Source organism: Sciurus vulgaris (assembly GCF_902686455.1).
Source record: "Sciurus vulgaris genome assembly, chromosome: 6".
Classification (NCBI taxonomy): domain Eukaryota; kingdom Metazoa; phylum Chordata; class Mammalia; order Rodentia; family Sciuridae; genus Sciurus; species Sciurus vulgaris.
In genome coordinates this window covers 30,821,112-30,893,200 of record NC_136466.1, presented here as the reverse complement: position 1 = coordinate 30,893,200, position 72,089 = coordinate 30,821,112, and the positions used below count along the sequence as shown (strand labels likewise).

The 72,089-nt window shown below is 42.0% G+C and overlaps 1 protein-coding gene across 4 annotated transcripts; it reads right to left on the bottom strand.

The window, feature by feature from the left end:
• Positions 1-14,424: 14,424 nt before the first annotated feature.
• On the bottom strand, positions 14,425-61,382 carry SLC22A4 (solute carrier family 22 member 4). Of its 4 annotated transcripts, none has more exons than XM_079144173.1 (10): positions 60,838-61,382; positions 43,508-43,611; positions 41,718-41,872; positions 32,839-33,010; positions 26,766-26,892; positions 23,317-23,417; positions 21,694-21,908; positions 20,359-20,454; positions 17,470-17,605; positions 14,425-14,880 (listed from the first exon to the last, which is right to left on the bottom strand). In XM_079144173.1, exons 1-10 carry the CDS (start codon positions 61,228-61,230, stop codon positions 14,787-14,789), a joined length of 1,593 nt encoding a protein of 530 aa, XP_079000299.1. In that variant the 5' UTR covers positions 61,231-61,382; the 3' UTR covers positions 14,425-14,786. The 4 variants fall into 4 exon arrangements, with proteins under 4 accessions (XP_079000299.1, XP_079000296.1, XP_079000297.1 ...); XM_079144170.1 differs by having other exon boundaries at positions 20,359-20,541; positions 60,838-61,379; XM_079144171.1 differs by having other exon boundaries at positions 14,425-14,877; positions 20,359-20,541; positions 60,838-61,378.
• Between the last annotated feature and the right edge of the window lie 10,707 nt (positions 61,383-72,089).

Genomic DNA, 72,089 nt, shown 5'->3' with positions numbered 1-72,089 from the left:
AATACCTTTCAGTTCATGTGACTTAAAATTGTCAGAGATAAAAATAAAGATGTCTTTAAGTCACTAACACACACCTTCTTTTCCTACATAATCAATCAATGAAGAGTGTTGTTTTTTATAAAATGTTCAAAATGTAATGTTCATTGAGTCTAGGATTTTTCTTCAACAGAAAAAAATGGCTTAAAATGTTAACTAGACTTGGTTTTAACTGGTAACCTAAGTTAAAAAATGAGTAGATCGGGTTTAACATAAATGGGGTAAACATTTATAAATGTGTTTTAATAAATTGTTGGTCAAAGGGAAGACAGTTTAAGATTGCTTTGTTTCTGGGTGATCACTAAAAGCAAAATGATTAAGGGTTAAAATTCTACTTTTATATATCGTTCTACAGGCAAGGAAAAAAGCTAGTTTCAATGAAAAAAATCTATAAGGAAAACAAAGTATTTTATTTCATTAAAAAAGTATTTTGTATACATTCATAATTTTTTAAGGATTGTTTTAAAATGTAAACTTAAAAGGTCAGTAACTAGGAAAGAAATGTAAGAAAGTTATAGGTATGAAAATATATTATGGTAAGAAAAAGGGGTAAAGGGGAAAGGAAATATTTCTGGATTTAAAAAGTATTTTATAGGGTAAAGTCATATTTTTGTCCTAAACTTCCAGATAAAAGTGAGGACAGAACTAGGGATGTAAACTGGTTGTGAAATGTCTAAGTAAGCTACAAAATGTAAATCTCAAAAAGTTTGTGTGTGATTAAATTGACTATAATCAGCATAGTCAGTTAAGGTTACTTAAGGGTCACCCCACCTCGCCCCAAGGTCAACCTTTAATACATTAAAACAAAGTCTAATCTCTATGTTTAAAAACATAAAGTGTTTCTTACAACATTGATCTGCACTTATCTATCTGGATGATTTCTTGTATCTGCTAGGTTTTATTACTTAAGGAAACTAAGTCTTAAAGGAATTAGAGTTTTTAGCTATTTTAAAAAGTCTTTTAAGTGATTACTTCATTACTGGTTAATAAATAACTATTATTTTATGTTATTGCAATATAGTTGACACCCTAAATATATGTGACTAGAGATATGTATGCATCTGAGAACTGAAGATTCTTATCTGAGCCTTGAAAAAGTTTGTAAAAGAAAAGTTTATGTAGGTTTACAGGCAAGGTAACCAATAAGTGCTCTCTTTTATACATTGTATCTGACAGAAAAGGGCCACACTGTCATTTATAAAACCTGGCTTGCATCTGTTTGCTTTAAGTACATAAATGTTTCATTGCTATATAAATGAAGTACATTTATACATAAAATAATACATCTATTTTTAATACCTCAACTGAGTTAAGACTGCTTCTTATCTTACTCCATGTTAAGATGGCTCTAAAGTAGGCCAGAATTAAGCTTATTTAAAGTTATCAAAAATGGATTTTTGTTGTACTGTGATCTCAAAATAAACAAGGGATATAGTAAAAAATTGCACAAAGATTTTGGTAAATTATAAAAGGTATTTAAGGTTGTAAGAGAGTTTTAAAAGAAAATAATACTTGTGAAGGATTTCATATATAACTGAGTTCATAAATTAATGGGTCTTCATAGAGGCTAAATAGATATCAATTATATATTAGTGCTATTATAGAGATTAAGTTTCTTGGTTTAAAATTTAGATTTCTTGGTTCAAAATTATTATACAAACTAAATATGTTGTTATTCTTATTAACTTTGTTTTGTGCTTTTCTGGTAAAAATTTATAACTGTTACCTGTTGGTATTTCACAGAAGTACCACTTTTTTTTCTTTTTTAAATTTTCTTTTTCTTTTTTTAGTTTGAATATTCAAATGTATTTTCACACATATATTCCTACATATGTTTATACACATTTGTATGTATATGAATATATCCTAACAGCAACCAAATTCCCACTAACACATTTTCATATATATTCAGTTACGTAATATAAACTATAACTAAAACAAATTGTAAACATCTATCTCAAAAGAAAAATAACTATATGCAGATTTATATCTATTTAAATATTTTTGTGTATATTTTTATATATGCATTTATACTTGTATTCTTGTATATGGATAAAAATTAAAATGTTCAATCCTTAAGCTAATCCTACTAACCCTACTTTTGTCATATATCTACCAATACACCTCAGGGACACCTTTATACATATAAACCATAAAATTTTACATGAATGTACATATGTATTTGGGGCTATAAATTCACAAATTCACATAAAAACTCATAGATATTTTACATATATGTATATATATATATATATATATATATACTCATTTCCATAGGCATAACCCAGATTTCACACATAATATAACAATATTGTTCACCTTAAAAATATCCATAGGCAAAAATATATGTATACAAATTTTGATATATATTACCTCTATACTCATATTTATATTCATATATTTTGATATATGTGTTCCAGAGGTAACACATCCCCTAAACCAAAGCCATAACTCAGAACTAAACCTAACCCTACCCATAATTGTGAGCCTTTTAAACAAAAGTTATAAATATTACTTTGAATATTCATATATATTTTCACATATATATTCTTTATGTTTATATACATTCATATATATATTTGTGTGTGTGTGTGTGTGTGTGTGTGTGTGTGTGTGTGTATGTACCCTGCTGGCAACCAAAATCTTACCCGTAAATTTTCTTGTATATTCAGTTACATAATTATATCCTATATCTTACCAAAATTGTAAATATCCATCTCAAAAAAACTATATACAAATCCATATCCATTTAAATATTTTCATGTATATTTTTATGTATATATTTATATTTGTATTCATGTATATGGATAAAAACATTCAAACCCAGTATTATTGTGTGGCACTCTATTTGATTCTTGAAGTTGAGAAGGGTTTGTTTGATATACGTAGATGCTCCATTGTTTGGAGCATAAATATTTCTGATAGTTATATCTTGTTGATGTATAATTCCCATAAGCAGTCTGAAATGTCCTTCTTTGTCCTTTCTGATTAACTTTGGCTTGAGGTCCTCTTTATCTGATATGAGGATAGAAACCCCTGCTTGTTTAGGCGATTCATGTGAGTGTTATGTTTTTTCCTTTCCTTTCATCTTTGGTCTGTGGATATCTTTGCCAATGAAGTGAGTCTCTTGGAGACAACATAGTGTTGGGTCTTGCTTTTTAATTCATGAGAATTTGCTTTTCTACACACCCTTATCAAAATTTGTTATTTTTTTAATTGTAAACAAATGGGGTACAACTTGTTTCTCTGGTTGTACATGAAGCAGAGGCATACCATTTGTGTAATCATACATTTACATAGGGTAATGGTGTGGGTCTTGTTTTTAAATTGAATCTTCCAGTCTATGTCTTTTTTTTTTTTTTTTTTTTTTGTCGATGGACCTTTATTTTATTTATATGTGGTGCTGAGAATCAGCTTTCTCAGTTGCCGGTACCTTGCATCATGGCTGCAAAATTGTTCCTTCCTTTGTCCTCCAGATGCCTCCTGGAGAGGTGATGGCTTCTTTCCCCACACACGAATTTCATGCAGGGAGTCCTTCAGGTTTGTTGGGCAACGTTTTAAACACTCTGTATAGAGACATGCCTTGGGTTTTCCCAAAAATGTGGGTTCCTTTAATTTCCTTATCTCTCTACTATGCTCACGGAGAGACTGCTCTGGCTGGAGCTTCCGGCCCAGCTGTGGCAGCAGCTGTGCCACTGGGGATTTTTTCCTTATTTTATTATATAAAATCTCCCATGTCTCTGGTCTGCTTTGAATGTCCAGTTTTAGATTCCAGTAAAGTACCCCCCCCCCTTTCTTTTGTTCACCCACCTTGTGGAGAAGCTGCTTGCCTGTTTTCTTGGTTTTAAGCCACAGAGTAGTCAGGAACTTGACTTCCTCTAATTCACCATCTTGGATCTCTCAAGAACTACTTTTAGGGCTGGGGTTGTAGCTCAGTGGTAGAACACTTACCTAGCATGTGCAATACACTGGGTTTGATTCTCAGCACCACACATAAATAAGTAAAATAAAGGTCCATTTACAACTAAAAAAAAAAAGATTATAAAAAAAGAACAACTTTTAACAGAGCAACCTGAGTTAACTTAAGACAATTAGTTATCTCCTACAGGAAAGATAGGATATAGGGCTGGGGTTGTAACTCAGTGGTAGAGCACTTTCCTAGCACATGTGAGGCACCGAGTTTGATCCTCAGCACCATGTTAAACAAGAAAGGTATTGAGTCCATATACAACTAAAAATATTTTTTAGAAAAGATAGGATATAATGTTGACTTCTACTACTGATACTAACCCATTATTCACATTTCAAGAATGGTTAAAATGGCCTGCTGGATGCTTAAAACCAAAACTTAGAGACTAAAGTCAGGGAAGGAAAATGGCAGAGGAAAACTCAGCCAATATTTTGGCCGTTGCCCTCTAAGATCAGCTGGAACGCAGGGAATGATGGGACTCCTCTCAATGTGATGCAACTCTGGTGAGTTACCCGATCAAGGGGATCATGGAGACCCTAGAAAACAGGAAGCCAACCAGTACACATTCTGCAAATAGGAGGGTCATTGGAAAGGGATATGGTCCCTAATGCTTCCAAGGGAAGCCACGTGGTCAGCAAAATCCTGATCCATTCTGGAAGATGGCACAACTGGTAGGAGAAAGCTAAAGGAGCCAAGAGACTTCTCACAAGTTCTCAAGAGCAATTCCTGACAAATCACAGCTGACTCTTGACAACAAATAGGAAAAAGATCAATTTTTGACCTTGGTCTTAAACACCTGGCAGGAGAGTATCCAAAACACAGCCACACATGGACATTTAAAAGAAAAGACAATATTTTTAAAAATGTAACTTAGGATGTAAACTTGTGTCAGTCCTCCCAAAAGTCAGTAAAACTGGGAGGTTATAAAGAAGTGTTCTTATACAGGAGTGTCTAATAACTATAACAAAAGATACTATCAGAATCACACATTTGTTCTTAGTCAATTTGAGACCCCAAATTTCCCCAACCTCCTACTTAGGTAAACAACCTGTTTTTTACTGGTTTGATTATCTAACTCTGATATTTATCTTTCAGATTATTCTATAGACATAATTTGGCACTTGGAAGCTATCGCCAATTATATCTAAAACCTCTTCATGACACTGAAAGAGGTATTTCTCTCCTTAACACAGAAGTGGCTTTCATGAGAAAAGCTGTATTATGTAACTGGATGGTTTTGGGTGTTCTCACTGTAGTTCAGGGTGGAACTTGTGCCATTATCTAGACTGAATGTTGTGTTTACATTCCTGACCACTCTGACAATGTAACTAAAATCCTTAAAGATTTATATTTTCAAATAGATGTTATGTCCTCACCTGCTTCATCATGGGATCAAATTTTTTATCCCCAATTTTCTGATATTTCCTGGTGGAAGAAACTGCTGATACATAGTCATTATCATATCATTGGTGTGTTTAGAGGTTGCTGTGTGTATTGTATCAACCTTTTCCCAATACTATGTCTTCTTGTTTTGTTCATCAGGCATCCACCTCCCAGATGGCTTTACAATCTGTTTCTACTAAACCAGAGAATTACTATGGCCCCCTGGATAGAACTTACTCATAACCTGAAGCATTTCACTGACAGATAGCAAGGATTGGAGATACCTACCCTATAGGCCTATGCCCCTAATCAGCAGGAAGTAACTATTGATTTGACTTCATCACCCCTTATTCCCTTATTCAGGCTCTTCATTCCCTGAGGGGCGAATGTTAGGTAGTAGCTAGCAATGAGCAGTGAAATGCATGGCAAAGTCACAAATATTCTTTAAATTACTTTAGGGTTTCTTTAAACTACTTTCAAAGTAGATGAGAAAACAAAGGGTTAACTTGTAGAAAATTAACAGAAGCAAAGGGGCTACTGAGAAGATATGTCAAAAGAAAAGGATTCACGGGACTAACTCTTGACAGGATCTTTTAATGTTGATGTGAAGCTAGAAATTACAGGTGTCTCCATTTGTCTGGGAAGGAAGATTCCTTTAGCAGTACAGGTGCACTAAGGTAACTTCTGACCAGCTATTGACCCCAGTGCCCACATTAACATTGGATTGACTTGTAGATGAAGCCCCCCTAAATAGGATGGCCACCATGACAGTTCTGGAGAGGACCAACTAAGGTCAAAAACTCTACTATAGTTCTCTGCTCAGAGACAGCCCACTCTCTCTCTTGAGAGTGCTCTCTGCTTAAGCCTCACTTTGCTTTTACTTTACTTTCACCTATAATAAAGTTCTCTCACATGACTTTTGGTGTCTGACTTTAAATTTTCTTTTGTGGGAACACAGGAACCGAGGTTTAGAGTTTCAGCTCCCTCCCTGCTTTCCTATGACCCCTCATTTCCTGAGAATTGGATTGAACTATAGTATTAGCTTCCAGGTTCTCCAGCTTGTTGATCAGGAGACTTTTTAGCCTCTATCATCATGTGAATCACATAAGAAAATCTTTTATTTATCTTTGTCTGTATTTATATATCCTATTAGTTCTGGAAAACCCTGACTTATACAGTCTGCCTTCATGCCTGCACTCTTAATTACTAATCATCCTGAAAAGTGAAATGTAGGCCACAGGCCCTACAATTGGCTGCATTCAGCATCTGTAGGTCTCATGCCCCTATGGTTATATGTATATAGTGGTGAATGATCCAAGAGAGATGTGTTGTTCCTGCTACTTTAGTTAGGCTGAATTGCAGCCTCTTCTTCTGGACAGCATGGGTCTCAGCATACACCCCAAATAAAGTAAATGAAGGTAGATGGACACAGCATATCAGGTCCAACAGAAGAGGTCATGCTTTTACTCTCTTTCCTCTAACATCTGGATAGTGTGGTCCTTTGCTTCAGTCTTGTCATCCTGGTCACCTGTATTGCAAAGACCCCAATTCAACCATTTGTGTGCTTCATTCCAATCCTGGGACCCAGGAGGAAAGCACACAGCCCTGTAAACTGGTGTCTGTACAAACTTACAATTCCAATTCCATTTGGACCCAATCCACTTGTCACTACCCACCGTTTCCTCAGACCTATATCCTATACGGAACCTTCTCCTGTATCTTAACAACCCAGATAGAGAGTGAAGAGTTAAATGGGTTGATTTATCTGGGGCTTAGATTTGCAAGATTAATAAACAGAAGAACCAGGATAGTAGCAACTGTGTGAGTTAACTGGAGGCATCAGGAGGTATAACTGAAAGGGAAAAGAAATGATGTCAGCTCAGAGCTGAAGGGTCAGGAGGAAACCAAAAGATCCCAGAATGATGTGGAGCTGTTGTGACTGGCCCAGGTTCCAGGGTGTGTCTTTGGCGGTGAGGGAGTGCAGTGCAGACAAAGGTCAAAGCACTGTGAGTCTGAGGTGTAGGATTACTCATCCTGCTGAGTTCTAGTCACCAATACCTGCGGCTGGGTTCCAAAGAGTTCACTGATTGTGGTTAAGCAACCAGGCAGATTGTAGGTAATAGCAACCAGAAGGGCTGGAAGGAGGCAATCTATGGATGTGAAGGTGAAGGCATTTTGTTTTGGATATGGCTGTGGGTTGCATGGAAAATGCTGAGAACTTGCCTGGCTGTCAAGTTCATGGGAAGGGGGAAATGAGTAACCTGTTTTTGAGAAACAGGGCCCCAAAGAAAAGTGTGTGCTCAGGAGGAAGCCAGGTCTCTGGCAAGGCAAAGAGATGGAGAAAGCAACTAGGAATGTACTTGAAAGAGGAAGGATTGTTTGCTGGCAGTGGAGGGGTCATTTCAGAGGAAACAGGAGCAGGGAAGGTAAGGGCAGGAGGGTGAGCAGGTGGCTGTACAGAGCCTCTTATAGGAAGGGTGACATTTGAGTGCAGAAGGAAGCTTGTCTCAAGGTTCTCAAAATCAGAGTTTCTGTTTCGTTTCGTTTTGTTTGTTTGTTTGTTTTTGGTCCTGGGGATTGAACTCAGGGGCACTGTACACCTGAGCCACATCCCCAGTCCTATTTTGTATTTTTTTTTTTTTTTTTTTTTTTTTGGAGACAGGGTCTCACGCTTAGCACCTGACTGCTTTGAACTCAGGATCCTCCTGTCTCAGCTTCCCAAGCTGCTGGAATTATAGGTGTGCACCACTGGGTCTGGCTAGCGTTTAGACTTTTTCTGTGCCAGTGCAGAGGCTCTGGGTGATAGTTCAAATCTTCATAATTTTTTACAATCTGTTTAGCAGTCTGTTAAATATAACCTTGATGATAAAGTAATTCACCTTAGCAGAATTAATCTGGCTTGGGGCTAAATCAGGGTAGAGGTAGCTATTGCTCAAGCAAGTGAGCTGAGAGGTATAAAAATATCCAGCTTTTGTTGAGAGAAAATGACTTTGACCCGAGTTTCAGTCTCTACAGAGCTCAGCCTTATCTGGGGGCTCTGGGCTAGCTGCTAGGGCCCCAGGCAGGATTTTATAATCTATCTAGACTGAATCTACTGAGAGCAACACTTTTGCATTCATCTTTACAATGTTCATCTCTACTTTCCAAGATCTGGCATTAGGAGTTGAGGGTTGTAGCTCAGTGAAGGAGTGCGTGCTTAGCATTGCCAGGCCTGGGTTCAATCCCCAGCACCACAGACAAAAACAACACAAAAGAATTATTTGATCTGAGGGTGTAGCTCAGTAGTAGAGATCTTGCCCAGCACGTGTGAGGCCCTGAGTTGATTCCCAGTCTCTCTCTTTCTCTAACACACTCATATACATTACCAAGAACTGGCATTAAGTAGACACTCAATAAAGTTGTTAGTTTTTAAAACTTCTTTATGCTTAAAAAAAGTAACAGTATTTTCATTGTAAAATATTATTTGTGAAATATTTGTAAAATATGGAAAACAACAGAAAAGAAAGAAAACTAATATGGAAGTCATCTATAATCCCATCATTCAAACACCTACTGTTAATATCTTCTAGTCTTCCTTTTTTTCACTTTGCTAATATGCATTTTGATTTTAATATGTGAATTATATCACATTTTATCATCTTATTAGAAATCTTCTTTTTCAGTGTTAGGGATTGAACCCAAGGCCTTTTGCATGCTAGGTAAATGCTCTGCTACTGAGCTAAAATAATTCTTAGACACTATTTTTTAAAGCTGCATAATATTCTTTCATTAATATGTAGCATCATTTATTATTTACATACTAAGATCTTTTATCAGCACTGGGTATTGAACCCAGGGTGCTCTACCATGGAGCTACCTTCCCAGTCCTTTTTATTCTGAGAGATGATCTCCCTAAATTGCCCAGGCTGGCCTCAAACTTGGAATACTCCTGTCTCAGCCTCCTGAGTTGCTGGGATTACAGGTGTGTGCCACCATGCCTGGCCGATACTGTTTTTCTCAATTGTAAATAACACCATAATATGCATGAGTACTTAATATATCTCTGGTTATTTTCTAGTTTCTGGAATTAATACTTCAAAAACAAACAAAAGCATAAACTGAGCATTTTAAGGTTCTGGAAACACTTTGCCAATTTTCAGGAAAAAATAAACCCATTTATATATTCCACCAGAAGAGTCTGAGGGTGTGTCTCATTAAAATCTCAGCAATACTGAATATAGTTGTTTCATAATGTTTGCTAATGTGCTAGTTGGAAAAGGACATCATATCATTGCTTCAATTAGTATTTGTTTGGTTCCTTGTGTAGCAGAATGATTTTTTTGTATGTTTAGTAGCTAATATTTTCTTATTTTGGAAATTAGTAATTATCTTTTCCTATTCAACAATAATAATGATGACAATACATTCATTCATTTACTCAGCAAGTATTTATTGAGCATTTACCATGTGCCAAGCACTATGTTTTATTTTCTGTGGTGCTGGGGGTTGAACCCAGGGCCTTGAGCATGCTAGTCAAGGGTTCTGCCACTGAGCCACAGCCCCAGCCTGCAAAGCAGCATTCAAAATGCTGAGGATGCAGAATTGTGACTCCTGGAGTTTACATTCTAGTGGAGGGAGAGGAACGATAAAAAAGGGTGATCATTTTGCTAAATATCTTTTTGTTCATATTTTTCCAATTTGTTACTTGGAAGATTTTTTTGATGTACAGAATTCTTTAAAAGTTTACAGTAAAGTCTGCTGATTTTATCTTATCTTTAATTTCCACAAAAGGCAAAATGAACTGTAAAAAGCAGTTTTAAAAATCAACAGGTTAAGTTGAGCATGGTGGCACACCCTTGTACTCCCAGCAATTGGGTAGGCTGAGGCAGGAGGATCACAGATTTCAGACCAGCCTCAGCAACTTAGTGAGATCCTTTCTCAAAAAAGGGGGATGGGCTGGGGATGTGGTTAAGTGGCTAAGTGTTCCAGGTTTAATCTCCAGTACAAAAAAAAAAAAAAAGGAAAAAAAATCAGAAAAGGAAAATAATCAGAAGTTTATGTGAATTTAACTAAATACCCATTTTGGCTCATGTATTGATCTAGTAGGTCTTTGAACTAGCAAAGATACAATCATTTGTGTGTGCATTGCTTTTTAGAAATAGATTTTAAAGAGTCAGCTCTTGCTATTACAAATTATAGCATACTCACACAAACAGCAATGAAAGCTAAATACACATCCTTACTTTTTATATTTAGAAAAAAACCTTTAAGAACCTTCAGGGACTGGGGTTGTAGCTCAGTGGTAGACTGGCTGCCTGGCATATGTGAGGCACTGGGTTCAATTCTCAGCACCATATATAAATAAATAAAAAAAAAAATGTTCATTGGCAACTAAAAAAGTATTTAAAAAACAAAATAACATTTTTAAAAATAAATAAAAAGAACCTTCAGTATTCAGGGGTATAAACATACAATTGTCTATGTATCAAACATGATATTTTCACCAAGTTGGAGTTATGAGATGTTTTGATTAAAGTAAATATTTATCCAGAGCCTATTACATGCAAGAAAACACTATGCTAAGTAGTACTAGGGAGGGCGAAAAGATAAGCAGGATAGGTGCCAGCTTCCCATAGCTGTGGCCATCTAGAGGGTGAACTGAGTAAGACTGATGTGTGCAGGAAGAGCAGAGAGGAGTGAATGGTGGCCGCCCCTGGAAGGAAGTTCAAGGACAGTTTCTTGAGAGGCCACTTGATCTGCTCCCTTCAGGACAGGCAGCACTGTGGCCTGTGGGTTGACACATAGGTGGTCTAGACAGGCTGCAGTGGGAGAGACCCAAGGGCTGAGTAGCTGAGGCTGTGCACATACATTCCCAACGACCAAGCCTAATCTATTTTAAGATATTCTATGGGGTTTAAAATGCACAACTGTAATTGCAGTGGTTCAGGTGGTCGGGGCAGAATTGCAAGTCTGAGGCCAACCTCAGCAATTTATCGAGACCCTGTCTCAAAATAAAAAGGGATGGGGATGTAGCTGAGTGGTAGAGCACCCCTGGGTTCAATCCCCAGCACGAAGAAATCAAACGAACAAAAACCCCAAAAGAACAAAACAATAGCAAAAAGCAATTAAAAAGTAGATGAGTGTGTTTAGGGCTTCAGATATAAATGTGTATTAGAAACAGAGCCAAAGAAAACTTTCCTAGTTAATTAGAAAAGTTCAAGATAAGCAAATTGAAATTAAAATGATGACAGTTTATTTGGATAATGAAAATATGCATTTAAGGATTGCCCTTCAGAGGCGATGCTAACAAAGAACATATCTAAAACTGGAGGTTGCCCTCTCTATGAGCAAACTATAGTTCAGGTTATGCTCGAGTGTCATCCCTAGTCACCAGGCTGATTTCCAGAAGCTACATTCAAAGAAAGCATGTGACCCCAAGTCTGCAGGAGTAACTTCAAGCTGTTATCTCAGAATGCCTGGGGCATGCTGGGAGTTATAGCTGACATGTATTTTCTGAGCTTATGGTAATACTTTATCCCATTAGTGACTTCTATCTTTAGTACTGCTTACTTATGGCGCTGAGGTTCCACTACTGCTGACCAATGCACACCTCATTCAAGAGGACCTCTGGATATGGTGCTTAGGAGGGGATGTATTCATGAAAAGAACAGTTTATATTTCAATAGTCTTCATTTCAACAGTCTTCTTTCTCCCTTGCTGCTCACTTCTCTCTAAGTTATGGGGCATGCAAGCCATCTCTACCCATCTAACTGGTTTGTGCAGTTTTCCTGATTCTGATTACCAGCAAAAGGTATCTCAAGCTAGTTTTAGGAAACAGAAGGCTTCCTCACATGTTAAAAAAAAAAAAAAAAAAAAAAAAAAAAAGGAACAAATGGGGCCCACTCAATAGACTGTGAGGTCTAGCTGCTGAAACTGTCCCTTCTTGAAGATAGGCCTTGTGAGCCAGACTCCTTTATCTCTTGCAGCATTTCACTTCCAAAATATGGCTGATATCTGCCATCGTGGTATAATGTGAAATATATTTGATTTTGGTTCCTGCTTCCCATTTTAGAGTTCCTAAAACTGATGAGGAACAGATATGAGCAGTGGGAACATAAGATTAAGAGAACAATTCTATAAACTGGGTCCACTGTGCCTGACCCCCACAGGCTTTCTTTTCTTTTTTTAAAAATTTTATTTATTTACCTGCAGCCATGCCTGGTCCTCAGCAAACGACTATTATCTGCAGGAGAAATACAGGCCTGAAATCATGATTAAAAAGAACACAAGTTGCCATGGGATAGGAGTGACTTTTATGACTCTTATATAGATCAGACCTCAGAACTCAGGGAGATAAGAATAATTCACCCTAACTATAAAATCTGTAGGAACAGGTTCCCATTAGAACAGGTCAGCATGGGCCAAAGTGACCAATCATGTACAATGGGGACTTGAATGTCTGATGTCATCTTGCTGTCACTCAAGAGTCAAGAAGTCAAGAGGTGAACCTGAGTGGGACTCTCTGGAAACTTCCCTGGGACCCCCAACAAAAGAAGAGGGCAGGAGGAGCCAGTCATCCTTCTCCTCTCTGTGAGGACGCATTCTCTTCCTTGAGATTGTCCCCCTTTCCATGTTCCTATTCCTTCTAATAAAATTCATGCTTGCTACTCTGAGAGTCATGTCTAAAATCTTTTTGGAATGATTGCAAGAATCAGGGTGAAGAGTGGACCTCCATGGGTGGCTGCCTCAGCTTCACAGTAGACCTCTGCTCTGTAACAAAACTACTGGAGGGGCGGGGGCTGTAGCTCAATGCTAGAGTGCTTGCCTCGCCCGTGTGAGGTACGGGATTTGATCCTAAGCACCACATAAAAATAAACAAATAAATAAAGATTAAAAAAAAAATCCACTGGAATTTCCTGAGTGATAGAATCTTTTGTTATTCCTAATAAGCATCTTTGTTAACTTCCAGGTTTATACTAATGAGGTTACTGAGGGTGGGGTTCCTAGATGACGTTATTGAGGATGGGCCAGTCACCAGTAAGACCAAGTGGCAGAGGCTTTGAGGTTTGGAACTTTCAACCCACTTAGTGACCTCTGGGATGGGTGCGCTGGAGATTAAGTGCTGCAAAAACTCTTGAATAACAAGATTTGAAATGCATCCACGTGCTCTCTTGACCTGGATATTCATTTGTATACTGTTTAATAAACTGCCAAAGTTAATAAATGTTTCCCTGAATTCTGAGAGCTGGCCAAGCAGATTCATTGAGCCCAAGGAGGAGGTCTTGGGAACCCTGGTTTGTAGCCAGTGGCCTGGACTTGCAATTGGCAGCTGCACTGAGGGTAATTGTGAGGGACTGAGCCCTCATCCTGCAGGATCTGGTACTGTGACCAGGTAGACATATCAGAATTGAATTGAGCTATAGGGCACCCAGCATGTTCTGGATGTGTGGGGCAACAGTCACTCCCTAGCCACAAATATCTGGTCTGTAATGCTCTGTGTCATGTGTGAGAATAGAAGGGGAAAAGTGTCATTTCTTTGTTTTTAAACCTGTCATCAATTCCTTTTAAAGGAGCATATAACATTTTCTGGATGGAATATTCTATATGATAATCCCTCAGTATCCTTGGGGGACGGGTTCCAGCACCCCGTTGGATACCCAACTCTGAGGACGCTCAAGTCCCTCATACCAAATGGCATGACATTTGCATTAATCTATGAATATCCTCCTGTATAGTTTAAACCATCTAGATTACTTGTAATCTAATAAAATGTAAATGCTATGTAAAGAGTTGTTATACTTATTGTTTAGGAACTATTAATAAGGAAAAAAGTCTGTACATATTTGGTGCAGATGCAACCATCATAGGTTTATAACTATGTAGTAATGTCATCTGCAAGGATTCAGAGTCTGAAAACTATATAATCATTTGGTTACGGCACTATATGAGTTCACTTCAAAAACAACTCTATCTTTGAACTTGCTGGTTCACCTTCAAACCCTGTAAAAACTCATGAACAAATAAGAATATATTTTTACATGTTCACATGCATACACACTGTTGTCCACTAATAGTTGTGTTAATATGACTTTTTTTTTATTTGTATAATACTTGTATGTTCAGAAATGAGGGTTGCCACTTATATGGATTTTACCAGTCCTTGACTGCCTCATTAAAAAAAAATTCTTACAAACCTATTTCATTGAATTAGTAAGAAAGAGCCTCTAGAAACGTTTGTTTTTAAAAACAAGGAGACTCTCTGGAAGAATGGTCCAGCATTTACTAGGACAAGCATTCTTCATAGCAGGGTCCATTTTAGTGTTGATTGTTACTGTCAGTCCATTCCATCAGAGAAGGCTATGGTTTCTTCACAGAGTCTCATGTGTGCATCTGTGTTTCAGATGCAATTTAAGTTTCATCAGAATGCAGTTATTAGAACCTTGGGGTTTTCTTCTCTCTCTATGGAGTTTCTTGATTTCCTCCAAGATCTGAACCTGAAAATAAAACAGCTGCTAAATAAAATTAAAAATTCAAGATCTTCCTCAAAAAGCTGAACTGACACTGAAAAACATTTCTTTAATTATTGACCAAATATTTGAACTAAAATTGAATAACCTCATAAGCATAGATCTAGTACTTGATTTTGGACATCTTGGGCTATTTTCTTAATTAAACATAAAACTCAGAATTTAAACTCTTTCAAGATTTTCCTGAGGAAAGGTAGAAGGGTTAGCATGAAGTTCTTGACAATTAAAGTTGACATTGAAGTAGTTATGATTTTTAAAAAACTTACTAAAAATGGGCACTTTTGCTGTACTTGTCCCTTCAGGGATCAGAATTCTTTTATATATAGATTTATCTTGATAGACACTGAAAACGCTTTATCTTATATAACCTCAAAACAGCCATGTGAAACATTCTCATACAATAGCCAGGAATGCTGAATTTAAGGAAACTTCAATGATTTGCTCAAATTTATGCAGCAGATGTGGAATTTGGAACCAGGCAGATTTACCTTAGAATCTAAACTTCTCCAGCATACCATTAATCTTTTAAATGTTTGCCCAACTGTGGTATCATAGAAAGGTGTTTGGTCTTTATCTCTGGTTCCTGACACAGAGCTCCTAAATACTAAATCTCTTGTAATTTCCTGATGGATAGGGGTGATAATTATGACTTTTGTTTCCCTGAGACAACTCTTGGCAGGGCCCTTAGCTAGCTTCACATGTGGGTTGGTCACCAGAAATACCACACCTTGATTCAGGAGTCGGGAACTTTCAGCTCCGCTCTTTAAACCTCTGAGGAGAGGAGAGTCACTGGAGACAGAGTTAATAATAATCTATCAAGCTAATGTGATGAAACTTTTGTGGAAACTGCTAAACAGTAGGGTTCAGAGAACTTCTGGATTGCTATTCATGTGCCAGGAGAATAGTACCTCCGAGTTCCACAGAGCCAAAATCTCCTGCATTCAGGACCCTTCCAGACCTGGTCCTATCACTTGATCTGGATGCTCATTGCATTCTTTATCATAAACTTCTAATAGTAAATAAGGTATTATCCTAAAATCTGAGAATTATTCTAACAAACCCAAGGAGGGGAGTCAATAGGAACCCCAGACTTTGTAGCTAAGTAGGTAACTTGTGATTTATATCTGAAGTGAAAGCAATATTGTGACAACCCTAAAACCTGTGGGGTTTGACACTGACTTTAAGTAGTGTCAGAATCGCAGTGAATTTTAGGACATCCTATGGAGAAGTGGTCAGAATTGGTTGATAGAAGAAAACCCCTCATATAATCTCATAGTCAAAATATAATATCAAACTGTTTTATTTTGCATTTATTAATGTGGACTAATAAATTTTTTCATGTGCACATTGAATGCTTGAATTTCATTACCTTGTTTTGTTTTTGAGACAGCGTCTCCCTATGTTGCCCAGGCTGGGCTCAAACTCCTGATGTTCCTGCTTCAGCCTCCTGAATAGCTGGGACTACAGGGGTGTCACCACCTTTTGTTAACTGCCTGTTTGTGTCCTTTACCAGTTTTCCTACCAAGTTGTCTTTTTTCCAGTGATTAGTAAGAACTTTTTGTATATTAACCTTAAGTCTATATTTTGTGTTGCAATTTATAGCCTTTTTTTGGTAGTACTGGGGTTTGAATCTGCGGCACACTACCATTGAATTACATCCCTTACCTCCCATTGTTTTTTAAATATATTTTTTATATTTAAAAATATAACCTTAGTTATATAAAAGGTTATATAATATAGCCTTAGTGAGGCAGGTTCTCACTAAGTTCCCAGGGCTGGCCTTGAAATTGTGATCTTCCTGCTTCAGTCTTCTGAGTAGCTTGGATTACAGGTGCATGCTACTGCATCTGGCCCCTTAAGGCTCTTTGATTTTTCATATTATGCTTAGAAAGACAGATCTTTCATAAGGGTTATAAAAATATTCATGTTTTTCAGGTTGGGGTTGTGGGTCAGTGATAGAGTACTTGCCTAGCATGTGTGATTCTTTGGGTTAAATTCCCAGCATCACACACACAAAAATCATTTAAAAAATATTTTTAGTTGTAGATGTACATGATACCTTTATTTATTTATTTTTATGTGGTGCTGAGGATTGATCCCAGGGCCTCACATGTGCTAGGCAAACACTCTACCACTGAGCCACAACTCCAGCACCACCAAAATATTTTTTAAAATATGTCTTCTTCTAGTACATTTATGATTTCACATTTTTAGGCCCATTTTAAAAGAAATCTTTTTGGAATTTCTCTTGATATATTTGTTAGACTTCAACCTTTTTATTTTTATTCAGAATGTCTAGGTGAATGTCCTAACAACTTTGATCAAATAGTTTAGCTTCCCCCATTGATTCTGAATTGCTGCTTTTTGTCACACACTGAATTCTCTGATTTTCTTGGGTTTTATTCTGAACTCTACCTACTCCCTTGGTTTCTATTACTGTACCATTACCACAGCGTAATAATATGCTTTATTATCCAACAGAGTTGGCCTCTACTTAAAACTCTTTGTTTTCAGAATCCTCCTAGCTATTCTCATATGTTCATTCTTCCTGTCATTTGGTTAAGTTCCACTTACCCTTTCACTTTCTGCATCTGCTCTAAGGTCTCTGGTAGAGCCTCTCCAAAACTTTCAGGGAAGAAAAGGGTGACAATTCCAATCAAGACAGTCAAGCTTCCCATGAGGATATAGGGCAGAACTCTGTTGTAGGCACCTGTAAAGAACCAAACACAAAAATGTCAATTAGATACAGAGATTCCCTGGATGCTGTTAAGAATCATTTTAGGAAGGTGGCAAACAGTAGAAATGAGAGCAGTTTTTTAAATATAAATATTTTCAAAAGAAAAAAGTCAGCAAACATTACATTTTCTCCCTGGCAGATGCCATTGACTGCAGTTTTGTAATCATTTACCTACTTGATTTTGCATTATTGTAAGGTTTTTAAGTCTTTCCTGTCTTCCAAGCCACTGGTTAATCATGTATAGCAGATGTTCCTTTGATAGAAATCTTTGCTTACTAAAGTTCTCCTTTTAAGGTAGAAGTAATTAGAAATGGAGAGTGGGAGGACATCTAGAGGAAAGGTTGACCAGTAGGTTTTAGGGAGAGGTCCTGGCCATCATAAGTCTGGTATGATCTTGTTTTTGCTCCACTCTTCTGCAGTGGAAGTGAGGTCCACAGAGTCATGAACCTTTTATTTATTTATTTATTTATTTATTTATTATTTTGGGTGGTGGTATTGTAGATTAAACCCAGGGCCTTACTCATGCTAGGCAAGTTCTCTGCCACAAGTCTGTCTCCCCATCCCTTTTTACTTTATTTTGAGACAAGTTCTCACCAAGTTGCCCAAACTGACCTCAGACTTGTGACTCTCTTGCCTCACTCTCCAGAATAGCTGGGATTATAGGTGTGTGCTACCATGTCTGGCTCCATGAGATGATTAAAAAAAAAAAAACAAAAAAACTAAGTAATATATTTAATTTATTAGTAATAGTAATATATTTAATTTAATTTAATTTAATCATTTAATTTAAAATAATAAATGATAAATGTTGGGTACATTTTGTGAAGGCACTGTGCCTAGATTTAGTTTCTTTTTATAGCATTTACATGTCTGAGTTTTATATGTGGCTGGAACAATCAATCCACCTCTTCTTTATGGGATTTTGCTAGGACAGGAGAGTAATGAATCCTGTTCTCACTTCTCTTCTGCATAGGTGGAAAACACATCTATGAACATATAATATTTTATTTGACTTAAAACAAGAAAAACATTAATCCCAAGGTTTCTCTAAGGTCTCTGTGTTGTTAATAGGAGTAACACTGTGCAGTTGAAAGCTCTTTCTTGGGCTTTGTTTCTTATGTACCAGTGACCCACCACTGGACCATCTGAGCACAGCATGAAATTATAGGGAAGAACAAAGGAGAAATGGCACCACTTTGTATGACAAGCTATCTCATGAGTGGTTCAGAGCAGCTGTGTAGAGCACGTTTAAGTTAGGCAAAGGTTTCTTTTTCTCCAATGATTTAGAGTGTGTACATTTTCTGAGAAATTAGGTCTTTGGGGTGTAGGTATGCTTGTTTGTATTTTGAGTCAGTAGGTAACTTGAAGGATGATTAGGAAGAATTAGGAGGAATATCCATATATCTCACCAACAGAGTTCTTAAGACAAGGCTTGGAATGCCACATCCTATATTCCAAAGAACATACTACTAAAGTCCCTCTGTGGTGTTATTCTGGATTGATTTATTTGATTATAAAAACTAAAATTTCCTGCATTGCAAAAAAATCATAAAGTCAAAATGCAAATAATAAACTGGTAAAAATACATATAACATATATACTGAAGACTAATTTCCTTCCATTGCAAAGCGCTCAGACAAATCCAGAAGAAAATAAACTCTCAAAAAAAAAAAAAAAATGGGCAAGAGACATGAGCAGTCAGTTCATTGAAAAACAAATGGGTCAATAAATAGAAGAAAAAAAATGCTCAACAACATTTAAAACTAAAGAAATAAAAATGAAAGCAAGTGATGTCAATATTTCATATATCAGACTACCAATGATTTAAAAATTGTATAGTACCCATTGGTGCTGAAGGTATGGGGGAACAACCACTCTCATCTACTGATAGGTTTATTGGCACAATATTTAGAGTTAAATTTGGCAATATCTATGAAATTTTAAAATGGCATTGCTCCAGCAAGATTAATTCTATGAATCCAAATATATTAAAGAAATGCATGAAGGGTGTAGAAGCACAGGGGAATGTTCACTGCAGTGTTACTTTGTATAGAGTGAGCATCCCTTATCCAAAATGCTTGGGACCAGAAGTGTTTCAGAGTTTCTTTAATTTTTTTTTTTTTTTAATTTTGGAATAGACTTCACCAGTTGAACATCCCTAATTTGAAAATCTGAAATCTGAAATGTTCCAAAATCCAAGCATTGGTGCTCAGAAAGGTTTAGAGTTTGGAGCATTTTAGACTTCAGACTATTCAGATTAGAAAGGCTCAACCTGTGATAGCAAAATCCTGGAAAGGGCCTAAATGTCCATCCATTGACTAAGTTAAATCTAGACATATAGACATAGATTATATAAGTTAAGACATATATACATAGTACTTACTAAAAGGAAGGTAAAGGAGTATTATATGTCCATTTGAAAGGATATTCTGATACAATGTCAAGTTTAAAAGTCATGATTTTTTTGGTGCTAAAAACAAATACACATGTATATGTGAATACATGTGTGCATGTGTGTGTTCTATGCAAAACCAAATGTCTGAATGGTTGTTCACAAAATCACCTGAAATAGTATTGGCTACTTGGAGGGCCATTTGGGGAACTGGGAGAGAAGAGGTGAACTTGTACTTTTTCCAGTGTTTTTATGCTTGAATTTTTCAAAATGAAAATCTACTACTTTTATTTTTAAAACTAAAGAAAGAACAAACCAACAAGTTGCATCTCACCGAGGTAAACAAAGTAAGGAGCGATGATGCTGCCCACCCTGGAGGCCATGGAGGTGATACCCACGGCCATGTTCCTGACCATGGTTGGGTAGAGCTCTGCAGTGAAGACATAGAGCATGGAGAAAGCCGAGGTGACCCCAAATTTCCCCAGCATCACCAGTCCAATGGACACAAAGTAGTAATCTGGAAAAGAAACCCATTGTAAACACGGAAGCTTTAGAAGCAATACTAACTCATTGCTTTTTATGTCCTTTATACTTTAAAGGGGATATTTTCATTAAGTTCAATACCCTATGTACATGTATAATTACATGAATGGTATGAATCTACCTCGTGCACAACCATAGAAACAAAAAGATGTACCCCATTTGTACACAATGAATCAAAATGCAGTCTGTAAAAATGAAAAAAATAATTAAAAAAAAAAATCAAGCGTTAGCAAATTACACTTTCTCTTCAAATGTCCAACCAAGATCAAGATGGAGAGTGAGGGATGGCTCTGTACTTTGCTCCACTGTTATTCTAGATCATTAAGGTATCCAGTGACCTTTGTCCACTTGTCTTTTGTTTGTGACAACAGTTTCATGGCAAGTTGTTAGCATGTAAAATAGTCAAGCTTAATCTTTAGAGAGAAAGGCAGATCATTTCCATCCTGTTTCTTATTATTAAGAAATATATTTCTACATATATTACTATGTATCAATAACATTATTTTTAACATATATTTTTGGTTGTAGATGGACACAATACTTTTATTTTATTTATTTATTCTTATGTGGTGCTAAGGATCGAACCCAGTGCCTCAGACATGCAAGGCAAGTGCTCTACCACTGAGTTACAACTCCAGCCTTCATTAATTTACTGACTTAACATTTTTATAATACAAGCCAGCTAGACATAAGAGGAGAAGGTAAGCATGTGCCCTGTATGTGCTAATTACTTAAAGATTTAGACCATAAAATTGCTAAATTTATAGTGGAACCAGCAAGTGGCTATAACACTCAAACATACACTTCTAGAAAAAAGAAATTAGGAACCAAGAAATTAGGAATCAAGAGAGTGACTCAAAGAAAGAGGTTTGAGAGTTTGGTCTTTGTATGAAGAGAATGACTGGGAGAATAACCCTCCCCCTTTAACGGATGGTTTCTGATTCCACAAAGCCAACTTTCCTGTTTGAGGGTAGTTGTTTTGAATGCAAAAAACTGCACAGTTGTTGGCTATTACCTTGGCTAATTGACCCATGAATGGTCTATGATGTTATCAAGGAGCAATGTCTCAGAAGGGCTTAGTCAATGGGCTGTTCTGGGAAGCTGTTCACCTGGGTTAACTTCCTACCTGCAGGCACCAGTTGAATCAAGAGGAGCACACCTCCTCCCCAGAACAGTACTCCAGCTATGATATAACGCCTGGGTAGCGTTCTCAGCAGCAGCCAGGCTGCAATGTAAGCTGGAACTTCAATCAGCGCAGAGAGGAAACAGTTCAGGTAGGCATCTCCATGTAAATTAGGAACATTGAGAGACAGACCAAAGTAGCCCACTGAGGTTAGCATCCTGAAAGAGAAAAGATAAAAAGTAAAAATGGCAAACAGATAACCTGAATCACTCTAAAATTTTGTGATGGTCCAGAGGTTGTTTGCAGGGCTGGGTATGCAGCTCAGTGGTAGAGCACTTGCCTAGCATATGATAGGCCCTAGGATAGATCCCCAGGACAGAAAAACCAAAGTGGCAGATACTGTCCGGATCGCGCAGTCTTATATGAAGCCACTAGCCACATGTGGCTATTTAAGTCTAAATACATTAAAATTTAAAAAAAAATTTAAAAATAATTAAAAAATAAATAAATTGAAATTGAATTACAAATTCAGTTCCATCAGTCACACTTCAAGCTCTCCATAGCCATGTGTGGCGTGTGGCTTGTGGCTACCGTGTTGAACAACACAAGTATAAACATTTCCATCATTGCAGAAAGTTCTATGGGACAGTGCTAGTCTCCAGAGACCAGTATTTAACAGTGCAGACTCCCTTGTGGACAAAAGTGCTTATCATTAACAGGTCTGAAGAGCGGAGGTTATCTGAAGAATGTTTTCAGGAACACTGTTGGATCTCTTTGTACATACTAGGCCAAGCTGAGTAGCACAAGGACAAATCCAAAACAAAACAAAAAATTCAACTTCCTTGCCCTGAGCATCTTAGTAATTTCTGTTAGAAATGAGCGACTCAGATGGGAGAGCGACATGTTGGTTATCAGCTCCACAGCACCACTGCCCGAGATACGCTTGCATTAAGGACACAGCAGATGTCAGAACACAGCAAGCAAGGCCATGTGCCTGGGACACTTTGCTTAATTTAGAGGCGAAAGCTCTGAATTAATGGACTGCAGAATAGGATGACTCTAAAAATAGACCGGCTTCAGCCTGAACCTACCAGTTCTGATCATTTTGTTTTTTAAATTTTTGATGACACCGTCGTGGGTAGGCAGGTTCTTTTTTACTTCCTCGTTCTTGGAAGATACTTTATCAAATCTACTCTTCAAAGCCAATTCATTATTCCTGTGCCTTAAAACTACTCATAAGCTTGCCACTGGTCAAGACTTGAGAAGCTGGTCAAGACTCCAATGCAGACAGTGGGGATCCAGCTCATTCTTACCTCACTGCTCAATTCCTGTTCAGAATCAGGAAGTATCTCTGTTTCAGGTACCAGGGACATCATTAGTCTTAATCCCTTAACATTAGGAGGGAAGGGAGCCCTTTCCTTGTGCACCCCAGTACTGCAGACTTAATACTGGTCCCTATAACTAGTTCCATGCATTAAACTGAAGAATTTCCAAATAACTTAGAAATCTATCATTTTTATTCTCCCTCAGGGAAACCCAGGCCTTGCCATGTTTCCCTGAATTAATGAAAATCAGGTGCATACTTAGGTGCTGTATGACTGCGTTTCCAGGTCACTTACTACTTACCACAAAAGCAAAGACATAATGGTTATTACGGCAATGTTCCAGGTCCTGAACAGGTCCAGAATGTAAGCTTTCTCCTGCTTCAAGGAGTTTAGCTCCTGTAGCTAAAATAATACAAATAACCATGAAATTGGAAAGTAGTAAGGAAGTATCTTTTGTCATGATGTAGAGGAAAAACTTAAGCATATGACTCTTGAATATGCTCACAAATTTTCAGGGGGAAATAAGTGATTTTGCATCTATGATGCTACTCCAACACTTTAAAATGTTTGCAGCCCTTTGTAGACAGAGGCCTTCAAAATATGTAATTGTAGCCCACCATCTCCTTATCACAGTCTGACTTCTTACACAGCCTTTCCATGACTCATAGTCTCATGGTCATCAGAGTAGATGGCCTTTATGACATTGATCTGTAATCCTTACAGCCTATTGAGTGGGAAGGCCATGTGGCCCCGACCACCTGGAGGTCACGTCTGCTTTCTGATACCTTTCTTGTTGTTGTCTCTTAACATCAGAACAGACTCTGGTTAACTGGGAATCCTTGGGCAAGTTACAATTTATTTTCTTGGAGCCTCAGTTTACTTTTCTGTAAAATGGGTACATGAACTGGGCATTGAGAAGATGAAATAAGATCGTATATAAGAAGCCTAGCATAATACTTGAACTGTAGTAAATGCCCAGTAAATTTTAACTATATCATATTATTTCTATTGTTATTATTGCTGCATCACTGAAGAAAAGTTGCTAGCCATCAGTGGTTAGTGGCAATTTCTTAATGCTGTCAATAGTCTTCATTCTTTTCATTTTAATTTGCTAATATTAACTTGTCATGAGTTATGAATTTATATAACCAAGCTGGTTAGAATTGAAGCTAAAATAAAAGTTATAAGGCTCTGATGCGGGGGATCTCTTGGGGATAAGTAGGAGATCTTGTGGTCCTATGGTGGGTGTGCAGTTCAGACTGAGGAAGGAGTTTCTATTAGGAAAAGTGAGAGTGCCAGGCCTTCCTTTGTAGCAGGTGCTCTCCAAATGTTAGTACCCTTTTTTCCAGGGGCTTGGACACTGACATAGCTCACAGACACACTGCCTTTTCTTCCCTGTGCTATTTGGAGAACATGCCCCTAATAGTATGACCTAGTTATTACATCAAAGCCACTGCATAAACTAGTGGGAACTGGAAGTCCTCCTGGAGGTTTTGGGGTGCCACACAAAGACAAGACCTGTGGGTGAGGCCTGTGGCAGCACTTGGTACTTCCACAGGGTCCTTGGTAAAATGCAGACTCCCAGGGCCAGGGATGCTGTCAGTGGTACAGTGCTTCCCTAGCATGTGTGAGGCCCTGGGTTTGATCCCCAGCACTGCAATCAATCAATCAATCAATCAATCAATCAATCAATCAATATGCAGATTGCCAGGTCCCACCCTGGGCCTGCTTACTATGATTCTTTCATGGAAATCAGAAGCCTGGGAAACTGTATATTTAAAACCTTTTGGGTGACTGTGCTGAGTAGCCAGATTTGGAAATATTTTTGTATCCAGTGATTGTCCCTGGCCTGGATTGAGCCACCCAGAGTCTCGGGATCAGGCATGTGAGCCAGTTGAAGGTGCTTCTTCAGAAACCAGGGAAGCTCAAGATTGTTTTCCAAGCTAATGCTACTGCCCTTAACATGAAGTAAAAAGCACAGCTTATTTGAGCATGCACTTTGACACCAGAGATGTGGTTTGCAAATCCTAACCTAAGAGCTGTCTGATTCCAGGTAAATCACTTAATTTCTCTGTGCCTCAGTTTCCTTTCCTGAAAAGTGGGGCTAATAGTAGTACCTACTAGCAATATGGGGAGTATGAGCATCTACATAGCTTGAATATACTGCTTGGCATCTAATAGGGTCTCATCATCATTTTGAATGGCCTCTGAAGGTTCTCCTGAAGAGGATCCTACAGGACAACGAACAGGGGAGATAACAGGGTCTTGGGAGGGCACAAGCTCTTCCCTCAGTTACTTGTCTAGTGCAGACTAGATGTGTGTCATGAGGAAGAAGCCAGGAATCAGGCATAAATATCAGTAACTACACGGCACTGAGAAGCAGAAGTGTTAGACACTTCCCATGCTATTTTTGTATCCAGTTAAGGTGATTAAGTCTGGAAAAGGACTTAATTTGAAGGGTGAAAGGTCTTAATCTGAGAGCTTGGGTTCATGGCTACTGTAATTAAGCCTGTAGCCATGACCAGAATATCTGCTTTTGGAAAAGGTCCTGTCAGCCAGGAACAGAGGAAGCCCTCTGGTGGAGCACTGGCAGGGCCACTGTCCTCCAGAGTCGGCTTCCTGGGGTAACCAGTAGAGCTGATCTTAGTGCAGGACAGGCATACCTCTGCAGCAGCCACCATAGCCCTCTTCAGGTGTCCTGAGAGTCTCTGATCCTTCTCCTTACCAGGAATGCCCTGCCCATCTTCTCTATTTCAACTCAGTGCATCCTGCTGTCCTGGACCTGCTTCTTCGATCCTTGGGCCACCCTGCTGTCTTTCTCTGTACTCTTAGCACAGGGTCCATTCTCTTATCATTTTCCTTTCATGGAATTCTCTTGCTTTCTTAATGACTTTCTATTTTAATTTAATTCTATTCTTACTTTTCTTGTTTCCTCTGAGAGCCAGCACAGCATGACGCATAGCATGTCCTCACTATCAAGATGCATGACTGCTTCCATGGAATATCATCTTTTCCTTGTAGCCAATCTACCTTTCGGGGTAGAGGGTGGTGTGAATCCTGAGCCAGTGCTCTCAGATCTTATGGCCTTAGACATGACACACAGCTAGACCAAAACATATATAGCTTCCTCAACAGGCTTTGGTAATACTCAGGTCACAGTGGAGAGCCCAGGGTGGACTAGCCTTCAAACACATTTTCTCTACTTAATCTGGACATTTAAAAATCATCAGCACACAGCTATGCCAATGGTTTGGAGTGATGCCAACAAAACATTGGAGACAAACTTGCAAAACAAGGGGAACTACTTGCTAAGCAATTTATGTATATTACTTGCACTTAAATACTTGTTTGTTGTTGTGGATTGAAACCAGGGCCTCATACATGCTAGGCTAGCACTCTACCATGGAGTTACATCCCCAACTACTGTCATGAATTTTTAAATGGCTCTTTCAGGTGAATTTTTTTTTTTTTTTTAAATTTAAGGGACAAGTTCTTGTTATGTTGCCCAGACTGACCCCAAATGCCTGGGCTTGAGACCCTCCTGCTTCAGCCTCCACAGTGTCTGGGATCCAGGTGAACATCACTATGCACAGCTGGATTTGATCCCAGAATGCAATCATAATTGTGTTCCTTATGGCTAGTACAGCACCTGGCTCATAGTGGACACTGAACAAATACTGAATTAAATGAAATTCCATAAGATCAAGAATGCAGAGCTGATTTTAAGAGGAAACATCTGCAAATGCTTACCTCTGCAGGATCAAATATCACAGCTGGGGCAACTATATTGTTCATTTTTGCAGCTCTTTGGATGATATCTTCAGCCTCTTTAAATCTTCTCTGGGATATCAGCCATCGGGGAGATTCAGGAATAAACCTAGAAGTCATTTTTAATAGTTTATGCTCTTTCACAACAGCAGGATTTGATATTAACCATAAACTTCCCTTGGATCATTTAACTTTATACAATTCTAGTTTGTCTTCTTTAAAACTTTTTTTTAAAATTGATTGATTTATTTTGGTGTTGGGGATTAAATCCAGAGGTTTTCTACTATTGAGCCACCTCCCCAGTCCTTTTTATTTTTTATTTTGAGACAGGGTTGTTAAGGCTGACCTTGAACTTGTGATCCTCCTATCTTAGCCCCCAAGTTGCTGGGATTATGGGCATGCACCACTGTGCATTGGCTAAATTTTGGTTTCTAATTGACACATAGTAATCATACATATTTCTGGGTACAGTGTGACATGTCAATTAGTGTAGACAATTATGTACTAATCAATTTGTCTTTTTAAAGACTACTCGAAAGGAACCTTTGTAAGATTTACATTGGATCTTAGGAATAAATAAAAGCACCTTCAAGTTTTAAACTGCAGGATTGATCATCAGTTGTGCTTGAGACCAGGACCAGACCATAAGGAATAACCTAAATTGTGACTATGTTTAAGCCAGGGTGGTTGCAGAAGCCCATCTAAAATTCAATAACTAAGGAAACAGCCACTGGACTGCAAGTGCCTCAAGAGAGGAGAATATCTTTTTGAATTATTTCCTGTATTTAGAGGGGAAGTCGAGGGCACTAGCACCACCTACTGGCTGTCTCTATGACTTGCGGCAGGTTTCCAGGTCAGCCAGAGTACCGGAACCAGTTTTTGGAAATGAGCCCCGCCCCCATATTTTCTTTCCTTTCCCCCCCCCCCCCCCATATCTAAAAACATAATTTAAAAAAATTAAATAGTCCATATACATTGATAACTGATGTTCAAACACAGCTACAGATATAACACTGTTCTTTCCTAACTTTTATTTCTCAGACTCTCTTAGGCATTCTCCTGCAGGATCTTGTTTTCCTAACCTAAGTGTCAGTACTTAGTTAACCTAGAAAATAAATTACAAGTAGCAGGTACAAAGGTCTCCTCTAATTAATAGACCCTAAAGCTGCCCTGGGAATTAGCTGAGAGCAAAACTGCAATGTATCAAATGGCCAATGACCACCTCCTTCTCCAGCCTACTCAGCACATGGGTTGGAAAATGAGCCCAGTTTGCATTTTTCAGAATATGCTCTAAGTTTGTCCCTGTAGGAACTTGTGATGATGTTGTCAGTGACCTCCAGTCATTAGAGCTGTGCAGTCTAGAAAATGTCCTGAACGTCCTATATCTGTGCTGTCTCATACAAAAGCCACTAACCGTGTATTGAGTTAATAGAACTAGTGTGATTGAAGGGATGAAAGTGTAACTATTTACTTTTGATTAATTTTAATATAAATAGCCACACAGGTTGGTGGTTATGCAAAATTAGAGGTCTAACTACAAGGCCACTATGTATTTCATGGACACCTTGACTTCTGAGAAGTATCTTTCCCCAACTAGTTTATGCTTAGAAATATCCTGCCTTCTGCCAATAGAGTAGAGGAAGGGAATTGAGAGGGAGGGAGGAGAGCAGGACATGGGGAAGGACTGGGGAATGAAATCTACCAAATTATGCTATGTCCATATACAAAAATACCGCAATGAATCCTGCATGTATATAATTATAATGCACTAATGAAAACAGCCACAACAATAACGTAAGGGAGATCATAGACTGGAGCAGGTGGATGATGGAGGGAGGTGGGGAGGGAGAGGGAGGGTCCTGGGGAATGAGATTAGCCAAATTATTTTCTGTGCATATTGAATATGGTATGAGGAGTTCCACTATTGTGTATAATTATAACACACCAATGAAAAACAAAGAAATATCCTTCCTTTCTACAGGCTGCCTCCGATTCCTAATATTTAGTCAGCCAAAATTGCCAAGACTTCCTACCTTTCATCCAGCACCTCTTTCCCCATCCCATTCCCACCTGCTATGCCACACACACACCTGTGGCCACTTTCTGCCAAACCTTTAAAAGGGAATTTGGGACATTAAAAAAAAAAAAATTCCCCAACAGCCAGGCATGGTGGCACACACCTGTAATCCCAGTACCCAGGAAACTGAGCAGTAAGATCGCAAATTTCAGGCCAGCTTCAACAATTTAGCAAGACCCTGTCTCAAAATAAAATGTAAAAGGGACTGGGGATATAGCTTAGAGGTAAAGCACTCCTGCACTCCTGGGTTCAATCCTCAGTACCCAAAAGAAAACACAAAGTCCCAAACCACCTTCAGTGATTCTGTGTACGTTTGGCTCCCATTTCCATCCCACTGAACTTGCAACAAGGACTTCGAGGCTGCTTTTGCTGAAAACAGTGACTCCTCACTTGAGCCTGCAAATGTCCAATGGGTAACTAAAATCAGAATAAAAACTTGGCACCTCTGCCTCCATTTTGCATCTGTCTCCTTTGCTCTGTATCATTCTCAGAGTCTGGGATTCTAGAAACAACACGTCTGATTGAACAATCATCTTGTGATGAGTTGAAACTACCCCGACCCCAGGCAACAGCAACTTTCTTATTGCCACCAGCTGACAAGTCCCCTCCTGATCAAACCTGAGAAAATGATCAACCAGATTGCAGTTTAATCCACACTGCTTGACTATACATACTTATATAATCCGGAAGCTCTTATCAGTACCCCTGAGGATGGGGCTGGTCCCCTTGTCTTTATGGTATAGTTACACTGATTAAAGTTCTTTTCTTTTTTTTTTTTTTTTTTGCGGTACTGGGAATCGAACTCAGGGCCTTGTGCTTGCAAGGCAAGCACTCTACCAGCTGAGCTATCTCCCCAGCCCTAAAGTTCTTTTCTTACCTTCACAACTGCTTTTCTCTTTGATTGGCATCTTGGAATAGTGGCAGAATCTAGTCTTTGGGGTCCTAAAGAGCTGGGGCCTCACCTTAAAACCCCAGCAACATAGGGCCACTGGAATCTTTGCTTTTAAATTGCTTCGATTTTTAGTGCACAAGACCTCTAGTCTAGAGATCATTTCCAAAGTTAATAGAGTGTAAAAATGAGGTTGTACACTCTAATCTCTCTGTAGATTTACTTCGGATTAAACAGAGGTGGGACATTGCTAGGGAGTCTGTCACATTCTGATCAGGCAGCAGGGTACAGAAGAGCCTGAAGCATTCCCTCCTCTTCACAGCCTACTAGCTAATGAACATCGCTTTAAAGAAGTCTAACCCTCAAGGACTAGATGTTCAGAAGAAAGTCGTTTTGGTTTTAGAGGAAAATGAAAAGACTTTAAGATAATGAAAACCTTCAGAATGAGCACTCAGCTCATTAGTGCTGGCCCCTGGCTGCCCTCTGACTGAGGCAGTCTTGTCCCTGGTACAGTGTGCCCACAGCCAGGAGCACTCGTGGACCAACCATGGACATGGAATAAAGAACTCTCCTCGGGGCAGAGTGAGGCGGGTTTGTGTGGAATGGGTCTTCTCTACTGAAAACTCTGGGGGTCTGACCAAGAGTTGCTGCTGAGGTATGAGGTCCTGATGAAAGATCTACTCATCTCTGTGGGCCATCAGAATCCTTCTATTGTGCTCTCTCTCAATCTTTCTCTCTCTCTCTCTCTCTCTCTCTCTCTCTCTCTCTCTCTCTCTTTCTCTTTCTCTCTCTCTCTCTCTCTCTCCTCGCTGCCCCCCCAGCATCATACAATAATAAAATATATTATAACAGATTTTGAAAGTACTGACCTCTTAGGTCAAAATGGTAATGAGAGCCAAGGAACACAGATTATTGAAATAATTTATCTGAAGAGGCAGAAAATAACCTTGTCATGAGAGCTCTGGTCACCAACATTTTTCAATAGATTCAGTTAGCAAGGGGACTGTGGAAAGAAGGACCAAGGGTGTGATGCTGAGGATGATGACTCTCGTTTCAGAAAATGGCTTTGCTCTTGCCAATCTGGGTGCTTTCCTTGGAGGCAGAGTTGTATAGATAATAGCCTCCCCTCGTTACTGACCCTCAGACTGGGTTCCAGAGGAAACTCACAAATAAATAAGAGTCACATCTGGCCTTTAAAGAAAATCTCTTCTCAAATTCCAGAGAATTAAGGGAAAAAATTCTCACTCCATATATTACCTGCCCCTGCAGCCCCCATCCCCCATACACATCCACCTCATGCCCAAAATTGGTGCTGTTAAACTCCAGCAGCCTCAGAGGTCATAAGAAGATAGTACCATGGAGTGGTACAACCTGAGCCACCTGGCCAGGCAAGATCAAAGTGGGCTGTCAACCCCTATGGTTGCCTAAAAGCCGCAGCAAGATAGAACTTCTGGACAACTTCCCAGGCCAGCATATGACAGGACAATAATGAGGTCTTGTCTAAACTATGAATTCCAAAAAATTATCAAGAAACATTTATTACATAATCGTGTAAGCAATTGTACAACCAGGTAGAAACCAAGCAGTTACTACTGGAATCTTTGCTTTGATTAATGAAACAAACCAATAAGGAGAGAGAGAGAGAGAGAGAGAGAGAGAGAGAGAGAGAGAGAGAGAGAGAGAGAGAGAGAGCGCCCAATGGAAGAAATTCCCTTTCTTCTTATTTAAATATGAAAAGCAAAGAAAAAAAGCATCCAAAAAAGGGAGTATGGCTGGGACCTTATTCCTTCATTGTTAATCTGTTCTTTTCCCTCAGATCTTATTAGGTAAGATTGAAGCTAGAATCTCCCCCACTTTGTAATTCCCATTAACTGTAGGGGAGGGTGTGGGGGAGGGGGTAGCTCAGTAGTGTAGTACTTGCCTAAGATGCACAAAGTCCTGAGTTCAATCTCTAGTGGTGGAGAAGAAGAATTAAGAATTGTGGGAGAAGAGAATACTTCTTTACCTTCTCTTTAAACAAAAAGTAATACTTCCATCTTCAAGACAAAGTAGATAAGCAGGTGCACCTTAGATGCCAATCATCATAAATTACATATTTCTTGGTATCTGGGGGCATTGTTTCCAGGACCCTTGCAGATCTTGCAGATATAAAAATCCTAAGACTTCAAGTCCTTTATATAAAATAGTATACTATTTGCATATAATCTATGTACCTCCCTCCTGTATATCTTAAATCCCCTCTAGGTTACTTATAGTACCTAATATAATATTTATTTATTTAATTTATTTACTTGGGTGCTGGGAATTGAACCCAGGGTCTTGTGCGTGCTAAGTATGTGCCCTACCACTGAGCTATCTCCAGCCATTTAAAATCTGATACAATAAAATGTAGTGTAAATAGCTGTTATGTTGTATAGTTTAGGGAATAGGACAAGAAAAAGGTCTGTACATATTCAGTACAGATGCATTTTACACACACACAAAAAAATCCTTGTTCATGGGTGCAGGACATATGAATACAGAAGACTCACTGTACTGCAGTTGAATAAAGAAAGAGATTTTCTATTTTCTTTTAAAAAAATTTTAGTTGTAGATGGACACAATACCTTTATTTTATTTATTTTTGTGGTGCCGAGGTTCAAATCCAGTGCCTCACATGTGCTAGGCAAGCGCTCTACCACTGAGCTACAAGCCCAGCCCAAGAAAGAGACTTTCTAGAGAGACAAAGCATCAGTGGTAGAGCACTTGAACAGCATGCATGAGGCCCTGGGTTCAATTCTCAGCACCACATATAAGTAAGTAAGTAAATAAATAAATAAATAAATAAAGGTCCATCAACTAAAAAATATTTAAACAACAACAACAACAACAAACCCAACAATACTATCTCCACCAACAATCTCGACCAGCAACAGACTAGAGCCCAGAGACCTTGGGAGGGGATCAGAATTCCCCAGAACACAGGGCTTTGTAGGATAGGGAATAATTGCAACCCAGCAGTCCAGAGGCCGAAACTCTCCAGGTGTGGGCTTGAAGGCCACCTCCTCAAGTGGCAGTGGGCCTGACTGGGAACAAGCGAACACACTCACCACCACAGGGGAATACACAGCACCCCAGGCACCGTCAGTGCCAGCAGCAGCATCCGCCAGTCTCTGATGAAGTAAGCAAACAGTGGCAGCACCATGTAGCCCACGGCAAAAAATGTGCACACGCCCAACGTGGAGAATATAATACGAATTGACTTGCCAAGAATTTCAGTTCCTGTTCAAAATAAGGGAGGAGTGTTAGCATTTTAATTCACTTGAAGATTTGCCTTGTATGTCATTATCTGGACCTTGGAGTTCAAACCATGACCACTTAGAACAAGGAAAAGGCATTTGTTCAAGGCCCAGAGCAGGAGTGGTCAGGGTGGGGGAAGGTGGGAAGGGATCCAAGATGTATCTACTTATGGAAGAATGGGTTTCCCTGAAAATTTTAAAGGAACCGTTGATTTGCATTTGCAGTATGTGTGAAAGGGATTGAACCCAGGGCCTGGCGCTTGCCCGGCAAGTGCACCACCACTGAACTACATTCCTAGCCCCTAACGAGGGGCTAGTAACAACTTTTGTATTTTGAAACAGGTTCTCACTAAATTGTCCAGACTGGATTTGAACTTGAGATCCTCCTGCCTAAGCCTCTGAGTAGCTGGGATTACAGTTGTGCGCCACCATGCCCAGCTAGATTTGTGTTTTTAAAGGCTATTTCATGTCATAGGACTATCTTGCCCACCCCCAGGAGGTAATCCCCTCTGAGAATACTGGATATTCACAGTAAGAGACTCAGAGAAGCAGAGAGAACTTCCTGTCTAAGAGAGGGTGGTTCTTCTGAGGGGCTGCGTGGGTGTGGCTAGCCTGTCCCATGTTTCTCAACCTTAAGTAAACACACATTGGCCCAAGGGGAATTGGAGAGCTCACAGTTTCCTACCTGCTAAGACCCCCTTCTTCACTTTCCAGCATTGAGAAATGATAAACAGGAGCTGGCTCTGAAGATGCACGGAGCAGGCCCCCAGTACCAGGGCTGACTTCTTCCTGGGGCCACCTTGAGCCTAGAGATCAGCACCAAGGCAGATACAGTCCTCTCAGGCTGAGAACAAAAAAGGAGTTGTTCTGCTGCAGGTGGCAGCCCTGGAGCTGGGCACACACCCAGTGAAGTACAGAGCTTTCCCAGAACAGTATAAAGGCCCAAGATCTCATGGTGTTGGGCACTATCTGGGACAGGAATGGCTAGAAATCATGGGCCACTGCTCTGCACAACACTACAGGGGACCACTTAGTGCCAATTCTTCCAGTGTGTTGCCTGGTTTTTGGAGTTCTTGGCTTGAAATGAGGAGTTTAAACACACGCTCCTTGTCACAGAGCTCGAGTCCACTCTTGTTCCTCTGCCTCATGGGCAGAGATCTAGTCAATAGCAACAGCTCTGCCTTTCATTTGGGATTTGCCCACACTACAGGGAAGAAGCCGCCCAGAAAATAAAGCACAAATAATTCAAAGAACATTTAGTTTGGCTCTCAAGAGAGATTTTCTTAACCACATTTATGTGGCCCTAGCACAGGCTAAAGAATGAATTCCAGAGAAGCATTTGCTACAGGTCTTCCAGCCCCATGCCTACCTGTCCCATCCTGTCCCATTCATTCCCCTCACTTATCAGAACTGAGTCACCTGCCTCAGTGGTTCTATTTTGAGCAACTACTTAAAAAGCCAGACACATAGAGACTGGTGCTTCCCACCTTGTAGACCCTGGGCCTAACCACCCAGGCATTTCTCAGCCCATAAGCTCATGTCTGAGGATGGGGCCTGACTTCTTCAAGGATCAATAGTGTGATTGCCAGATCTTTTCTTACTTTATGAATGACCTTCCTACTGTGCCCTAGTTCCTAAATGCTTTGGTTATGATTATGGTATGAAAATGAACAGAGAGTGCTCTATTTCTAGGTAGAAATTCAGAAATAAAGCAGCAGAGGATTTGATTGTGGAGGGTGTAGGGAGTATAAAACCAAGTGAGAATCTTGTTGAATAGTGAGGCTAATGGAGCCCCTTTCTACCTTCAAAACCTTGAAAAGAAAAGAGATGTTATACCACTGAGACCTGGGTAATCTCCCTCTTTAAGCTTGGGTCTCAGGCCAGAAAAGAGTTGTTATAACTTTGCAGAGTACCCCTGGGGGACAGAAGCTTTGCAAAACTACCTCTTTGTTTTTCTATGGAACCCAAGTAGAGCCTACTGGCAGTATCTTTGGTGATCCTGTGGCCAGTCACCCTTCCTTATACATGATCAACGTTATCATCAATGTCACAGCTAGATTTTTTTTTTGAATAGGTATTTTAAGCCAGGTTCCAGGCTAAGTGTTACATATATTATCTCTTTGACTCTTCACAACAATTATGTAAGAACTAAGGCAACTCATATTGTACACAGGATCAGCTGAGAATTAAAAAGGAATTAAAGCCAATTGCCTCAGTTTTTACACTCACAATAAGTGGTACAGCTAGGATTTAAGCCCTATCTATTTGAACTACGGATACTGGTCTAGCTACCAAAAAAAAAAAAAAAAAAAAAAAAAATCACCTGGAGCCAGGTGCAGTGGCACAATCCCAGCAGCTCTGGAGGCTGAGGCAGGAGAATCATGAATTCAAAACCAGCCTCAACAATTTGGTGAGGCCCTAAGCAACTCAGCAAGACCCTGTCTCTAAATAAAATACAAAATAGGTCTAGGGATGTGGCTCAGTGGTTAAGTGCCCCTGAGTTCAAATCCCAGTGCCAAAAAAAATAAAATAAAATAAAATAAAGGAAAAGAATAAAAGAAAAGAAAAGAAAAAAATCACCTGGGACAAAACTTTGGTCTTATACAGCAGTCCTTTAAGTGAGATTCTAGTGGAGACATGCAGGGAAATCGGTGAGACTGTGCCAGCCTTTCAAAAGTAAGGATTTTCAATTACCCTTCCCGAAAATAGTCTCTGACTCAGCTAGAGGTCAACCAGCCAAATAGCACCAAGACAGGAACCCTGATTCTTGCAGATCTCTCATGGACTGTAGTTGCCACAAACATTCCACCTGGCAGTGAGACACGACAGTGGTGATTCCTGGCTCCGCTAACTAGGGATCCCTGTTCATCTTTCTGTCATATAGGTTTTTGTTCCTAGTGCAAAACCTGGCTGGTCTTGGTCTGGTTGGGCCTCTGAGTGTCTCCTGGGAGTGAAACTCTGACATTTGAGCCAAAGGACTTGTGCTGGTCAGGATGAGGGCCTGAATAGCCCACAGAGAGTTTGCTCACTAGTTAGTAGTCAGATGTCTACTCCACCTGACTCTGAGCACTTTCCAAAAGGGAATGACTCAGACAGGATCAGGCCCCGCTCCATGTGGATCAGGGCCTTGTTTGGTAAAAGGTCCCAGGCACCACTAGGCACATTCCACACAGAGGCAGGAGGACATGTGCCTCCGTGAATGACCAAGAGGCCTGCAGCAAATCCCAGCTTAAGAAATGAGTCTGCAGTGCAGCTGTCAGGATGTGGGTAGAGGAGGGCCCTCCATCAGGCATGTAGATAGAGCGGGGCCCTTGATGCTAAGTTCCTGCTAGAATGACTTTGATAAGTGCTGTTTCATGGAGCTGATTATGAGGACTGATGTCACGTATAGGAAAGGTTACTTGTTATTTCTTTTTTCTGTGGGCAGGCACTGCCCACATGTGCCTGACACATGGAATGATAGCAAGTACAGTGCCACCCAAGAGACCTACTGGATGAACTTCTCTGATTCCCAGAAAATGCTCAGGAATCTCATCAAATTAATAGATGTTCTCCAGCTCGGGGCTTTCCCTTTCTTCTTCATAAACCTTATAGATTAATTCAAAAGTAAGATTTCCTGCCAGGCATAGTGGCACATACCTGTAATCCCAGCGACTCAGGAGGCTGAGGCAGGAGGATCACAAGTTCAAGGCCAGCAATTTAGAGAGAGGCTCTAAGCAACTTAGCAAGCCCCTGTCTCAAAATAAAAAATAAAAAGGGCTGGGGTTGTGGCTCAGTGGTTAAGCACCCCTGGGTTCAATCCCTGGTACAAAAAAAAAAAAAAAAAAAAAGAAAAGAAAAGGAAAGGAAAAAGAAAAAAGAAATAACAAGTAACTTTTCCTATTCTGCATAAACCCAGCAATGTTATCTACACTCACCCCTCTGTGAGTCATATCCTTTTCCCAGACAGTAAATTCCTTGCTCTTCCTTGGGTCATCTCAGTTCTTGCCTTCCACAGTGCAATGCAAACAAGGGGTTCCAGCAATTTCTGCATCGTTAATATATTTTTACCTCAATTTATCCTTTGAAGATTTTGAGGCATCTTATAATTTAAATATAATAAAACAATGGTAACATTAAAATACAATATAGCCAGGCCTGCTGGTACACCTGTAATCTCAGCAGCTCAGGAGGCCGAGACAGGAGGAGTACAGATTCAAGGCCAGTCTCAGCAACTTAGGGACACTCCCTGAGAAACTTAGTGAAACCCTGTCTCAAAATAAAAAACAAAAAAGAACTGGGGATGTGACTCAGTGGTGAAGTGCCCTTGGGTTCAATCCCCAGTGCCAAACAACAAAAACAATAACATAAAAAATAAAGAAAAGTAAAACAAAACCAAACAAAAACAAGCCTTGAATAAAAAACAAGAATATGCAGCTGATCACTTTGAAAACAGTCTGGCAGTTCCTTAAAAGGTTGAACATAAAGCTACCATATGATCCAGCAATTCTACCACTAATATATACGCAAGAGATCTGCAAACATATGTACACAACCTTGAAAGCAATCAGAGTCACCTAACTTGGCGCCGAGTTTTGAGACAAGAAGGTTCATAGTAGCATTATCTATAATAAATAACCTCAAAGTAGATGTCGACTGACTGATGTACAGATGAACAAAATGTGCTGTATTTGTACAATGAATGCTGATTCATGATTTAACATGGGTTACTCTTGAAAGCATTAAGTGAAGGAAGTTAGGCACTAAGGTGACACACTGTGTGATTCCATTTACGTGAGATGTCCAGAATTGGCAAATCCAGAGACAGAAAATAGACTGGTGACACAGAGGTTGGGGGAAGAGGGCAATAACTGCTAATGAGCAGAAGGTTTCTTTCTGGGGTGATGAACATTGTACATTTTTGTGAATATGTTAAAAACCACTGAACCGTACACTTTAAAAGCATGATTATCATGGCATGCAAATTTAGTATGGACTGATTGTTTCATCCTATCATTTACATACTGAAACTAACTCCTGTACGGTTGTATTTGGAATAAGGAAGATATTAAGGTTAAATGAAGTCATGGGATCTGATAAGACTGCTATTGTTATAAGAAGAGGTACCAGAGAGCTTGGGTTCCTTAGTGTGAGCTCTCTCTGAGCTTGCGCAGAGGACAGACCACGTGAGCACACAGGGAAGAGGTAGCAGGGTGCCACCCAGTGGGGTGAGCCCTCACCAGACCCCAGCCCTCCTGGCACCTTGATCTTGGACTCCTACTCTTCAGGACCATGGAAAACTAAATTTTTTCTTCTTTAAGCCACACATACTGTGGCATTTTGTTATGGCATTCTGCCCCAGTAGACTAAGACAAAATTTTATTTCAATTTTAAAACATTTCAGGGGCTGGGGGATAACTCACTAGTAGAATCCTTGCACAGGCCCTGGGTTTGATTCCTAGCACCACAAATAAGTATATGGCTGATAAAAGCTGCATAACCAATTTGGTTAAATATTGAATTTGTCTGTACTTCTGGAAGCCCAAGTTATATAGGAAGATGCCATCAGTTATATAATTATGAAAAGGGAAACATCTGAATATTAAAGTAATCAAAACTTTCAACAATTTAGCACACCCAAAGAAATTTTGTATGGGAGGAATTGATGTTTGGAGTACTGGAAAGTACTGAATTAATCAGTCAAGATAGAAGGTAGTCTGGTGCAGTGGTATATGCCTATAATCTCAGTGGTTTGGGAGACTGAGGCAGGAAGATCACAAGTTCAAAGTCAGCCTCAGCAACTTAGCCAGACCTTAAGCAACGTAGCAAGACTCGGTCTCAAAATAAAAAACAAAAAGGGTTGGGGATGTGGCTCAGTGCTTAAGCATCCCTGGGTTCAATCCCCAGTACAAGAAAAAAAAAAAAATTAAATTAAATTAAAAAAGACAAGAGGCAGTTAAATTTGAATGCGGAAAACATGTAAGTAGCTAGTTATGGGGGAAGAAAGAGGATGCCATTGATATTTTACCCACTGAAACCTGTGGACAGGCTGAAGGTGAGAAATGGAGAAGTTTTGGGGAAATTGGTGTGGGTGGAGTCAGTGTCCTTGGTCCTGAGTGGTCATTTCCTCCTCCTAAATCAGCCACATTTTGGCAGCATCACCACTTCAGGTGCATCCACTTTACATGGCTTTGGGGCTTTTGTGTCTCCCTTGCCTAGTCTAGAATCCTAGGACTCTGGAAGGCTTGCTGATATATATATATACATTTTTTCCCCCCAGTCCTGGGGATTGAACCCAGTGTTCTGCACATGCTAGGCAAGCAGTCTACCACTGAGCTACAGCCCCAGCCCTAGGCTTGATGATTAAACACACACACACACACACACACACACACACACACACAAAATTAGCACAAGGACAGGACTCATTTCTGCACCACTTTGAGAGTGGGTGTAATTCAGCTTCCCAAATTAACGTGAAGAATCCTAAAACTGAAGATTATCATTGAAGAAACTTGAGAAACTTTTCCTAGAGCCATAGACCAACAGTGAAGGGACAGACAAAATTTTCAGTCCAAACTTCACTCTTCAGTTTAGTTTACTCAAATAAAACCTGGTTGGTTCAAATCCAGCTCTAACTAAAAAACAAGATACGATAAAACCTGGAATCTGGCTGTTTCAGCCCTGAAACACCAGAGGGCACTGATGTGCTGTGGGAAAGGTGCAGCCACCATGTCCTTGCACCATGTCCTCCCGCCCCAAGAGCTGTGGGCACAGTTGCTCTGGGACAGCTGAACCAGAATTTTTAGGCCTGAGAACTCAACACAAGAATCTCAACACAAGAATCTCATACCAGGACCCAAAGTCCTGGCAGAGTAACCAAGAACAACAGGCATGGACCCAAGCTGATGGGGAGTACTCTGTGCCCAGTATCCACCTTCTGATTGCTGCTGGGCACTCCTAGGCTCTGACAGACTTTTAGTCCTTCATGGGGGACCAAAAACATGGTGGGGAGAAGGAAGGGGAGTGGATGGGCCAGTGGGGCAGACCTTTTCTATAGAGACCTGGGGAGAGCGCCCTCCCTGCCTCATCCACTCACAGAGCAGAGGCTCCAAGCTCCAGAAGCACCATGGGTGAGCAGAGAAGCAGGTTTCATTCCTTAGCCCTTGGGGTTGCCACAGTCTGGCACAGATTCCACCTTGCTCCCAATCCCAGGAACAGAACTGCTCAGGCTTCACCACAACTCTCTGCCCTTCCATTTCTCCAGGTCCTCCTGTGACATGGATCTGCAGGCCTTGGACAGAGTCCTCTGTGTGGGGGAGGCCTGTTTGGTTTCTGGGATGGACCTGGCCCAAGCAGAGTCTTGTGTTGGGCTACTCGGAAGTAGGGGTGGTGACAAAAAGAAGATGGATGTGGGGATTTAGAACATAAGAATAAGCTTTGCTGTGTCCAAGAATCCTGTGTCCTTGGGGCCATTGTTCATTAGTAAGTTACAATTTCCGTCCTGAGTCCCTCCACTCTCCAGTTTTCGGCATCACTGACCTGCAGCTCTCCACACAAATGACCTTGAAAGTCTCGCTCCTTTCTTGACCACTGCAGGAAGAGAGCAGCTTCCTCCAGGGCCAACTGAAGAGTGTGCTATCTCCCGGGACCAGGTGACTTGAGTATGTTCTTTCTCCTCCTCTCCCTCTCCCCTCCACAACACCGAGACAGGACCCATGGCAAGGAGCCCTTCACAAATAATTAAAGGAGTGGAATTTGAACAATTCCATCTTGGCAGCCTGACAGAGGGTGTACACATCTTCAATTAAGCGAATGAAGCATCTCTAAAGCCAATCACTGGACTCTTGAAAGCAGTCAGAATCACCTAACCAGGTGCAGACTTCTACTAAAGGGGCACTATTCATAATTATGCTGAGACAATAGGGATGAACAGGGACAGTGCTGAGTCAACTAGAATGATCACACTAGACATTATAGGAGTTGGAGTTTCCATTCTCAATGGAAAGAAGGTTCCCTTTCTTTCTCCTTCTTACACGCCCTTACTGGTGGCTCAGAGAGTGTACTGGGGACTCTCACTCCTGAGGATGAACTTGATTAATTTGCTTGGAGCTTACCTAACTTCCTCCCCAGAAAAGTTGGAGTGGCCCTGGGGCCTCCTCGTGGGTCTGTAACTGGTGACTCTCCCTCCCACAGCCTGCGATTCCTAGCAGTGGCCTCTTGGCAGCAGGCCTACTATCACTACTTTGTAGTGAGGCCTGTCCTGCACAGAGTTGATATGCTCTGGGGTGGGCTCTGAGTCCGGATGTGACCAGATCTGCCCAGGCAGGCCGGCACTGAAATCCTCCTGTCTGGCAAGTGCCTTTACTGCCTATATGCCTGTGTATGGGCCACAGCAACCACCCTGAGTGCCCTCCTAGGCCACCAGGCAGAAGCCTCAAGCCTTTACACCTCCAATCAAAGACATTCACAGGCTATCCCTCCCCCAGGATTCCCTCTTCTGTGCCCTGTGCACCTGTGAATATGTCTCAGTTATTGTGTGGCTGGTTCTTATTGGCTTGAACTCTTATTCTTTGACCACTGTTCAGGGTCCAGCACAGAGCTGGTGCCCTGTGAGTGCCTGAGATTTGGAAGCATAGCCCAGTGGCCCCCTCCTTCCTGGCCTTTCAGAGAGTTGGAGGAGGAATCTTTGTCTCTGAAGCCGTTCCTACCTAGAATGAAGGCCACAACATAGTTGGAGATCTGGCCCATGCCCACAATGACAAATAACACAGTGAACATCTCCCAGTTCATGGAGAAAATCTGCAGGAAGCTGAAGCCAGTCTGCACAGCCATGGTTGCAAAAAGAATGTTCTTCCTGCCAAACCTATAGAATAGAGCATAAGACAAAACATGACACAGGTGAGACCAAGATGGTAACTCGAGGCGTGTTTTAAGCTCTGAGCCAGGCGTCACTGCGAACTGTCTTTTCTCAGGGCTCTGACAGGCCTCAGGCATCCATGTCCCAGGAGGTACCTTTTAAGATTCTAAGCTTCCTGTGCGGACCCCATATCTTGTAAACATAGAACAGTCTATGCAAGGACCTCATGGAAAGCTGCTCTTTAGAAGGAACCACAGGTAGAAGCTGCCACCACAACACACAAGTTTCAGATGCTTTTCATATCAGCAACATGGGAATTCTGTAGATCCAGAACCCCAAGAGTTCCTTGAGGACAGTGGTTTTTTAACCTTGGATTAGAATGGTTTCTGGCTTAAAAATAGTTTGGCTTAGGATTTTTCGACTTTACAATGGTATGAGAATGATATGCATTCAATAAAAACCCTATTTTGAATTTTGATCATTTCCTGGGCCAGGAAAATGTGTATGGGACTCTCTTTCAATACTGAGCAGCATCAGTGAGCCATAGTCACCAGTAACATGATCACAAGGGAAAACAACGGTCACTGCACTGTGCTGACTTGCTAAGCTGGATATTAGTGAGTTAGGCATACCGAATGCATTTTTGACTGAAGATATTTTCACCTTATGATGGCTTTATCAGAACAACTGCATTGGGATCTAAGGAACATCTGTTCAGATACCAGCACCCCACTTTTTGAGAGTCTAATTCATCTGGGATACAGTTTGGGTATAGGGATTAGGCATGGATCTAATGTGCAACCCAAACTGCAAACCACTGCTTTATGGGAAGATGGAACTTTTAGCGATGTCTTTTGGTGACAGTGTTGTTGGTTTAGGTGTTGATTTCACATTCCAGTGATGACCAATAGGTAGGATGGTGCACAGGTGGGGGCAGAACAGATGCCCCATTTTCCAAAATTCAAGTGTCAGGTCATTGGCTAGAGGTCCCATTGGGGTTTGAAGCTGGGAGAGAGACAGGCACCCCTCTTGGAAGCCTTCCCAACACTGCTATTCAGCACTGCCACCTCCTGTCTGGTCACCAGGGAGCATTTGGGGCCAGCAGAGCATGTCTGCTGTCTCTGCCAGCCTGTGAGCTCTAGGAGGCTCTGAACCAATCTGGGTCAGCTCTGTGGCCTCAGGGCCCAGCTAGAGCCCAACCCACAGGCCCAGGGAGTGCACAGCAGGTGCTCACTGTCTGGCCCAACTCTGCCTGGTGGCTGTTTGTGGATTGATCCCGTCATCCCTCCCTGACCCCTGGACAACTCTCAAGATTTGGGGGTGGTAGGGGGCAGTAATGGTGGCAGCATGGTTTTGGGTCAGGGGGTGTGTGGTATGAAGACTCCACTTTCCAGTGGGGTGAGTGGCCCCTCCCCATTCCTGCCCCAAACCTGGGGAGCACGGACTGGGGGAATGGAACAAAAATGAGTCCAGACAGGGGGCATGAGGGCAGGGTGAACTGGACATCCTAACTCCTCTATCACTGACTCAGTGGACTGAGGGTCCTCCCCCTCTCTATGTAGAAATACCCTGAATTCAGTCCAACCCCAAGATGGGTAGTGACAAGGGCCCTGTCTCCCTTCCCTCCCTCTTCGTCCTTACCTGTCTGACAGTTGCCCAGACACGAAGGAGCCGATGAGCACGCCTACGAAGAACAGGGAGGCTGTGAGGGGCGTCTTCCAGTCATCCTCACACACCAGATTCCACTGCCAACAAGACAGCATGAAGTGTGAGCCCAACCCTGCAGCAGGCCCCAACCCCAGCCCAGCTCCAGGGAAATATTATCACATGGCTGCCAGAGACGCTCTCCTCCCTGGTGCCAGGATGTCACATCTGTGCAAAGGGCACAGGTCTTGTGGCTCTGGGTTTGACTCCTGACTCTACGATTTGCTGGGGCACCTCTGTGCTCTCCAAGACTCAGCTTCCTCTCCTGAAAGGGAGGGTAATGGCCACTACTCTGCTTATGTTACATAGCAAGAAGCAGCTGAAGTCCTGGCTGCAAACCCCTTGGCAGCAAAGCTGTATGAAGCAAAGGAGGCCATGTCTGCTCAGAAGGCAGCCCAGCATGGAGGAAAGGTGTTTGAAAAGCCCAGGGGCAGGGAAGAGGGCACGGTCACTTTGTCCAGGAGTAAAAATGTCTTCTTCCTTGTTGAAAAGTACAAGTGTTCCAGTAGTTCTGGGACTTTATTTTCTGAGTAGACTCCTCTGGAATGCCCTGGATAAGCTTGGGCCTTGCTCCAGGGCTTCATTCTGCTGGGGTGTACCCACCCCTCCCCGGGGCTCCCTGTCTCCCCATCCTATATCCCTGTACCCTCCTTCCCAACAGTGTGGTTCCTCCTATTACCCAGGGCTTGTGGGCTGCTATGGCCCTAAACAGTCCCTGCTGGTGGATCCATTAAATCATAAAATCAAAGTTTCAGTCAAAGTTTCTGATCTCACTTGTTTTTTTCCAGTGCTGGGGATGGAACCCGAGGCCTCGTGCATGTTAGGCAAACACTACTACAGACCTACATCCGGGCCTCTGGCTCCCAATTCTTGAATCAAGTCAATTCAGTGAAATCTCAAGGAAGGTTGCAAAGATTTCAAAGTGTGTTTTGTGACCTTTCATTAATTATAAAAATAAGCAGGTGCCCGTGAATATTTGGGCCCCGTGAGTCAGAAGTGGGGAGTGCTATCTGTGGCAAAATAGTCCAGCTTAGAGGAAAGACCCTTCCTCCCAGCTCCCCTCAGAGGTGGTCCTGCTTCCATGTGTTTGCAAGGAAATTCACTTCTTAATTCTCACAGTTGCCCTGAACTTTACAGGTGGGATCTCTGGGGTTGATTTAATCATGAATTCATGAATTTATGCCCCACCTCATTCTGTGGCAGGCTGAGCGAGGTATTTCTAAAGACACAGAAAAAAGTGCAAAACAAAAAGCCAGGGAGTCAGCCAGTAAAGGGGAGGGAGGTTGTAGAAACCAAGCCAAGGTGAGAGGGACTCCAGACCATCCTGCCTAAGCCAAGGAGGCAGGCTCCAAAGCTGGCTTTGACTGTCCCAGTGGCTCACTTCCCTGATGGTTCTAGTGATCAACTCCTTCTGGAGAGGCACAGTTTTTCTGAGCATTGAGAACTGAGAATCTCTCCAACATACTTCCTTCCACAAAGGGATCACTCTGTGACCTGAAGGATAACATCCTTGAGGATACTCTTGTCCTAAAGACAACAGCAAGATTAAGGAAGCTGACTCTCACCGTGCTTCAGGCGGGACACCCAAGCACAGCTCTGCAGAGGAAAACCAGCAGGACCAGGAAATTGCTCTCTACACTTCAGGCACTATAAATCTGAGACTGTACTCAGAGTAGAGTCACCTTACCTGGTGCTGTGATTTGAATGTCATCACTAAAACTCATGTTGAAGTGTAATCACTATTGTAAGGTATTAAGAGGGTACAAACAACCCAATCACGGTATTTGCAGGTGGGATCTCTGGGAGGTAGTTAAGGTCAAATGAGGTCATAAGGGTGGAGCCCTAATCCTGTGGGACTGTGGCTTCAGAGAAAAAGAGAGATCCAAGTAAGTAAGCTTGTTTTATCTTGCCAACTGACACTCTGTGCTGCCTTGGGACTTGGAAGAGAGTTTCTCACCAGCAAGAAGGACTTCTGCAGAAGCGGCTGTCTGGCCTTGACCTTCCCAGCCTTCAGAACTTTGAGCTGAATAAACTTTTATTTTTTACAAAATACCCAGTCTGTTACAACAATAGGAAACAGACTAAGAGCTGAGGTTTCTGAATGGGCTTCAGGGAAGAGAGCAATGAGCCCTCAAATATTGTTATAGCCCGGTTCATAGCTCTGTTAGCCCATAGATCGAAAGTGGTAGACAAGAAATGTGCCTGAATTAATAGCCATCCATTTCCAAAAATAACTGATCATAGTTTCAGAGCTTGAGATCTGCCCCTGACACACAGAGAAATGAATGATTGAGACCCCAAAGCCTCATGATGTGAAATGTGACCCATTTTTCAGAAGAGTTAACTGAAGCTCTGAGACTCTAATTTTTCTGAAATCATAAAAGTAAATGGGCATGCTAGATACCAACTAGGGCCTCAGAGCCCAACCTTGTAGCCATGTCTTGCTCTGGACATGAATACCAAAGGAAGGACAAAATGAGCTTATTAAATATGATAAATTAAATATGATAACCTAACACTTTGAGGAATGTGATACCAGGAGAAAATTGCTCCCATAGTAGAAGCCTTCATCAACAACCTTCAGACATGGACAGAACCAAGAAAATCTCAAGTTTGGCAGCGGTATCAATATATTTGTTGTCAACCATCACTGTTCCATCTGAAGGTGAGCAGAAAAGCTCCTCCAAATATAATTTCCTCTATTTTGTGTTTTTTCAAATGTTTTTCTATTAGTCCTTTGACTTAGGGAGGTAGCAATAGGGCTTAGAGACAGGAAGGAAAGAGAAAGGCTGTCAGATGCGGAGCCAGCTTTTGCATGAACTAAGGTAGTGGGCAGGATCATCTACACCTAATTTCTGGGCTCAGTGCAAACTGAAATTGCAGGACCCTTTGTTCAATAATTACAAATTTCAAGATGGTCAACAGCAGAGCATTGAAACCAAGTGTGGGGCTCTGTATGACTGCACAGGTCGCACGTCCATGAAACTGTTGCTGGTAGTGGGGTCAAGCCCAATCTCTTTGGGGAATGGAGGAGAGGCAGGAGTTCTGAAGTGGGGCACTGGAAAGGGTGAGGTGTGGGCCAGCTCTCCATTGCTTTCCTTTCTGGTAGCCATGCAGTCACGGCTCTAGGTCTCACTATCCTCCCTGAAGAGGGGTGTGAGAAGCCCTGCCAGCATGGTACAGCACAGGAGGCCATGTGCATGCAGTGGCAGTCTGCCTCTGGAACCCCTGGGAAAGCAGCTAGACCTCATGAGTAGCTCTAGGGCTGGGCTCCCGCTTAGGTGCCCAAGGTATCCTTTTGGAAAGCTGTCAGGAGCCCGGTAATGGGAAAGGGGATTGGCAGATAAAATTCCAGCTGGGCTTATGGAACAGGAGCCCAGTAAATCAGCTGCCAGCCCAAAGAGAAGCCCTTTCCTTAAAAGGGCTGTTCCTGGGGAGGCCAGGCCCTGTCCGCACCCATCTCCTTGGAATTTGAGGGTTATGTCTTAGGAGTACAACTAGCCAGAACCGAGAGAACTCTATAGTTAACAGAAATTGTAGATCCGGTGGGAAACCAGCTTCTTCTTGATGGGACAGAACTGTTCGTGTCTCTCTCTGCACATGTGGATTCACACACACACACACACACACACACACACACACACACACAGCCAGAGGCCAGGGGCTAATGGTGGGTGTCCTGGTGAGGAGTGGACCAGCATTGCCTGGGGCTATTCTTTTAAACCAACACTAACAGTTTCAGAATACAGCCTACCTCTGGAGAAAGAGTGAAATGTGGCAACCAGCTGGCCAAGGTTATGCAGGGGTAGGCACTGTATGTATACTCCCACTATCACTATGTCCACCTGATCTGCAGGGTCTCAGACCAAGGTTCTCAAAACAGAATAGAGGGAGCTCCATATAACTGGGCCATGTGTCCTTCAGTCCTGCTCCAAGAGGCAAAAGTCTAGGTCACAAGGTCATTAGGGATGGAAGGTCAGTCTTGGCATGGATGTGCCTCTTGTGCTTCCCAATAGTAACGATGATAGGAATGACATCCATAGTGTTTTAAGTACTTATTGAGTGTCTTGTATTAGTTCAAGGGATCTCAAAGTTTCCATGTGGGGCAGACATTCTTTTCATCCTCCTTTTACAAAGGAGTAAAAGAAAACACAGAGTGATAAGGCGACCAGTCCAAATACTCTCTGGGGATTGGTCAAAGAAATTGCTTAATCATTTGTTCAGTTGACATTGAGCATCTGTTCCAGCCTACACTCTGTGTTGGGCACAAGACATGGTCTCCGCCTTCATTAGGCTCAAGTTCAAGCATACTTTACAGATAGATCAGGTGTGAACATGTGCATGCATGAGCCCAGTAATCCTGGCAGGGAAGGCTCTGTTCTGGGTTACTACACCCTTGCTCACTAGCTAGAGAAGAAAAAAATATACCCTCTCCTCATCATCCTTTACTAGAAGGACAGAATTCTAAAATGTAGATAATTTGCTTAATTGTATTTTAGATGACTTATACTGACATAGGGCTAAGCACATGGTGACCGCTTAAGAGATTTTTGATGAAAATATGTTAAACAATTAGGGGCAATGGAAAATGAGTGGAGAAAATGTATAGCTCTGGGGCTGTTAGGCACTGTCCTTTGAAAATCATCCTCAATCTTGAACTCTTTGAGTAGCTGAAGACTGGCAGTTTTAGTCATTACCAAAGCCACAAAGGATCATCATGATCAGCTTATCCATTCTGGCCTGCACAGAATTGAGAGCTCTGGAAAGCCACTTGGTGTTGAGCAAACAGCACAGGCTTTCTTAGATTCTGCCACTTCTGGCTGCGTGACTTGGGGCCACTCAGTACTAGCCTGCTTCTTCATCTTTAAAGAAGTGAAAATAATAGCCCTTCCTACTTTTGTCATATACATTGAACAAAAAATGTAAGTGGAGCCTCTGACACATTATGACCTTGCGAAATACAAGTAGTAGTTCCCTTTCTACTAACCTCATGCCTTTGTCCAAAGCAAAACCATAACTTAAAATGGAATGGCATGAATGAAAAAGTAAAGCACTTTACACCTTAACCTGACTAGGGGAGAGAGATTCTTAGAAAAATTCTTCCGTTCAATTACTAAAAAAAAAAAAAAAAAAAAAAAAAAACTAAAAAAAGCTCTTACCACAAGGTATAAAATCCTTTTATAAATGGACTTTAATCCCAGAGATGACTGTGAATGAAAAATTAGCAATGGTCCATTAAGAATGAAAAATGAATTTCTATAGTGTCCTCTTACAGTTATCCTTCATTCCAAGGGGAAAGTAAGAAGTAATAGTTAATAATAGTAATACATCCACCCCAGTTCCTTCTTTATAACTTGGTTGTGACTTAAGGCTGGAAAATTCTTGACCATCTGCAAAATAAAGCAAACAAACAAAAAACAATAAAAAACCCTGAGTATTTAATTCTTTTTGTTTATAACAGCTTTATTGAGATACAATTTACATACTATAAATTTCACTCTTTTAAAGTGTACAGTTCAGTAGTTTTTCGTATATTCACAGAGTTGTGTAAGCATTAGCACTATCTAATTTTAGAACATTTTCGTCATCACTGAAAGAAACCCCAAAGGCATTAGCAGCCACACCCCATTCTCTTCTGCCCCAGTCCTTGGCAACCACTAATCTACTTTCTGACTATATGGATTTGCCTATTCTGGAAATTTCATGTAAATGGAAATACAATAAGTAGTCTTGTGTTACTGGATTCTTACTTAGCATACTATTTTCTAGGTTTATCCATGCTATTGTAGCATTTATCAGCACTTGATTGTTTTTTTGTTTGAATAATATTCCATAGTATTAATATTCCACATTTTATTTATCTAAACTGGCATTTGGGTGGTTTACACTTTTGGCTACTTGAAATAATGCTGCTATGAACATTCATGTACAATATCGTGTAGGGACATATATTTTCATTTCTCCTGGACATATACATAGTGGAGAAATTGTTGGGTTATATCTATGCTTAACCTTTTGAGGAACTCCCAATCTGCTTTCCAAAGTGGCTGCACCATTTTATAACCCCAAAAGCAATGAACAAGGGTTTCAAATTCTCCACATCTCTACCCACACTGTTATTGTGTATCTTTTTAATTTTGGCTGTCCCAGTAGGCGTAAGGAGGTATCTCCTGTGGTTTCGACTTGCATTTCCTAATGACTAAAAAGTTGAACATGTTTTGCATTGAATTCATACATCATTTTAGGGAATACTGCCATCTGACAGTAAGTTAGGATTCTGTGAATAAAACATGGAATATCTTTTCATTTATTTTGGTCTTTAATTTATTTCAATGATTTTGGGAAGGGGAGTATGGGAGATTGAACCAAAGGGTGCTTAGCCACTGAGCCACATCCCCAGCCCTATTTTTTATTTTGAGAAAAGGTCTCACTAAATTGCTTAGGGCCTCATCAAATTGCTGAAGCTGGCCTTGAACTTGCAATCCTTCTGCCTTAGTCACAGAGTCACTGGAATTACAGGCATATACCACCATGCCCAACTCAACGATGTTTTATAGTTTTCAGAGTATAGATTTTGAAAACTTTTGGTTAAATCTATTCCTGAAGAAATTTTCTTAGTATTATTTGTAAAGTTGCATTGCACTGCTAGAAACAAATTCTTGTTTCTATGTTTTTGGTGATGTCTTTATTTCATTTTTTAAAGACTTGCAGTATATATGATGCTCCATTGACAGGTTTTTTTTTCTTTTGGCAATTAGAATGCCATCCATTGCTTTGTCTTCTATTATTTCTTATAAGAAGGCAAAAAATAATTTTATTGGATTCCTTTGTGTGTGACAAGTCATATTTTTTGCTTCTTTCAAAATTTTTCCTTTGTCTTTGGCTCTCAGGTGTTTTCATGTATCAGGTTGTGGATTTCTTTTGTGGTTATTCTACTTGGAGTTGGCTGAACTTCTGAGATGAGTAGAACGTGGGGCATTTTTAGCCACTATTTCTTTGAGTGTTTTTTTTCTGTTTCTTTTTCTCTCCACTTCTTTTAGAATTCCCATTAGGCATATGCTGGTGTGTTTAATGCTGTTACACATTTTCCTGGAAGTTCTTCTCACTTTTTCCCCATTTCTTTCTTTCTTTCCTTTCTACTCTTTGGAGTGTGAAATTTCCAATCCTCTGCAAGTTTGCTAACTCTTTCTTCTTCCTGTACAAAGCTCTGTTAAGACCACCTGGTAAATTTTCAATTTTGGTTATTGTCCATTTTTACTTCAGAACTTCTATTGGATTCTTTTTAAATATAAATGTAACTTCTATTTTTTATTGGTATTCTGAATTTGATGAGATATTTTCTTTATACCTTCTCTTTTTACTTTCACATTTCTTTAGCTCTTTGAACATATTTATAATGGTTGCTTTTAACCCTTTGTTAAATCTGACTTGTAGGTCTTCTCTGGCAATTTCTGTTGCTTGCTTTTTTTTCTTTATTTGCATATAGATCACACTTTCCCGTTTATTTGCATGTCTTATAATTTTGTTGTTGTTAAAAACTGGGCACCTTAGATAATATATTGTAGTAACTCTGGATACTGACCACCCCACCCCTATTACGAGATCTTTCTATTCAGTTGTCTGCCCCTGAAAGTATCATACCCAACATTTAGACTCCATTAAATGTTGGGTAATTGCTTTCTTATTTTTTGACAATGTCCTGGGGTATAAATTGTCCCATAGTCCAATCCAATTGAATTCAAGCCCTTTTGTAGGAATGATTTTTTTACTTTATTAAAAATCTATACATATTTATTTTGACATTTCTAATAGCAACATATATGATGGATATGGTTCTATTCTATTTATAATAAAATCTAAAAAGATCAATATAATATAAAATCCATAAGATTTTTTTCTAGATCTAATAATGGCTTACAGATTTTGAAAGCAAGTATCTTGAAATTTTAAATCAATGATATCAATATTCAAATAAAAATTTTAATAAGGAAATATAGCCTACATGCATTCAGTACAGACACCAGATGTTTCAACATAGACAAAAATTCAGATATAGATTAATATTTAAAACATTACCATAACATGAAATAATATAAAATAGGTAAACTTTTTGGAGTTTACAGTCTAACTCTTTCATTTAAAATTGAAGAAAAAAAAAAAAAAAAAGGCCCAGATAATTTCTTTCTTTTGCTTTCACAAGATGGCATAGTTTGTAATGGAATAAAGTCAGCTCTTGCCGATGTTTGCCCCTATACTGGGCTACCTCTAATTAGGAGACTGGGTGGAGCAGTTTTTGAGGCAAGCCTTTGAGGTTTGTTCTGACTTCAAGAGGGCTGCTCTTAGCTGTCTCCTTTACTGGTTCTTTCTGGAAAACTAGGTGCCCTGTGGGTTAGTTTGTTCTACTGGAGCTACCCATTTCCTCTGAGTTGCTTACCACAAAATCTCCACTATTTTTAGGAGCAATAGTAGTTTTAACTGTCTATTCAAATAAAGTCAGTTCCTATGGGGACAGCTTCAGAGATACCTGTTTTTTTTTTTTTACTACTTCTTCCCCAGGCAAAATCTCTGAGTCTCTGCTCCAGAATACCAGGCAAGAAAGTGACCCACTTCTATCAGAGTGACACCTCTTCTTTATGAGTTGGACACTGGGTGTGGGTAGCAGCTCCTGGTCTTTATAGCTAACCTTTCCTGACATGGAACCTGTGTGACCTATGAATGATCTGGGGCAAGGGGAATCAAGACCTCCATCTTCTTGACCTATGGGACCTTGCTAGAGCCTCTACTATATAGGGGCTGGATGGAGAAAGGGATTACCTAAACTCCTGGTTGCATTCACCAGGATTTTAGTCTGTGCAACCCAGAGCTCAGGGAATGCAGGGTGGGGTGGGAATGGGCATTGGTGGCCCCTTTGGTGAGATACTGTACCCCTTGACTATGAACTGAGGGGAGAGAGAGCTCTGTTTTCTTGGCCATGTCCACAAGAGAAGAGCTCCCATTTTCTGTGCTGGGGAAGAAGGAAGGGAGGGAGGAATAATGCCGTAGTGACTATAGGCAATGGACTTCCACTCCTTACCCAGATTGAGTAGCCTTTCTTGAATAAGTGGTTTTCATTTGCTGTATGTCCTTAGGACAATTTCTAGAACCTGTATATGTGTGTGTGTGTGTGTGTGTGTGTGTGTGTGTGTGTGTTTGTGTGTGTGTGTGTTTATAACAACTAGTTATATTTGTTTCGCTGGGAAGCAGATCTATGCAGTCCCTATAACTGTTGGAGGATTTTTTTCATGTACTTATTGATTTGCAAATATTCTTTGGAGAAATACCTATTCTCCAAAATAGGTAAAAGATTTCACTTTTTTTTTTTTTTTTTATATAGTGTCTCATCATGGTGCCCAGACAGCCTCAAACTTGCAATCCTCCTGCCTCTGCCTCCTGAGGGGCTGGGTCTACGAGTACACATCATGGCTCCTGACTGATTTTAAAATTGGGCTGTCTTTTTTCTTCACTATTGAGGATTGACTGGGAGGTAATTTACCACTGAGCTACATGCCCAACTCATTTAAGTTGTTAATTTTGAGACAGGGTCTCACTAGGTTGCTGAAGCTGGTGATCCCTTTGCCTCCGCCTGGGTCACTGGGATTACAGGCATGTGCCCATCATGCCTGAGGAGATTGGGCTGTCCTTTTATTGTTGAGTTGAAGGAGTACTTTTTGTAGTCTGGATACAAGTCCATTATCAAACATGATTTTCAAATATTTTCTTCCATTTTGTGGGCTGTCTTTTTGGCTATTTAATTATTCTACTCATTTTTTCCTTTACAGATAAGTGAAGCGGCCAAATCTTAAAATGTTATCAGCATCCTTCTTCCTTTAGATCAGGGGTAAATAGGTGCCAGTGAAGGGTCCTGGGGTCATCAGACTGGACCAAAGCAAAACTCAAGGACTTTGACTGGAAAGGTGAGGATGGGAGAGGGGCTGTGGAAAGGAGAAAGGACCCTTAGGGACCTTGGCATAGCCCTTGCATCCTGGCCCTGGATCCACCAAAGCTCTTCTAGGTTGTATTCTGTGGATATGAACAGAAGGGATAGGGTCTGTGCCAGCCTCCGAGCCTTGAGGGCAAGTTCTGAAAGTGCCATTGGGAACCTGCCTTCTAGTCTGCCAAACACTGAGCAGGAGTTGCCAGCTTTGGGCTATCCATGCTTCTTGCTAGAGCACAGGGGTGAACCCAAACTTCCCTAGCGCTTCCATTACTTCCACACCATCTCTGCTCCAAATGGGGTTCTTTGCTTTCTTTTGGGCTCCAGAGACATGCTGAAGCCACACCAAAGTTCCAGATAATAAGGCAGAAGATCTGCACTAGTCTAAAACATAAATTGAATGTAGCTGCCACAGGTGGGGTGGGGGGAATTACAGTCCTTTCAGAGGCCCCAGGCAACTCTAGCTCTCCTGGACGAGCCCTGCCATGGTCTTCTTTTTGTCAATTTGACACCTTGGACTCTGAGGGTTCTGCTGCTCACCAGGAGGAATGGACAAAGTCTGTTTATCCAGAAACTTGGCAGGAAGTACAGGTGAAGCAACCTTGGAACAAAGGCACATTCTGAGATCCTGGTGCCTGTTGTCAGAGGAACACAGTCGAGAGGCAACAGGCAAACAATTTGGGGCAAGGCAGCTGGTAAACAAACAGAGAAGCACACTCAGGCCAGAGATAGGGGACACCCCTGAGGCTCCTCTGTTTGTTCTCTGGCAAAATCTGCTCTCTGAAGCATTGACTAGAAATATAAGTCTCACCGGTGCTGGTTGGCGACAAGGCTCTCCTCATCCCCTTTGAAATCTACCAGAGGGCAGATCAGAGTGTGGACTCTGCTGAGCAATTTGGTTAATATTAAGGTTGTCTTGACAGCCAGACTGCTAGTCTCCCTACCAGCCAGCAGTATCCCAGGGCAGCCTGCAGACCTGACAGAAAATACTGTACACAGTGGCCAGTCCCATGCCAGGCTCAGTCTTATTGTTCCCTTGGTTGATGCCCCTAGTGCCTCCCTGAAGCTCCGTGACAGCAGGTAATGAAGCTTGCTCCACAGACATGGCCCACCTTGAGGCTATGGGTAGGAATCAGAGTTTCCTGCCATGGACTGTTCCCTGACCCAACTTCCAGGGAAAGTGTCACAAGGTTAGTACTTCCAGGGGTGCAGGCTCTTTGCTGGAGGTTCTATTATGCTTCAGGGCATGGCCACCCTGCTTAAGGGCATGGCCACCAGCAACTACACTCCCAGACCCCTAAAGGATGCCGCTATCTGCAGAAAAGGACAGGTGCATAGAGGATGTGGCATTAGCCCTGTCTCAAGACTACTGATGGCCTATCAAAAAGGTTTCTGGCTCAGAGGTGATTGCCTCAGTTTCTCCAGTCATGGACCCGGTAGTTAGGGAAGTGTTAAGGCTACCTAATGGTGTTCCTGGGGAAAAGACGACTTGCTTGAGTCAAGAGCCAGTCCATGTTCAGACTGTGACCAGGCACCAGACCTATCTCTGTTCTTCCTGCAGTCCTGCTGATGAACTTAGACTCCCTGCAAAGCAGGATGCTGGCTGCCATCCTTGCTTCTTTGGCCTCAGGGCAGGAGGCTCTGAGCTTGCTTACGCATAGGGTTCTACTCTCTGAAGTTCATGGTACTAAAGAGCTTTAGAGAGGGCATGCCCATAGAGATTGACATTTGACCACAGGAATAGTGAAAAACCCCATCCTCAGACAGACTGTTGGATGCTTGAGGTCCCTACCTTTCCCAACATAATGTTCAGTCCTATCCCAGGTGCCACCTGTCCCTGTCCCTGCTTCTGTCCCTGACCTGCTGCCCCACTATGGATAACTTGGCTACTAGATGCAATTGTCTCTCCTCCCCCAGGGGTAAACAGCCTCTTCCAGCCCGGAGTCCAAAGATGAGGAAGGACCTTGCCCTGCATTTCCCCATTCTTTTTCCTTAAAGTGAAAAGGAATTTGGTTCAACTTGTGACAACTGGAACAACAAAATGATTAAGAATTGATGACTGATATAGTAAAATAAATATGCATGAACCTGTGCTGATATAAATTAGTAAATGCATAAATAAATACATGGGTGTGAAGGGGAAGCTTTTCTTTCCAGAATAATTTCAAATCACCACTAGGAAAATACCATGGTGATAATGGTTTCAGTCAAGATCTAGTGATGGATGATAACAGCAGTGGGTAAAAGTTTGAGGAGACAAAGATTTCTTTCATTATCTCAAAGTATCTCCCCCAAGATATTTATTAACTGTGAAAAGGAAAAAATAGTAACTTACAGAGGAGAGATCTAGCGCAACAAACTTAACCAAGTGATTAACTTCACCAGTAATCAAGACATGCTTGCTGGTATGATATTCCAAGACACATCACTTCTATGATATTCTTACCAAAAACTACATAACTCAATGTACTTATGAGAAAAATTCACACACACTCAAAAGGAGGCACATTCATCAAAATAACATAAAAAACATGTCAAGATCATGAGAGATAAGGAAAATTGAGAAATTGACACAGATTGGAGACTAAAACATGACAATAAATATAAATGGGGTTCTAGATTGGATCCCCAAACACAAAAAAGAATATTAAGTGGAAAACTGGTTTCCTTAATGCAATTGTAATCAATGTTAATTTCCTTCTTTTGATAAATGGATTATGAGTCATGGTTAACATCAGAGGAAGCTGGATGAAGGGCGTACGTGAATTTTCTGTAGTATTTTTACAATTTTTCTCTAAATCAAGTTATTTCAAAATAAAGTTTCAAAAATTTGATTCTTAGTAACTGCCCAGAATGAATAAACTGGACTTCACAAATTGTTCCTGAGGAAAGAAACGACCTTACACACACATACACACAAGCAGATAGATGTACTCCTGTGAGTCATGACTCAGATACCAGATCCCCGCTTCCTGACATCTATGGAACACATTTCTATGGTGAAACATGCCACCCTTGGGGATCTGGCTGGCCTTGTCCTTCCATGGAGGACCAGGTTGAGAGGAAGTCTAGGTGGGCTTCTCTGTTCTTGGGAGATCCTGGCCCAGAAAAGGCAGATACATGATCTGGGGATGGTTCCCCTACCTATGCTGGCCAGGATGTACAGACCTGCCTGGGGTTATGGGCTTGACCCTGTGGGAAGAGGAGGTAATTTATTTCCACTGGCATTGGCCAAGTAGACATGGGTTTGGACCTATGTTTGTCCTGTTATCTGAGCCCTGGAACTACCTCTCTGGGGAGATGGGCTCAGCCTCCGGCAAGTCCTATCACCTGTTAGGCCAGCTACAATCTAGGCTTTAGACAAAGTTCCAAAATACCCAAGCACCGGGTATAGCTCAGTAGAGCGTGTGCCTCGCATGCACAAGACCCTGGGTTCAATCCCTAGCACCACCACCAAAAAATAAATAAATAAATAAAATAAAATAAAATGGGAGAGCTTCTTAAAAAAAATACCCAAGTGCCCAGGCAGAGGAGCAGGAAAGAGGGTGATGAGGTCCTTCCCTTACACACTGCTCACCACCCACCTATGATGCCATGCTGGTGACACCCCCTGTGCTAGTTATCATGTGACATATCTATCTACATGGAGTCATGCTCTCACCAAGTTCTCTCAATGACCCAGATGAGGTGGGCACAATTATTATCCTCATCTTTAAAATCTGTGGTAAAATGCACATAACATAAAATTTACTGTCTTCATTGTTTTAAAGTGCACAGTTCAGTAGAGTTCATGTGGTTGAGTAACCAATTTCCAGAACTCTTCATTGTACAAAACAGAAACTTGATATCCATTCAACAACCACTCCCCATTCCTCCTTCCTCCAGCTCTGGTAGCCATCATCTACAATCTGTTTCTATGAGTGACTATTCTTCATAATGGGTATTAGTGAAATAATTCAACGTTTGTCTTTTTGTGACTGGTTTATTTCATTAAGCATAATATTCTCAAAGTTCATTCATTGTAGCATGTGTCAGAATTTGCTTTCTTTTAGAGATTAATAATATTATACTGTGTGTGTAAACACATACACATACATACATACACACACATATATATATATATATACACACACTCATCTGTTGATAGATATTAGGGTTGTATTCACCTTTTGGTTATTTTGAACAATGCTGCTATGGACACAGGTATACAAGTATCTTTTTTTTTTTTTTTTTTAATACTCAGAAGTGGAATTGTGGGATCATGGAGTAATCCTTTAATTTTTTTTGTTTTTTGTTTTTTTTTTTGTTATCAGGGATCGAATCCAGAGATGCTTAACCACTGAGTCACATCCCCAGTCCTTTTATTTTATTTTTCTTGAGACAGGGTCTTGCTAAGTTGCTTAGGGCCTTTCTAGATTGCTGAAGCTAGACTTGAACTTTTGAACCTCCTGCCTCAGCCTCCTGAGCTGCTGGGATTACAGGTATGAGCCACCATTCCCAGCTCTATTTTGAGTTTTTTGAGGGACCACCATATTGTTTTCCACAGCAGCTGCACCATTTTATGTTGTTCCATAATTTGGATCTTAAATGTCCCCCAAAAGCCCTTGTGCTAAAGGCTTGGCCCCAAGTATGGCATTATTGGGAGATGGTGGAAACTTTAATAGGAGGGCCCATGGTAGGGTAGATCTTTTGGGGAGTGCCCTTGAAGGAGATTGTGGGACTCTGGTCTCTTCCTCTTCCTCTTTCTTTTGTCTCCTCCAATAAGAGAGCAGCTTTGCTCTCATTGCCTGCCAAGACTCAAGAGCAATGGCACCAATCAATTGCAGACTGGAACTTCTAAAACTGAGCTAGGTAAAGCTTGTCTCTTTCTAAGTTGATTATCCCCAGTACTTAGTACTACAATGGAAAGCTGACTAATTTGTGCTCCTTCCAGCAATGCACAAGGGTTCCAATTTCTCCACATTCTCACTGACATATGTTAATTTTTGTTTTTGTTTTTGCTAGTGGCCACCCAGAACTTGGTGTGCCACTATCCCTCTGGGGAGAGTCACCCACATTATTCACTTTGCTTTTTCCCCTCCTCATCTTCCCAGCCACCAGTGCCCATTTGCCTTTTATTTTATCCCATCACTCAAAAAGCAATCAAGGAAAGGAAAGGTTGCTGAAAAAAAGCAGATCCAGGAGCTGGGTGTGTTGGTGCACACCTGTAATCCCAGCTCTGCAGAGGCTGATGCAGCAGAATTGCAAGTTTGCGGCCCACCTGGGAAACTGAGTAAGACTCTGTCAAAAAAAAAAAAAAAAAAAATAGGGGGGCGGTGCTGAGATTATAACTCAGTGGTAGACCAGTGGTACAGCTTTGCCAAGTATGCACGAGGCTTTGGGTTCAATCCCAAGCATCTCAAAAAAAAAAAAAAAAAAAAAAAGCAGAGCAGATGATTCTGGTGCACAGGTGTGTGTATGAGGATGCGCATCCCTATAGGTGCCCACAAGTTCCTGAACAGGACACAACAGGAGTACCTATGGACTTGGAAACAAGTAGCTGCCCATCCTTCACATCCTGAGGTTCACAGAGCCAGTAAGAAAGGGAAAAACAAACAGTTTGGTACAGCTGTCTGGGAAGTCTAGAACCAGTAGGTCTAGCCTCCATCTCAGGTGCTGAGAATACTTCCAGGAATTGAGGTGGGTTGAACTGGTTCCCAGCCTGAGATGCTCCTGGGTCAGGCTGTGGATGGGGGTTGGGCAAGCACTAGGAGCCCTTGCTAGGGATCAAAGTCAGAGGAGTCATCTCAGGGCCCAGGGCAGGCGTGGTGCTAATGGTCGGGGATTCAGAGGAAGTTCACAGGCTGGGCCACTTCCCATGGCTCCTGCAGATTCTACTGCCACCACTCCTGATTGACCACCATTCTCTTGCAGAGGTGACTTCCATAGCTTCCTCACAGGTTATCTTGCTTTGCACAGAAGCTAGAATAAATTTTTTCTAAAGACACAAATCTGGCCTTGCTACATTCTTGCTATCCTCAGAATAAAGTTGACTCTTTAGGGTGCCTATAAACTGTACCTAAAGCATTCGTAGTCTCCTTTCATCCCCTGAACTCTAACTACCCTCATCTATGGGAATTCCATTCCCCAAATCTGCCATTTTCATTGCCTGGACAGGTCCTATTCAGATGTAGCTTAAATGTTATCACTTCTTCTTGGAGCATTCCATAGAGAGGGTATTTGATATTCCATAGAGAGGGTAATTTATTTTCCTCAGGTCACACAGCAAACAGGCCAGAACCCTAGCAAAGGTTGTTAGTCTTCTCTACAACATAGCCAGTGTACCCTGTGGGCATCTGAGTGTGGAAGGTAGGGTTCGTGAACAAATGTCTACACCCTAGGGCCCAGCATAGGGCCCGACTTGTTATCTAATGATTGCCACACTGTACTGAGGGAAAAGGATAACAGAGGCCATAGCAGAAGCCACTGTTTCTTTTTTCTTGAGAGAAACATAAAGCAGATGAGGTCTAGAAGCCGGGAATCCTACGCGCCTGATTAACAGCAGGAAACTAGTCTGTGGGAATGCTCTTCTCAGAAGGAGGGTATGACATGACCTAGCATCTCCTGGTCCTCAATAGATGCGCAGCAGGAAACACAGAGGGGATGTGCGTGTACGTCCTGACTTCTGAAACAGAACCTGCTCCCAAACCACTTCTGATACTGAGGGGCTAGTTACAGAGGCTGGAGCCCCTGCACACCAACTGGCACTATGCTCAGAGAAGTCTCTGTGAGCCTATCCCTGAGTGCCTTGAGGGTAGGCTTCTATCTCTTCTGGTTCCTTGCGCCCAATCAGCATCAAGGACCCTCCTCAGGATAGGAGCCCTTCTCTGTGTGCGCTCCTGGGCTCAGCAGACTCCTCCACACCCCTGCTCTCATCCTTGTCAGGAAAGTAATGTAGGCTGTAAATCAGGGTGGTTTGGAGCTGGGCCTCCCCAGGACAGTATCTAGGCTCTTAGGAAATAACTTCATCTGTTGTGAAACTCAGAAAGGAAAAGACAGTTAGTGACAACACTCCCTTCTCTGCTCTCTCCATACTGGACAGAAACGCTTCAGGAATGAGCCTACAGTGAGTCCTGCTCTCTTGAATTGCCTACCTGTTGCCAGAAGCATAATCTAGTAGCATACCAGGCAGGTTTAAGGGAGAGGGGGCGCTGACTCAGACGTTGCCAGCGAGTCTCAAGCGGGGCTGACGCAAATGGAGGATTGTTCCATTCCCAGTACCCGGCCTCAGTCGGGGCGGGGGGCTGCCACCCACCTCGGTCACGATGGTGGACAGGTAGACGTCCTGGCTGAATTCCCAGCCATCCAGGCAGCTCTCCTGCTCCAGCTGCTCCAGGTCTACATCGCGCACCGGTTCCAACCCGAGCGACGAGAAGTTGGCGATGGTGGCCAGGCGGTAGCGGCGGCAGCTGTGGGGCACCTGGCGGTTGTCCTGCAGCAGCAGCGGGATACTGTGGTTGCGCCACGCGCTGCTCAGGTTCGCGGTGTCCGGCACCCGGCAGTGGTGCTCCGGGGTCCCCGCCAGGAACACTACTGACATACCATTAAATCCATTGGGGATGATGCTGGCGCTGAGCAGGAAGAAGATGAGGCGCTGGAAGGGTCCCCACTCGCCCAGGAAGGCGGTCACCTCCTCGTAGTCCCTCATGCTCCCCGCCGCTGCTACGCAGCTTGCAACCAGGTGATAAGAGCGTTCTCGGGACTGCGCCGCGCGTCCCGGGCCTTTCCTGAGGATGTCAGAACGTTCCGGGGCACAGGTCGACTCGGGGAAATTGGGCTGCAGGCGTTGGATCCCCAGAGCTAGGAGACTACTGTCTCAGGACCACACCCCCATCCCCAGCAGCTCGAGAAGAGGGATGGGCTGCGGGCGGGCCGGGCGGGGCTCCCCGCTGACTCCGCCCAGTGCTGCGCGACGCGGCTAGTCCTACGGTAACCTAGGGGCTCTGAGGCCAGGATCTGCTGTGCCCCCTGCGGGCCAGTGAGCAAGTGCTGCGCTGGGGCACCAGGTAGTGCTTGGCGAGCCCGGATCATTGACTTCCCGACCCCCAGTCCCACGTGGGAGGGCGGACCGAAAGGGAGAGGCCTAAGTCTGAGAGTGAGGTCTTTAAAAGCTTCTCTATCGGCGTGGTGCCAGGCCTAGCCCAGGTCAGGAGTCCTTCCCCTGTCCCAATGAGGAGTCTGGGACTTCGGCGGCCTCGCGGGGCGCGGACCCGCGAATCAGCGAAGTCTGGGCTCCCTGGAAACTTCTGCGGGCGGCAAGGGTGACAGGAGGGCGCGCTCTCGTCTGCCACCCGGCTCAAGTGGCTGGCATCAGCTGACGGAGGCTCACTTTTCACCCGTCTTAGGAGGCTCGAGTCAGTCGCCAACCGGTGGCGCCCAGAGAAGCGCCGGAGCCTCACCTTGAAAAGGGGTAACAGGCCCAGAGCCTGCGAGGGATGAACAAGGTCACATTGGATCAGAGATTCGCCCTGGACCAAAGAGGATGGGGATAAGGGCTGCTGGGTTGCCCCAGTGTCGTCCCTAAGTCCTCCAGGGGGCTCCGCAGAAGACTTCAATGCAGACTGACCCATTTCGAGAGCATAGTGATGGAGACGTCGCTGTCCCCACGACCGAGTTCGGATATTCATCCCCTTGCCCTCCCCCTGCCCACGCCCCCAGGGCCCCTTATTGGGGCAGGTTGCCAGGACCTTCTTGAACTGGAACAGCCCGCCCCCATTCCACGAATTTGGGGAGGGAGGGAAGGAAGAGGAGCCAGAGTCGGTTGGTTTTGGCGCTCATATCTGGCAAGTAACCAAAGAGGAGACGCAGCGGTTTGTTTGTTTGTTTGTTTGTTTGTTTGTTTTGAGAGGAGCAGGTTCTGCTCAGTGCCCAGGTCTGTACTCTTCCGTTGTTGTGTGAGATAGCCTGGACTGGAGTCTGAGTCCTGGGTTTCAAGAGGTAGTTCAGATTGACAGGCGAAAGAGCTCACCTCTGGATATTTTTGCAGAAATGGATTTGCTTCTCCAGCCCCTCCTTGAGAAGTCGAGGGACTTCTGCCTCTTTTTTGTAGCCTCAGATCTGATCCCTCCTCTTATGCTGACATCCCACCACCTTGGAACCTCAGTTTCCTTATCTGCAACATTTAGACCCTATATCCTAATGTGTCAAGATAATTGATTCATGCCTGTTAATGCAGTGAAATTATTAATAGATTCTGTTTAATTTAAAAAACATCCTTTGACTAGTAAGTTGTTACCTTACTTGTCTTGGGTTTCAGTCCTCGACCTCAAATTCAAATAATAAAGCAAAGCCTGAGACAAGAACTTAAGTGAGGTAGTTTATTTTGAGTCGTAATCCCTGGAAAACAAATCTGAGGAACTGGGGCAAGTGAACAGCAAAGGAGATAAAATCAACATAAGACTGTGAAATTGAGTTGGTCATTGGCAGTGACCAGGAGTAATAACAATGTTGTGCAGAAGAGCCCTCTTGGAGCCTGAAGCTGAAAGAAAAATCAGCAATACCAATTGTGTCTTAAAATTTTGATATTGTGAACCAGGCATGGTGGTGCACACCTGTCATCCCAGCAACTCAGGAGGCTGAGGCAGAAGGACCACAAGTTCCAGGCCAGCCTCAGCAACTTAGCAAAGCCCTAAGCAACTGAGCAGGATCCTGTCTCAAAACGAAAAATAAAAAGGGGTGGGAATGTAGCTCAGTGGTAAAGCACCCCTGGGTTCAGTCCTCGGTACGAAAAAATTATACATTATAGATAGATAGATATTGTGTTCATCTAGAATTTCTGCACTAGTTTTGATTTTTTACAATTTTACATTAGAATAGTATCATTACTAATTTATTTATTTATTTTTGAGACAGGGCTTTACCATGTTGCCCCTGCTTGCCTTGAACATCTGGGCTCAAGTGGTCCTTTCTCCCATGTAGCTGAGACTACAGGTGTGTGTCTGTGTCTGGCTCAGATATTTACCTTAATTATTGAATATCTTGGTGACTCTTTTACCTTTTTCACCAGCACAATACAAATGCCTCTCTCTTTTCATTTGTCTCAGGCTTGTCTGACTCTCATTGCTATGAGTGACCCAGGTTTCATTCCGCTGGGACCGTCTTTGAATTTGTTGTTGTTATTTGTTTGCAGTCCTCCTGCCTCAGTCTTCTGAGTGGCTGGGATTACAAATGTGCAACCACGCCCAGCTCCGCTGGGCCTTCTAAAGAGCCATCTAGAATGAGGAGGCACTTGTTTTCTAGTTCTGTCTCCATTCATCCACTCCCCTGCATTTCCCAAGTTGCACACGAGTGAGCGCTGAGAGCTATTTTCCATTGTTCACAAGTATGTGTAAATCAAATAGTCTTGCCCTATGTACAACATGAATGAACAGTGCATTGCTTACAGCATAGCCTGTTGGAAGGATTTCCCTTCACCAGTTTATAGGACTACATCCTAAATGGAGCTTGTTGGAGTAACAATCCATTTTTTGACTATTATCAACGTATCATGCTAACCTATCTATGAGTCAGGGCCGAGTATTTTTCCCTTCATCAATTAGTTGCAGAAAACCTTCTAACAGGGTTGAGCTGAGGTAGGTATCATAGCATCTGAGCCATCTGAGTCAAGTTATTTTTGAATTACATGCACCCTATTGACCTGTTTAGTCCAGATCTTGAATTTAACATGTCTGTTATATGGTGGATTGCTAATGAGCCTGCCTGATATTATGACTTGATAGAATCTGGCAATACCCAGCTCATACTGGGCATCTCTGGTTACATAAATTCTTGATGCCCCATTGCCAGGTTCTCAGCTTTTACTGGAATCAAGTAGCTGCTTTTCAAAAGTCAAGTAACTGTCTGCTTCAGAGGTATGGTTGGTTGGTTTGTTTTTGGTAGAGGGGATTGAATCCAGAGGCACTCAACCACTGAGTTACATCCCTGACCCTTTTTATTTTTTATTTTGAGACAGAGTCTAAGTTGCTAAGTCTGGCTTTGAACTTGTGATTCTTCTGCTTCAGGCTCCTGAGTTGCTGGCATTACAGGCAGGTGCCACCATGCCCAGTTATAGGCATGATCTTGTTCCAGAATTCTAGAGATCTGTACTGAAACTATTTTATTAAAGCTCATCAGAGACTCTACCTAGTATCCTTGAATCTGTTGCATCATATGGACCAAATGGCACGGAAGCCTTTACCAGAGTTGGACACATTGTAGAGCTTTCTCTTACTCTGGGCTTCACTCAAAGCTGTGAGCCTTCCCACTTAATGGGTTGGAGTAGGAATTCACCAAGCACTCTGTTCAAAGGGTAGGGCACAACCCCTGTTTTTACTTTCCAGGGGATAATCTAGTGCACTCTAGACTCCTGCATTCCTGACTTCACCAATTTGTTTCAAAATAATTTGGGATGGAAGAAGTGAATGGGGATATAGATGAAATAAGATTGGCCATGAAAGTGGATCTAGGGGCTTGTTTTACTAAATTTGGTTCCAGGGATTGAGCCCAGGGGCGCTTAACCACTGAGCCACATCCCCAGCCCTTTTTGTATTTTATTTAGAAACAGGGTTTTGCTTAGTTACTTAGGGCCTTACAAAGTTGTTGAGACTGGCTTTGAACTTGCAATCTTTATGCCTCAAGTTCCAGAGTCATTGGAATTACAGGTGTGCACCACTGTGCCCGGTTAGTTTGTCTACTTCTATATACATTTAAGTTTTCTAGAATAAAAAGGTAAGAGAAAGCTTCACTGGTATAGGTTGTTCATACTTTCTGTCTCCATCCTCTGGCATGCATGTGTCTTACTAGGGCATCTAGAGTATGTGGTTATTCTTGCTCACTAGGACAAATTAGCATTATGTCATGAATATAGTGAACTACCATGGTGTCCACTGTGGACTACTGAGACAATCAAAGTCAGCAAATACTGTATCAGAGAGTGAAATTAACATAGTCCAGGGTCAAGAGAATGTATGTGTACTGCTATTGTTCTCACATAAAAACAAGCAACTTTTGATCCCTGTCTAGTCCGTTTTTGTGCTGCTCTAACAGTACCACAGATTAAGTAATTTATAGAGAAATTTATTTCTCACAGTTATGGAGACTGGGAAGTATACTTTCAAGACATTGCCATCTGGTAAGGGCCTCCTTACTGCATTGTAACAGGATCACATGGGAGCACAAGAGCATGCACAGGCATGCTTGCTACTATAACAAAGTCACTCCTGGTTGACAGTGATAGAATTTAAACCAGCATTTTAATATAAATAGTCATTTTGTTGGTTTCCTTACAGCTGTTAACTGGTTAACTTTCCTTACCTCTTTCCCCCATTCTGTGGTTTTGATCTTAAATGTCTCCAAAAGGCCCATGTGTTAAATAAAGTCTTGGTGCCCAGGATGGCCCTATTGGGAGGTGGTGGAACTTTTAGGAGGTGGGGACTGGGAGGAGGCATTTGGATCACTGGGGACATGCCCTCAAAGGGGATAATGGGACCCTTGTACCTTTCTCTTTCTCTTTGGCTTCCTGGCTTCTGGTGTCAAAGGGTTTGGTCTGTCATGTACTTCCACCATAAGATAATGCCTTGCTACAGGCCCCAAATGACAGATCCAATTGATCATGGGCAGGTACCTCCAAAACTATGAGCAAAAATAAATGTTTTCTCTTTATAAATTAATTATTTGAATTATTTTGTTATAGGGATGGAAAATTCCCTTTCACCCTTTGGCTTTTACAATTACATTAATGACAGACATCTCAGAAGTTTTCTTTTATCAGGCTCTTCATATCACAATGGTTCTTCATAGGACAGAGAGTAAATGTTAAGAGTTCTGCTGACTGCTAAGTGTATCTATCCCTGTTATTCACTTAGGGACCAGGGTAATACATTGTGGATCTTCAGACTCATTGGACTTCTTTGCCCAAGAATTTCATTTATCACCTGGCTTTCACAAACCCCCCTATTTATATATTTATATATATATATATAGTGGCACCAGTATTGAACACAGGGGTACAGGGGATTGAACACACTGAGCTCTGCTCCCAGCCCTTTTTATTTTGAGATAGGGTCTCACTAAGTTGCTGAGGCTGACCTTGAACTTGAGATCCTCCTGCCTCAACTTTCTGAGTCATTGGGATGCAAGTGTGCACCACCACACCTGGCTGAGCCCCCAACTTCATCCCCCACCAGCATTGATGCCAGTTCTTGCTCTACTCCACAGCCCTTAAAAGGTCTGATTCTCTGTCCCGCCTCTCTAGCCAGTTACTCTAGTAAAAAGCTACAGATCCCTTATGGGAAGTGACTGGAGAAATAATTATCATGCATACTTTTGGTAGCACTGAATAGTTCTTCCAGAAAGAGACTTGGCCTTCCTTTAAATCAGTAAGCTACGAACCTGAGAACTGATTTAGATCTGGGAAATTTATAAGGAAATATATCTTCCATTGTAGTAGCAACCATCTGCTTCTGTTCACTGGCTCTTGATTTGGAGGGTCTGATTCTTATACAGTCAAGAGTTGCTTGGTCATCTGCTAATGTGTTTAACTCTGGGGAACCTCGTGGTCTGCTAGCTGTTGCCACAGACAGACCCTATGAGTCAAAGCACTCTGGTTGCCACTTTGGTTTTTTGGTAATTACATCTACTTTACCTCTGTTGATCAAGTGTTACCATTTAGCCCCTTCTATTCCAGAATCTTGCCATCCCCACTGACACTAAGGATCCCACACCTTTGCATTTTGTGTTGCCTTACTGAAAGGAGCATCCTTTGGACTTTCCCTGGAATGTAGTCTGATGGGAGGCTCTCTGGTCTTGTGTGATATCTATGGTAAACATTCCATCCCCCGAGCCTTCTGACTCCTTCAATACTCTAAAAAAGTTGTCATCTCCACCTTCTTTCTGTAGACCCTGATTGTGTCTAGGTTTCAAAGAGCCACCTTAGAGCGTATGAGATTTTATGTAACCTTGCTTGATTGCTAATCACCCCACAGTAAGAGTGCATCTGGGTGGATAAGTCACACAGCATTACCCCAGTTCCTGCCAGAACATAAGTCCTATAATGTTTTTTGGTGTGCATAGTGTTTCCTTATAGATCAGGGACTATATTTCCCCACTAACCCTGGTTATTGATCTGGAGGTAATGAGGGGAGGTGGGTGGGGGTCTTTAGGAGAATAAGCATCATCTTTGGGGCCACTTGTATCAGGAGGAGTCTTGGCAGGGATTCCAGGCAAGGATTGACTCATTTCCTATCGCAAGGGAGATCAGCTGCTTCTGTTGGCCTTGAAGATTTAGAGCAATCCAGAAATTCAAAATTCTCACATTAATGTCCCATATGTCCTTATTTTATGCTCTGGGGTTTCTACACTTCCTATTCAGGCCATATCTTCATAATGGGAGAACCATCAAGGCCGCTCACAGAGCTTTTTTTGTGTTTCTCTTGCCCTTCCAATTAAAACCTGGACTTGATTTCCAGGACAGTTTGCCCTGTGGCTGCAGGAGATAAAGTACTTTCAAGCTGCCCTGGAGGACTCTGGCTTTCACAGTGTGCTTTGATTTAATAGTTGGTTATCTTGAGTCTGTCATTTATTTTCAAGGTTTCTAAAGCAATTACCAAAGCCACTGTACTTCCTCCATCCTTATGATCACCATGTTCTCATATATTCTAAGTACCATAATCACGCCTTCTCAACTTTGCCACTTTGGCAATTTGGGGCCAGAAATTCTTTGTTGTGGGGAACTGTCCTGTGACCTTTAGTCTGTTCAGCAGCATTTCTGGCCTCTATCCATTAGACTCCAGTAGCATGTTCCCCTACTTAGGATAATAAAAAATGTCTCCAATGTACAATTTCTATGTTTTTAAGTATCGGTTAAAAAATAAATTTACGTTTAAAAATGTCTCCATATATTGCTAAATGCCCCCTGGGGAGGAGGTTAAAAAACACTGGTTAAAAAACACTGAAACAAACCAATGATTCACTTTCTGCTTGCATCTCATTTTAATCTGCTATGAACAAGAGTCTTGGGAAGTGATACTCAGGGATGCCTGGGGTTATTGTCATCTCATTTAAAAATGAGTGAAGTCCTTGTCTCAGTTTGAAAGGTGAGTGCTCCAGTTCTAGAATCCCTTCCTTGCAGCCTGCCTTTCAGGGCCAACTCCTGATATCAACTGTGTTACTCTGAAATCTCTCCTGAAAGCAGAGCTTATGTCAAGGGTTGGTGTGTATGTGGTTCATTTGGGAATGGATCTAAGGGAACAGGAGCAAGTGACTGGGGAGAGTAAAGCAGGGAAGAAGGGAAGCCAATATAAGGGGGCAGTGCCAGATGGTTCACAGCTGTGGGAAACAAGGGAATTGGTTTTAGAAATGTCTGCTTAAAGCTGAGACATAGGGAACATTCATCTATAGGTTTCTATCCTCCATGGTCTAAGGTTTTCCTCATCAGGGGTTAACTCGCCCACACCTCCAGATTGTACATGTGTAAGAGCCCAGTGGGATTCTGTAGGTGTTCCATGCCTGCATTCCTAGAAGCCAGGAGCAGAGAGTGAAAAGCAAGCAATACAGCTGAGTCATGCTACCCTGGAGTAGCTGGTATCCACATTGATGGCTGGGTGAACAATAGACCTGGAGGATCTGAAGCTACAAGCATTGAAGTCATATATATGACCACAGAGGGTGTAGCCTGTGTGCCCCTTTTGGGGTGCTGCCAGGATCATAAGGAAGGCAGGACCCCAGCAACCTCATCTATAGGTCCCACTCCTGACTCTGTTTGTGCCAGACAAGGAGGCCTGGAGTTAACAATGCAGGGCTACCTCCTGGCACAGAAGCAATCCAATCCATACACCTGCTCCTGTGGGCACTCGACCAGCGGTGGGGGAAATCAAGAGGTTGGAAAGGTTGGCAAACATTATAACATGCTTGACTTTAAAAATTCTTAGTCATTTAATGGGTTTTGATTTAATTCAAATATGAATGAGAGTCAGAGTAGCATCTGATAAGATGTGTGTTCTATCAAGATCTCTCTGTTGAGAATCCAAGGGAGGAACTAGAGTGGAAATAGAGATATGAGGGAGGAGACTGTTGTAGGTATCTAAGTGGTGATGATGGTGGTGGCCAAGAGATAAATGGATTCTAGAACTTTTAAGGAGGAGGCAAGGATGGATTTTGGTGACCGATTGGAGGCAGGGGTGAGGGAGGGTAGGAGGCAGGGGAAATGCCTAGTTTTGGGGGGACTGAGTGGTGGGTGAGTGATGATCTATTATCTGAGATGGGGGCATAGGAGGAGAAGTAGGTTTTAGAGAAGATGATGAGGTAAGTTTTAGATATTTTGAGTATGAAGTGTCTTAGGGACATCTGGGTAGAGATATCTAGTGGGAGTTCAGTCAGAAGCCTGAGCTGGAGATACATGTTTGGAAGTAATCATAACTGCAGAGTTCCTGAATCCTGGGGCATGGACAATGCTATCAGGGAGCAGAGACAGTCAGGATTCTTGGTTGCTTGCAGGGTTAGAGAACTGCCCCCTATGTCCCTCTACCACCATTGGGAAGCTGCTCATCAGGCAGGGCTAAGCAGAAATCTGCTGTAGGTGTGACTGCAGGTGCTGGGAAGTAGACAAACCAGGGTGGAGCCCTAGCAGAACGATGTACTTAAGACTTAGTCTGTAGGGCAGAAGCTGGACCAGGGTGGTGCCTGATCCCTGTTACCCCAGACCAAATCCAGTGGGACTGAGCTGAAAGCCCTTCTGTTTGGAAGGGGTCTAGTTATTAGGCAACCCAATCAACCCAAGGCTTTCTGGAGAATGAGCATCTGGAGAGGAATGAAGGGAGAAGGCCAGAACCTTGGAGGCTGGTGCCTCAGGCTGGCAGGAGAGTAAACAGGAAGACTCACAGAGAAGGCTCATTACGTAGGAAGACCAGGACTGAGACTGCCCCCACTCAGAAATCTTGCTGTGGGAGATGAGGCAGGCAAAGAGAGCCCCGAGGGCTGGGAAAAGGCCACTCCAATCTGTCTCTCAGCAGCTCCAGGAACCACTGAGGACCCCAGGAGCAAGTCCAGCAGATGTGGAGGTGTGTACTTTCACACCAGAGTTGGTGATCAGGTGTTAAGGGCACCAGCCTTGTCTACACTCAAACCCAAAGCTTCAAGGATGCTGTAGTGTGGATCCTGAATGTCCCCAAAGACCAGGTGTTAAAGGCGTGTTCCCTAGCCCTGGCACTACTGAGAGGTGATGGCTCCTAGTGGGAGGAAATTGGGTCACTGGGAATGTGCCCTTGAAGAGGATACTGGGACCTGGATCCCTTCCTGTCTCTGGTTGCTTCCTTGATGCCATGAGGAGATCAGGCCTCCTCTACCATGTGCTCCTGTCGTGATTTATTGTGCTGCCACAGCCTCAAAGCAATAGGACCAAGTGACCATGGACTGAAAACTCTGAAACCATGAGCCCAAATAAACCATTCTTCCTTTTAAGTTGATTATCTCAGGTATTATTAGCAACACAGGCTCTTTGTGTCTCCTTAACTGAGTCTAGCTTCTATGTTCCATGCCCCAGGGATGGTTGGGAGCCCAGGCCTGTGTGAGGAGTCAGGAGGCTGAACCTCACTCTAGGTCATTTTGGTGACTACTAAGCAGAGACAAGTTTGCTCCTCTCTGAAGTGGCCCAGTCAGTGCCATTAGACCATTATAAGGACATGCAGCACTCTCCCTGGAAGACAGGCCCATGCAGTTGTCCTGGTTGCCCTTGACATTGAGATTAGCTAGGGAATGTGTGACATTGGCAAGTTTGTCAGCCTTCCTGAGATCATCCATAAAATGGTAATAATAACCATATGTCCTTTTAGGTCAATACGAGGCTTAGAGAAGGATTATATCAGTTCATTAAGCTTGGAAAGGAGGGCCTGGAATACTTTCACTTCATTACACTTATTATCCATGGGGCTTCCCTTCATCTGGGACTATGGCTGTGCTCCAGCTTCCAGTGAAGATGCCCTGGAGAGCAGTGGAGTGTCCCTCCATCCATTTCTTCAGTTGTCAGTGAGGAAGCTGGAATGGGACTTGGGGGTATCATCCTTAGAGCTTGGCTCTCCCCATCTGACAGGAAGACAGACCCACTCACTGGCTGGATAGTGAGGTTTCTGAGCACACATGTCCAAGGCTGATCCCAGGCCCTTCAGGACCATCGAGGTCTCTGGTAGTCTGTCCTGGATTTCTGGTCTGCCTTAGAGCCACACATGGGCCCATGCCAGACTCTAAATGAAGTCTAGTTCTGTGGGGGTTGAGATTTAGCTTCCCAGTTGTGGTAGAGAGACATAGGGGACAGTTCTCGCTTATAACAGAGAACCCTCTACTACCGTCAAATCTTTTTACATGTTCTGTCTCCATTCAGAGGTGCTGAGAGAAGAGTGTGAGAAACACAGATTAATGAAGGGAAATGACAAGATGGGAAATTACCCAGAATTGTGCAGAGCAAGTCAGGGGGTTGGCCTGGGACACAAAGACAAGAAGCTGTCACCCTGGTTAAGAATGAACTGTTCAGAGCATCAC

What these genes read in the sequence shown, in the direction of transcription:
- SLC22A4 (XM_079144170.1), bottom strand. Translation starts at nt 61,230, where the DNA reads ATGAGGGACTACGAGGAGGTGACCGCCTTCCTGGGCGAGTGGGGACCC. An exon ending in TCTGGGCAACTGTCAGACAG is followed by an intron (nt 41,873 to 43,507) that starts GTAAGGACGAAG and finishes TCTATTCTATAG; the next exon opens with GTTTGGCAGGAAGAACATTC. An exon ending in CTGTGTATTCCCCTGTGGTG is followed by an intron (nt 26,893 to 32,838) that starts GTGAGTGTGTTC and finishes AATGACTTCTAG; the next exon opens with GTTTATTCCTGAATCTCCCC.